The 72,089-nt window shown below is 33.1% G+C and overlaps 1 protein-coding gene across 2 annotated transcripts; it reads right to left on the bottom strand.

Moving 5' to 3' along the window:
- Positions 1–23,533: 23,533 nt before the first annotated feature.
- LOC128211124 (G-protein coupled receptor dmsr-1-like) lies at positions 23,534–57,187 on the bottom strand. Of its 2 annotated transcripts, none has more exons than XM_052915547.1 (2): positions 57,072–57,187; positions 23,534–27,418 (listed from the first exon to the last, which is right to left on the bottom strand). In XM_052915547.1, exon 2 carries the CDS (start codon positions 27,027–27,029, stop codon positions 25,848–25,850), a length of 1,182 nt encoding a protein of 393 aa, XP_052771507.1. In that variant the 5' UTR covers positions 27,030–27,418; positions 57,072–57,187; the 3' UTR covers positions 23,534–25,847. The 2 variants fall into 2 exon arrangements, with proteins under 2 accessions (XP_052771507.1, XP_052771506.1); XM_052915546.1 differs by lacking the exon at positions 57,072–57,187 and adding an exon at positions 52,980–53,129.
- Positions 57,188–72,089: the final 14,902 nt, after the last annotated feature.

The raw sequence follows: 72,089 nt of genomic DNA, 5'->3' as shown, positions 1-72,089 counted from the left end.
ACGTCATTTAATAGTTTTATGTACATATGCTTTGATGATTCATCACTTCTGTGAAAGCTATCGATTATCGTTTTGGTAACATGCTTTTTTATCTTAATGTAGACTTTTCTCTAAGATGCTGCTCAGCTTAAAAATATATGAAAATATATTGACAAAATTAAGACATTGTATTTATAAAAGAAGTGCATAAAGATGAACAGGTTATTTTGCTTTCATTTGTTTGGTCACAATTAAACAATTACAACAATAGCCACCCTCATTTTAGTTTTATTTCTGGTGTATTTAATACAGATGTATCGGAGAAACTTCTTCATAAGCAGACATATGTATTTTTGTCTACTCTACTATAATATCAAATGTCAAGAGATTTAAAATTTATACAATTGACATTTTTCCATCAATTAATTTATCGAAAGGAATTTATTGACATTCCATAAAACCTCTTGCTAGCGTCATCAATTTATTATTATACAAACGAGACGACAAACAGTGAAACTGTGCCAATAAATCTAATTTGTAGTAGCTAAACGAGTTGTGTCGCCGGAAGTGACAGCAGGGAATGCCATTTGCCACCTAATACGATAAACACAAGAATGTCATATGTGTCCATACAATTGTTAACCTTGTCTAAATGAGGCAACTCGTTTGTCAATTTCTACTTTCAAATTACTTTGAAAATTCATCCGCCTATGCTGAGAAGAAGAAATCGAAACCTGAGATGATCATTATTGAACAACAAATACGCCCTCGACATTCTTATCTGTTTTACCTCAGTCCTATCCACGACTAAAGTATTTACTTTCACGTTCACGAGGTGATTTATATTAGATCGAGACGATTTTAAACTGAAACTAACACTTGCTGATCGTGTGCCTTTTCGTTGCTTAAATGAAAATTAATAGTTGTTGTTTTAATAGTGTAACGAGATGTATGCGAACGTAACAACAGTTTGGAAATGACGAAATTTAATTTTATCCCAGCCTTTTGTGCGCTGACCATTGATTTGGACGTGAGAATGGGCTTAAAGTTCAAAACAGGGAAACATAACAAATTGTTTTTTCACTTCATTTTTATTTCATTTAGAAACAAACAAGTAATCACCGGATAGGCTATAGTATAATACATTAAAACCTTTTAACTAGATGCATGTTATTTCGAGAACGTAACAAAATGTTGTTGTTAATACCATAAAATGTTCAATAAAAAGATATTCTTGTGCAATGGCAACGGATACAATATCTAAGGAAACGTTAATTTAATCGAATATTCTGATATTGGTATGCTGTAAGTGAAATTAAAATAGACAGGTAGTCAGACATTTTTTTTCAACTCTGTAAGATTTAAACTTATAAGATAACACAAGTTCTTAGATATAAGTTTGTGAAGATTTTGTAGCGATATATTTTCTTTCCGTGTATAACTGACTTTCATTTCGGCTGCAAAACAACTGATGAACATCACATAAATATAAAACAAATACAACTTTAACTACTAGTATGTATCTGTTGGCCATTAATGTTGACTATGTATTATCATAATTATACTTGGATATATAATGAGTGTGCTGATGTATAACACATTTAACCCTTGCCATTGGTCAGAACATGTATATATTTATAAATTCTCGGCGCCGTACATTGTTTATTCAATTAAATGCCATTCGCATCTTGGTTGAAAGTCTTGATGTAAAACTTAATTTCTATTTTCCTTTTCCTAGTAAAGCACTTTTAAAAACAAAAAAAAGAAACAAAATGGACTTAATGTAAGAACGAAAACTAACAAAACGACTACAGAACTGCAATATAACAAGATTAACGAAATGTGAGGTAAAAACTGAATACATGTTTTACCTTCGAAAAACAGTCAGCAGCTATTTCAAGCAAAGTGCGTTGTATGTATAGACGGGCCTTGAGGGCTAATTTCTGCAAGAGAAAATGTTCGGTGGAATTAATTTAAAGCAAAAAAGTGAAAATGGCTGACATGAGCATCACCATGATCATCCACCTGGTAATAAGCTGTGCAACATAGCTCCCAACCCACAACCCCACTGATCATAAGCATTCGACACAAACACAATAAAGTGACCCTCCCGCACAATCGCCCTACTGTTTATAATCAGTAATCATAACTGCAATGCTAGAATTTCGTTTAGTATCAAGACCGTTTCTTGTCTCAGTTGAAGAAACATTGATTTCAAGAGACATTGCGCAATTTACAATATTTCCAAGAAATCATTATTTTATCAGATTCATTTTTCATTTAGTTCGAATCCGATGTCAAATTTCATGGATGTGAAAGATATTCTTGTTCTATTGACTTTGGTGTAAAGACAAAGTAACAGCTGTCTCAAACCATATCCGGTATCAGATTGAGAAAAAATGATTTGATTTCAAGAGTGCAAAATTTAAAACCAATTGCGATGTAAACATTAGTTTTGACTGATTATTGTCACTCTCGCTCTAAATAATTAAAATAAATAAGTCGTTAAAAAGCAGTCGTAATGAAAAACTTTAAAAGGTATAAATGTATAAAATTACCAAGCATTTGTCTAAACATCAAACGCGGGATCGAATTCCGTGTCTAATTGCATAGGTGTGACATATATTATTGTTCCATAGAACCTATTCAACGTCTGAAGTACGGATGTCTAAAACCATATCCTGTGTCAATATGTTAATCATTGAATTTAAGTGCGTTTAAGTGAGAATTTATAGTGCGTTATATTAAAAGTTACAAAGTAAACACTTTTCCCTTTGACTTGTAAAGGTTTCATTCAGATCAAAAGAGACATTGACTACGTAAATATTACATTTAATAATTCATTGTATTCACAATGATTTTACAGATAGGATGGGAAGTTAAACCTCTTTTAAAGCAAGGACATATTGGCATGCATAATATAATTGTGCACTTAAATGGAAAAATATGGATATCGAATGAATTATTCAAACAACTCTTTAGAATGCACGGAGGCGCTAAAGTTTTCTTCAATGTTCTGTGACCAAAACCGCCTATTAAATATTGCATTTCTAATAATACTATGAACAGAACAGTTCATCACTTTTGTCTTCGAGCTCGCTGTTTAAATTCATTGCTTGAATGTGTATGGTGCAAAATATAGTAAACGATCAAGCGTTTTGTATAAAATAAGGCAAGTGACCAAACTAATAGCTTTAGTCTAACGGTTAGACATAATTAATTGATTATATATCTGTGCTTACATTAAAAATGATGTTATTTCATTAACGACTTTTCTCTCACTTTTAAAGTAACACGATACAAATGATGTTTTTTATTAACTACTTTTGTCTCACTTTTAAATTGTGACAACAAATTTTATTCATATCGCAAACCAGTTTACTTTATATTGAATATGCAGAAATATATGTGTTTCAGAGATAGCTGTTTTTTTCAAATCAGGCTTCATGAAACAATCGCGTTGAGCTAAAATCATTCTCTACGCTATGACTTTATTTAAGATACTCAACGCAATACTAGTTTATTGCATTTGTATCGTTATAAGAAGTGTTCGAGAGAAATGGAAATATGTATTCAATATCGATTTTGTTTTAGAAATCATTTTACTAAAACATTTATATGATCATCGGAGACATGTGTATCCCACTACACTCATTGTTAATAAAGATTCCTAGTAATCAATTGCTTAAGTTTAACAGACGAAAATCAAATTGCAGTAGGTTTGCCTTACTTAAATCAGTTTAAATAGTTATATTAGCTCAATCGAGGAACTGATTATTGGTAGTTTCAGAGTTTATAAGAAGCCATTTCATACATCCTTCTTTAGACAAATTTCCATAGTGTCTCAATCAATGTTTGATTTGTGGTTTAGGCTAAACAGCAAGTAAAGTACAACGCCCAGGAAATATCATTTAGACATTAAACGGCAGCTTAATCAGGATTTCATTTAATTGACAGAATCAAAAGTACTCAGCGTGATATTTTGCCTCATTTCCATATAAATCCGCTCAATATGGCGCAAGGTTGACAGAATATTAAACAGAACATTAAAATAAACTGTCATGGATTTGGAACATTCAAATAAACTTAAAGTACATACAAGTATACCAAGCAGATATTAGTTTCTAATTTAGACTCAATATATTGTAAATACTAGTAGTTTCAATTAAGTGGTAAGTTTGGCAACATATTTGCTTGCATCGTGTTATAATTATGGTTGGTAAGACAAGAAGAGTGCAATGATGGTGATATTTATGGAAATATAATTGTGGTTAGTTAAACAAATAGTAAAACGATAGTGCTTTTGTGGGAATATTAAGGAACACTACTTTAGACGTAGTGGTCAAGCACTACGTCCATCTAGTCGGTCAGCATGTAGCCATCGTCAATAAGTATTTACTGCATACTTTTCGGTGTTCTGAATGCTCTGAATGTGGCAAACACCCAAACTTGACTGACCCCTCTCTCACTTACCCACATTTAGCATATATGATAAATGTTCTTAAGAACTTTAAAAATTGTATGCATGCTTTAACGTTGAAAAATCTATTTTGTATACATATGTAAACTCAACAGATATGCAGACATTATACTGGAAAACAATGACTGTTAACAAATACAAACTACTTTCAGAACGATTTCCAAAATCAAGATTTTCAGATTAGAGTATTTAATTGAAATAACAAAAATATTTTTAAACACATAAAGCTCATTATACTTGTTTGCCAAGGCTAGCGTTTCTGACGTTTACTGCAAATACGATCTGATAGAGAAACTAATATGATAGTCAACACACTGGATAGAGTTTCCAATATTCCACATTAACTGTATAAAAGAATTTGTTTTGTATTTTGAAGCATTGATATAAACGATTATATCTTTGTCAATACCAGACTCAATAACGGCTAAAACGAGCCTTTTAATGTAAATATGATACTATCCAAACATTATTGTTTTATGAATCTAGGAATTAAATACCTCTATTTTTAGTATCTGGATTAAAACATTTATTAATTATGAAATAAACGTTTAATGCGTTCAGCAAAAACTCACTAAGACAACTATTTTAATATACTAGCACATATCTCTGCAAAACAAAATCAATAAAAAGTGAAAACGATTAAATCTACTGTCGTAGTCAATTGTGTCATTTTCTTTAAGTCTAACGCCATTTAGCTGTACGCATATTGTTCACTGATGTAAATAGAACTGAATGCCTTTTCGAACATCCATAAGGTAATTCGTCCATTTCATTTCGATGTTAAATTAATTAAGATTGGCTTATACTAGGCTTTCCATTAAGGTGTGTTTGTCTCTGTCTGGAGAAATATTCTATGATGAACTTCAGTTATACAAGAGAGGATGTATTTGGTAATGAAATTATCGTAACTCTATTCCTAAAAATGAATAGTGTATAAGAACACTATTTCTCAATATTTCCATATTCGGAGGCGATAACTCTCTTCGGCTGTATTTCATATGGAAATCACAATCTAGTGAGTCTGAAACCACATACTTGGTTTTAGGTATATTCATACAATGTTGATATTTATTTCTGTTGAATTCTAAAACAATAAATGCATGTACATCAAAATATAAGAACAAATGGAACTTCGTAATAAGAACATATACATATGTAGAGGGAAAAAAATCAAAGATGGTAGAGGCTTTTCAAACATTTCTTGTTTTATAAGAAAAAAGGATCAATAGGTAGTAGTTTCCCATAGTTAGTAAAGTAGAGAACATCTTGACTGATTGACTGTTATCTAACGTTACTCGGACTATATCTGTCACAATTGGGGGAACATTGATCCCTTGAAACCCCAGGCATACTTTTAACGAAACTGAGCATGTCTTTAAACACGGGAAAAATAGCACTTGAACACCCTGGCAAACTATTCATTAATCTCACCATGTCTCTGACAACTGGGGAATAATGGTCACCTATAAACCTTAACGAATATATATATCCTATTAAACATGGGATTGACTCATAGGGTAAGCTCAAATTGGCAGAGTAGTTAACTCTGAGTATGTATATCTACATTTTCTGAAAGGCTTCTTACTACTTTGAAAATAAACATCGTCATGGTAGACTACTAATAATTCAGATTATGTATCTCGACCTGGCAGACAACACACAATTCTGTTAATGTTTTTTGGCATGGCAGACTACATACAACTCTTTATCTGTAATTCGACACAGCAGACAAAATACAACTCTAATTGTGTATGTCGACATGGCAAATTACATGTACCCAGACATGACAGACTACATACTACTCTGAATATGTAACCCAACACGGCATACTACATACAACTCTTATTACAAACAATTCTGATTATGTATCTCGACACGGCAGACAACATCAAACTCTTACCATGTATAACGACATGGCAGACTAAATATAGCTCTGATTATCCATCTCGACATGGCAGACTGCATACAACTCCGATGATGTATCTCGTCATGGCAGACTACTTACAACTCATTTTGTGTATCTCGACATGGCATACCACATGCACCTCGACAAATCAGGCTACAAACAACTCTTTTTTATGCATCTCAACACTATAAGACGATACTGATATACTACTTACAACTCTAATTATGTCGTTCAACAATGGAGGAACAAAATTACACACACCCATGTCTTATTATGTCGCTAAACACTGCGGAAAACACAAGCAGACACGAATGTCTTATAATGTTGCTTTAAGGGTAGAAATACACTAGCAGGCACACATGTCTTATCATATCGCTAATAACTTGGGAATACACTAGCAGACTATAACTTCCTATTATTACAATACGTCGCTTAAAGGGAAACATCCTGGCGTAAGAATTACTTCTATTATCTATCTAGACATAACTGACAACTAACTAAACTATGTCTGTCGACACTCACATTTGTTTGTGTATGAGATTGAAAATTTAATAGGTCTAAAATGTCTAGTGTTGTTTTTTAACATTTATTTTCTGAACAAGATACTACCCATCCAAGTATAAGCGCAGATGTCTTAGATTGAATTAGGTTGTTCATTGAAAGAAGTATGAGAATGAATAAGTATCATTTATGATATTTTGTTTAAATAAAGAATTCTTAATGTACATTGCCCCAAAACAACTATGATTATCTACACTAAGAAAATAATTGATGATAAGTTGTTTCCTTCAAAAGACTATAATAACTTCTTTATTTGTTTGCTGCCCTTCAATTTGTAACAGCCATTTTGACTCCAGTTGTAAATAATGCAATACGGCAGACGGTTTTATGTCAGTATGTCCGTATGAAAACAGTACAAAAAGACTTGAACACTTATTGTGGAAGCTGAAAAAGCGATTTTGATTAGAGGAATTTATATTTTCAGCGGTTCAAGAGCATTCGATGCAGTCAATATTTGATAATGTCGATCATTTCAATTGCTTTTTCCTTTACAGAAATGCCATGCCTCTTAACCCATATTGTTTAAACAATTATTTGAGTGAGTGTCATTGTCTAATAGCCTTGGACAATTTGAAGAGTCAATTGATCAATTATGTTAGTATCAAGTGTCGAACCAACGTCTAGTTCTAGTCATTTATCACAAATGACACATAAATATTCAAACGCCATTGACAAAGCTATAAAGCACAATTAGGTGCTTGGTTCACATAGTCTAGACATTAAATGGTTTGTGCTGATGTGTAAACATACCTAAAGTATCCTCTACATTGTATGACATTGTTATTATTATTATTATGTTATTATTATTATCATTATTATTATTATTATTATTATTATTATTATTATTATTATTATTATTATTATTATTATTATTATTATTATTATTATTATTATTATTATTAATGATAATGATGGTGATATTGATGATGATAATGATGGTGATATTGATGATGATGATGATGATGATGATGATGATGATGTATAACAATAACAATAGTTTTTGTTTAGAATGCATGCTCGCCGTTTGATCGCCGTTTGATTTTTGTCATGTTGGAAAGGTTTTGAAACGTAATAAACACTATCCAAAAACATATCCCGAATATAATATTACATTGGAGCTGTTGCTGCCTTTACATATTGACCTGGTTCCGAAGGTGCATCCGCCTCTTGCGGGTCTTGTGCATGGCCGTTACGAGCAAAATAAACACAGATAACTATTTTAAAGAAAATTGCTTGTATCATTATGTTAATCTTTTCAACATAGTCAAAGGCACCTCCGCTTCGTTATGAAATGTGTGCACATATCAAGCCGTGTCTTATTAGTATTTGCACTGTTATTGTATGGTGCGAAGTTATAAATGATGATATTTGTTACACACAATACAATAACAAGGCATATAATTACAGCGTCGCAAATGTTTGCTCTTTCACCGAGCAATGTTGTCTGTGTGTCATTGGGAACCAGATGCAAATAAATCTCAATGTTGCTAATGCTATCGTCAACCATATTGTGAGTGGCACACAACGTTGAAACTGGCATAAAATAAAAGATATATAATCCATCCATAGACTCTTGTTTGGTGGAAATCTAAATCACTTTCTTTGAATATGTAGAAATGCATGACAAAAGGGAAATTATCCAGCATGGTAAACAGCAAGCCAAGTCAAAATATTGTGTGTAGAAGTTATTTTGTTTGTACTGGTCAGAACCACAATATTTCCTATTTGCTAAAAAACACAAATATACATACACACGCACTGAACTAGCCATGTAGCAGAGCATAAATCGTCGAAAATTACATCAGTTTCGACGGCTGGACGTTCAGTATTTCCGTCGTCCGAAGAAACGTTAACGTCGGGAACCATTGTACTCGTGTTTTCCGTTATATTTATCGAGTTTCATTGCCATATATTCTCATATAAGTATCCTCAAGTTAATGCATACTTTGATAAGATTTACCTTTTGTTTTCTTTATTTAGGATTGTTGGGATAAGAGTGAGGTTTGTGCACTTAAACTTGTTTACCCCCCCCCCCCAGTAAATTTACATTTTACTGACTGTTCCAAGGCGTTACCTATCAATCCTTGATAAACATACCTAGTTTTTTATATAAAGTATGTATGCACTGTGCTGTTTGTGGAGTTTTGTGCTGTTCTTCCATGTTTCTCGTTTGTGATTTTTCGTTTTTATGTTCTATGTACTTTGCGTTTACCCAGTGCCATTACACCGGGTTAATGTTTAAACTTTTTGCTACTGAGCTTGTTTCTGTAGTTTTTCGCATACATATTGCAATGAATTTCTACAGATAATCTCCGTTAATGGCGTCAAACCATGCAAACTATTTATGAAAGTATAACAAAATAAAGATGAAACAAAATGCATTTGATATTAATATGCTAACACTGTCGCAGAACGGATCAATTGATGTTTAAGTTTGCATATATTTATATCACAGACTACATAAACAAGCTCAGTAACCGAAAATTTAAACATAAACCCCGTTTATGGCACGGAGTAAACGCCAAAGACATAGATCATAAAAAAGAATTCAAAAGCAAACGATCACAAACCAAATACATGGAAAAACAGCATAAACTCCACCACCAACACAGTACATGAAAATATAAACTATATTAAAAAAAACTAGGTGTGTTTATCAAGAATTGTTAGGTACCGCCTTGGAACGGTCAGTTAAATGTTAATTTACTGGGGGGTCAAACCAGTTTGTGTCAAGTCAAATCACAAGTCAATATTTGTTTATTGTCGGATTCCATATATAATATTTGAAACATAAGCTATGTATAGCTTTTCACCGACATGATCATTGTACAAATAACAACAGGATTCATAAAAAAAATGCATGTGTAATGACACATTAAAATCTTATTTAAAGATTATTAAACATAGATGTATCTAAAAGGACACGAAGTGAGAGGCATATTGAATTTAGATCCTAACAAAGTTTAGAATGGCTAGTTATATATTGTATGATAATAATCATAGATCAGACCAATTCATGCGGTTAAGAACTAGTAAGATATTCAAATTGCACATATTATATGTTAAGACAAAGAGTATGACAGACAATAGACAAGTATACAAAGGTATACTAAGCAGCCGTTGCTAATCGTAAAACATAATTAAGAAAAGGGACATAAAAAAATGAAATTCGAAAAAAAAACTAGATGCGCTAATAGAAAATGGCAATAAAAATCATAGTATCACCTCGATCAGATCGTAGATGAACTGATTAGCAACAGCTTCTTAGAGGACATTAAACATTAGTTATGGTGTGCACAACCTCACTTACTCTTATCCCAACTATCTTTAATAAAGTAAAAACGTGAATGGTAAATCTTACAACTTGAGAAAACTTAATAATAAAACAAATAATATTAATGGAATAGATAAACCCAAAGTACTTCTAAGATATGATGTTGTTATTGTTTGAAACTATGAAAATCGCACACAGTCTGGTAAAGCAACTAAAAGGTTTAAAACTGTGTGATAATAGAGACTTATAATGAAAAGAGTCATCGTATTAAAACTGGGGACATAAAACAACCAACAACATATATTGACTACAATCTCTATCCAAATGATCACCTAAGTAAAATTTTGCAACAAAGAGACGTCACTCGCTGGAAGAATTCTAGCAAGCGAAAAACGGTTTTATGATTATACGAACCTGCACAATTTTAATAACATCAAAGCATTGTTTCAGCTCGTCATTCATAAGTGTACTAAAGACGCATGCACGACGTCCGCTTAACCTTGACATGTTTTTCATTTTATATTTTTCGATTGAAGACTCCCTTGTCCGCTGCATTTACTAAACAAGCCTCTAATTAGGGTAACTTCAATGTAATATGAAATGAGGTTACGATTGATTCTATAGCTTTTAAAACATCCTGGCGTGTTCTTTCTAATGTACCAGAAATACTTGCTGGATCTGAAATAAACAAAACATGGATATGGGAGTTGTGCAATGTTGAACAAATTGCTATATACATCGTTTATATATTAGAAATGTTGCCTCAAAGAGTAAAAAAAGACGTCAGGTATGATCGAAACAGAACCGCAAATGTGTTGGATTTGCCAGAAGCGTCTCCTTGACCAATGGCCACAAGAAGATAATTCGTTCTACAGAGTATTTATGAACAAAATTAGAGGGAGAGGAGAAAATAATTGAACGAGTTTCCCCTCTAAAGAATAAATTTTGGTGGTCAAAGGTATTGTACCTATTAAGTATTGGTCCGTTTATTCGGGCTGATTTGTTTTCAAAACTCATGGTGAAATATAGAAACACTCATTGAAACAGATATATGATAACAAATAATTTAATTTTCGAAAAAAGAAGAATTGTAAATCAAACAGACATACGTAAGTAAGACAAGTGTTCACCTTTGAACATACCTTTCAATGTCAAAGCGTATTCCTTAAAACCACTCGAGTAACATTTTATTCTTGGTCAAATCGTAACTAACATCATTCGATCAAATCGTTCCAAGAACAAAATTATGACACCAATGTGTCACTAAAGCCAATAACGATGTTGAATTTGTCATACAAACATATTAAGTTCCATTGTTTTACTATAACTGAAAAATTATTTTAATACCAAGGGCTCTGATAGTAAATCCGCATGTTCACTACTAAAATCACTACAAAGGACCTTTATTGCATTATATTATAATAGTAGTACAGGAGTAAATTTACTAACTGATTAAACCATATGTTACAATAGTCAAGTATTTGTATATGTAATTGAACCATCAGTGCAATAAGTTCACCATCATACTTGTTACATTGTATCAAACGATATTCACGCTGAAACGAAACGGTAGGACAGTGAACGCTTACTTTTTGTTAAATACCACTTTTGATAGAAACAAGATTCCGAAATTCACACATGTATTTAAAGGGGATGTTAAAAACTGTTAGATGTAAACTTTTAGCTGTCAAGTATCTGTCAGTTTTACCACAAACGTATCATATCCTAACATTCCCCTACGAAGCTTTCCGAAAGAAATAGCAACCGTATGGAGGCTATAAAACAAACCTAAAAGCAAATTAAGCTTACATATCGCTTTTTTCTGTTGTCGAAATATTATTAAACGTAATAAAAGCAAACGAGTCGTCCACTGTTTGTGTTAAATTTACACTAATATTTCGTTTTGACATTTCAAATAATTTAATAATTTAACAAAGAAAATAATTAAACTTTGAATGAATAATTCGCCATGACCTGCCATTTTTATTTTCCGCAACAAGTTTTATTTCTTTAATATCGAAGTCGGATTAAGCTGATTGGAAATCCTGTAAGACAGATCCAATTCATTTTCAGTCTATAAATGTATTTCTTTAGGCATTTACTGTTTTACGGGGTCTTCCTGTAAAAGTTTGACAGAGCTCTCCTGAAGATTTGACTGTATTATTATACAGAAAGCTACATATTTATTTAAATAAATGCTGATCGTCCACAAAATAATTTTTACGTGACATATGTACAGTTTGCTTAAAGGGACGTTTTATTTGATAATGAATACTTTTATTTTGAACATATTTGTTTTCTAAAGCTTAGACTTAAGTACGAAATTTCACATCAATATCTTGTTCGTAAAATTCTCATCTATTTCGACATATTGATATTGGTTTGAACAATAAACGTAATCCGGCCATGTGGTTTCACACTTCTGATACATAAAGGGGTTTCGTAAGAAACCAGATCCCATCGATTAACCCATCGATTAACAAGAGTTAATTTTGTTTGGACTCGGCAAATCAATTTACTGCCTATCACCTAGCGATTTTCTATGTGTTCGTATTGACGGTTGCTTCTTTCCAGTTAATATTATATATTGATATTAACTTTGTATTAAGTGAAACTGCAGGGACACGACAGGACTAGACACGAAGTAATGGAAGTTTAAATTCAAATTGAAACAACACGTGGTCTCTTCATTAATGGAATTGGCCACTAAAAAACAAACAATTTGGGATTGGATTACCTGATATAAACGATGCGGCCGGGCTACACTTTTGATATCAAACAAACATTGCGTAAGAGCCTCGGTTTTATAAATCTGACAATGGTAGATTGATGTCAAAGTCGTAAACAACTATTAAACTTGGTTCCAATTAAATACAACGTTAATCAAAAATTAAAAAGAAAAGCTAAGGCGTAGTTTTCATTTATGTATTGTTTGGCGGTTAATCTGTTGTATATATGCCCAAATGATGGAAAAAGAACGCAGTCATTTTAAAATAAAATGATATTAAAGTTACGAGAGAGGTTATCTAGAAGAACATATATATTACATTTCCCAGGTAATACATAAATTAGTAGTTGTGTTAAAATGCCCACCAGATTCCAAAAGAATAGAACATTTTATTTAGTCTACCACATCGAAAAGAAAATAGCTTTGAAATACTTCATTTGGTTCCCTTTCAACATTCAACTACTCGGAACGAAGATATTTGCCTTTCAATAAGACATCTTATTAACGTCATAAACATATTATTATCAAATTAAGATGAGGGAAAATCCCCAGATCATAATATTTATTTGTAGATCCGTAAAAACACCCATTCAGTTTTAAATAGTTCTGTCAGTATTGTTTGCTGTAAGGAACAGAATTTATTTTTCATTTAAGAATTAACCACAACATTGCCACATTACGCAAGTATAACTTTTAAATATAAAATGCACACACACACAATCAATCAATATATAATTGAATTGTAATACGTTTTAAATTGTTTTTGTAGTTTATAAATAAAGTATTTTTTCTAGAAATTACTAAAAAAAGCTAGCAATGGTCAATTTCATATTGTTACATTAAATGGTTAAAGGAAGTGCATGATGATAAACAGCATATTTGATTGTATTTGTGTGGTTACAATAGTAACAACATTAACCGACCTCATTTTTATACCAGGAGTATATAAAACAGATGCAATTAGAACTGAGCATCGGAGACACTTATTTAACAGCAGACATTTGAATTTATAATTCATAAATATAATTGGTCAATCACATCGAAAAGTAAAGAGCTTTGAAATAATGCGTTTGATTTCTGTTCAACAATCAACTTATCGGACGGGAAATATTGTGCTTTCAATAAGACCATTTTCAACGTCATTAATTAATTATTAAAAAAATGAGGGAAAATCAATTTGTGGCAATATTTCTGTTTACTCCTAGCAATTCTAGTTGTGTCACCGGAAGTGACAGTTACCAGTGAATGCCATTCGCCACCTGATACGATAAGCATATATCATATTTGTCCTTTTTATTGTTTACCCGGTCTGAATGAGGCAATATGTTTTTCCTTTTTTTTCTCTGACGGAACGATTTATCTGGAAAGCGATGCCTAGTATGCTTAGAAAATATCTGGAAATCTGAGGTGATCATTAATAAAATACACATTCGCCATTGTTATCTTTAGTCTTTTAGTGTATTGCGTAGCCACGAGTGTACTTTTTTACTTTTGGTGTTCACGAGGTCTAAAAATGAAATAAACATTTTTTTTTAAATATTTTTATTACATGCTTTTCAGTGCATTTTAGAGATTTGAGAGATCAGTGAATTAACAATGATTTTACACTGTTTCGAACAGATATTAACCTACCATGTGTCTTCAATTGAACAAGCTATCGACTTTCATGGTCAAATTCAATGTGAAGACACATCTTGTACTATAAAATTTGAAGGAAAACATTTATTTCTGATTCTGTGTCAGTCTCGCTCGATTTTTTTTAAATGAATACGCAACATAATCGTATTACAGTCATGTTAAAAGCTTTAAACGATTTACCAAGTATTTGTCTTCATCAAATATGAGATCGAATTTATTGTTAAATTGAAACATATTCTTGTTCCAAAGAACTTGGTCAATGTTTCAAGTACATACGTCTGAAACGATATCCTGTGCCAATCTGTGAACCATCGAATTCAAAACCGCTTAAGTGAGAATCTAAAGTGCATTATTTTCAAAGTTTTCTCATTTACCATTACTAGCAAATAAATTATTAAGACAAAACAGATAAATTGATAACGTTTATAATACATTCACTAAAACATTGTTTTCACAATGAGTGTTAACCTAAGATGGAAAGTTGAACAAGGCGGGACGTATTTGTATACATTACATACATGTGCACTTGAATGGAAACATCAGGATATCGAATGAATCATTCAAATGTAGCACTGTATCATATCTAAGAGGTTTGTAGTTTTCCTCAATATTTGCTCTTACCAAAAACCAAAATACGATGCCATCTTTTTAGATATCGCATTCCCAATTATACTTTGAACACAGCAGGCCTTCGAGTTTTTCATTTTAAATTCGTTGCGAATATAATTGTTCTGCAAAATATGTCAACGACCAAAGGTCTTAAAAGAAAGTAAATTTGGGAATACCATATTTGAAATGTTTGAAATGGATTGCTTGACCATAAATATAACTTCAGTACAAGACGTATACATTTCAACTGCTAATCATACTTATGTTGTTACAATTAAAATGATTTCATTTTATTTTCCAGTTTTTGTTTAAATCTACATGATACAAATTGTGACACAGTGTTTATTCATATAGAAAATAAGCTGACTATATACACTTACTAACTCAATACGTAAGTAAGCTAATTATTCACTTATCTTAAAATACAACAACACAAAGAGTTTAGGAATTGGCAATGTATTTGGTGAACATGTACACAGGCAAAGGCAGTATTTGGATGCTGGAAGATTGGTTATAGAGTCTTAGCACATCTGGATCGTAATCTTGGTCAATCGTGGCCACGTCCGTTCATAGAATCAAAAACATCAATAACGCCTTGTATCTTAGAAAACATCATGAAACAACTGGAATGAAACTAAACATACGGTAAATCTTAAATCATAAAATTAACAAATACGTTACTAAGTTATGTAAGGCAATCAAACTGTGAAACCCTGTAAATGAAAATGAATATGCATATTATTAGAACACATGTTACAGCAAAATCAACCTGAAAATAGGGATGGGATGGGCGGGAGATATGATCAAATTTATGTCTTCGCTTTCAGACATTTTAAAATAACTTCCCATTTCACCAAATACAAAACCTCGAGTGACGAAAACAGAATTATAGTTTTCCCCATATACCCAACAAAAACACAAATCATGTTACTAGTGTCCCGCAAAACTAGAACTGAAGTACTTCGAGTACTTGAACCAATCTCCAGAAATCAATAAAATTTATATTTTTCAAAACGTAAATATCAATTGTATTTAATATCAAATATGTCAAATATGTTTACTTTTCCGATAATTTGTTTCTTTCTAAATCACCATCTTAAAAACGTATCCTTGAGTTAGAAACATTCTCTATGCAATGACAATATTAATGATACTTATTATTAACCATAATACACGAATGTTGTTCAGCCAAATACATTCCTGATGAAAAAAGGTTTATGGTAACCAACTGCTTTATTCTTACAGACGAAATTTGAATTGTGATACTAAAATCCGTTTGAATTGTTTCAAAATTGTATAAGCTTTATCGAGTAACTAATCATTCGTACTTAATATTTAGAATTTCTAAAAAGCCTTCACATTCCTCCTCTCCTCCCGTAGACAAATTTCCATTCTGAGTCCATCAACGTTTAATCAATGTTGAAGGTCAAACTGAACGTAAAGGACAGCGTGCTGGAACTGTTATTTAGACCCAACGGTTAAATCTGGAGTTTAATGTATTGTCCGAATCGCATATATTAAATGTTTGGGTTTGGCTCATTTCCATATGATTTCGTTCAATATGGCTCGAGAATGGCAGAAAAATGAATTACTCAGCAAGGCTTTAGAAAATTCACAGAAAAAACCAAACCCTAGTGAAGCCGAATAAGTTTTACACACAATCATATACGTTTTTGGAACTATTAAGCCTATATGTTAAGAAACATTTTTCAAACACCCCTCGATTCTTGTTTTAACTTTGAACGGTCCTGATCAAATGGCAATATGGTACATATAACAACCAAAAGTGTTTCTAATTTATATTCCATATATTTTACAAAGCTTATAGTACCAAAACGCTAAGTTGGTTTAAATATTTATATCTTGTTATAATAATAAAAAAACTGAAATATTAAAGGGCAATACTTTAGACGTTGTGGTCTCGAACTCTGTCTATCTAGTGCGTTAGCGTGTAGCACACATTTCTTAGTATTAGCTGCATACGGTGTGGTGTTTTGCTCTGAATGTGGCAAATACTCAAAATAAGCTGATCCATCATACATTTACTTTCATTTAGAATAGCCAACTTCATATGACCTATGTTCTTAAGAATTGTATTCATCAGTCCACTCAACTGTCAATCAACATTTTACCGGTAAAAATAATGTGAAAAAATACAAACTACATTCAGAAGAAATTTTAGACTCAGGTATTCCAGATTTAAACTGAAATAACAAAAATAGGCTTGACGCATGTCTTGTTTCCAACAGTTTTTTGCTAAGGTGAGCGTTTCTGGTATTTACTATTATTACGATCCAATCGAGAAATCTTACCCGGATATATTAATCTAACAGGCAATAAACTGGATATAATTTCCAATAGTTCACATAAACTGTATCAAAGAATCCGTCTAGAATTTCTAAATATTATTGCAAACGATCGATTATTCTTTCATACCGGACTCTTTTAGGAATGTAACAGGTTATCAGGTTAAGCGATTGTCGAACAGGTTCTCATGCAGTATTCATACAACATTTGAAGAAAAACACGTTTATGCAATTGATATTGATATTTACTTCTTTTGACCTTGAATACCTGTAAACCAAATTATACCAAAATCAACAAAAGAAAGCTTTACAGATGGTTGACAATATAAATATAATATAAATATTTCTGTTGTCAAAAGAAAACACGACCAATCACTATTTTAATCATGTTTCTCAACTTTCAGTACGTTTGGTGAACTACAACTTTAATAAATGGGCTCATGATATGGGCTCACTGGCTTGGCACAGGGGCTGTGTATCTCGTCACTACGGGAACTGATTTGGCCGATTACTCACTCTGCTAATAATATCTCTTATCAATCGGCACACTCGCAGACTACTCATTATTCGTATTATGTCAATTAACATTGCCTGATAACAATGGCAGATTAGTTTTAGTTCTTAAAATTTCTTTTGACACTGCATGGCACACTGACAAACTACTTACTACTCTGAGATCGTCGTTCATTAGTGTTTAAACACAATCTAAGATTATTAACAAATTTGATTATTTCTCGCAAACCATGGAACACACTGGCAGAATACTACCGTCAGTGATTTTGAACCGCTGGTTATAGATATAAGATTATTTCACGTCTTTTTAAGCATCCACAAATTCTGTTAAATCTCTTTGTATTGTCATTATCTTATTGTGTATCTGTAGCCTGCGGGAACATATTGTTATTTATTGTATTATTATATATATCGACACTAAGAGAACACACTAAATACTATTAATACTTTTTTAAATACTGGGGTATCAGAAAATGGGATAATAAATATAACACATCTGACAACTATGGTCATGGGTATCAACACATACTATTAAATTATAATAATTATAATACAAATGACAATGTTAATGTGTCCCATATCTGGCGGTAAACACTGACAGACTACTTACAAATAATTATGACACTTAACATTCGGGGGTGCATTGGAAGACAATCCTGTATAATCATGTCGCTCAACACTTGAGGGAACCGCTAACGTACTACCACTTACTCTCATCATGTCGTTCTTTGGGAAAACACTCGGAAACACACGAGTGAACAAACTGATTGACTAATTAATATTCTGATTACGTCTCTAGACATTGCAGACTTCTGATTACTCTAATTATATCGCCCATCGCTGGGAGTCACACTAGGAGACTTCTACTTACTCTTTGTGTGTCTTATAACACGGGCAAACACAATGACAGTCTACTGCCTTCTCTGATCATGTCGCTCAATACTGGGGGAACACAATAGCGGACCACTAAATACTCTTATCATGTCGCTCAACTTTTATCAACAATCAATTACTAAAAATGAACATATTGACCTTTCAATAAGACCTCTTTTAACGTCATCAATTTACGATTATCTTATTAAATGAGGGAAAACCCCCAGGTCATGAAATTTATCTGTAGATCCGTACACTACCAACCACGCGTTGTTTGCAAAAAAACGCGTTGCCAACGCGGGAGAGATTGCGTCATCACGTTGGCAATCGCGGCAATATATTCCGCGGTTTCCAAGGCGGTGGTGCGCATCATCGCAGCGTTCATATCTGCTACCGCGTGCGACTTCCGAAAATATGCACACGGCAATTTGCCGCGATGCTGTTTATCGCGATTTTTACAGTTGCAAAGCATAATTTAAGGGATAAAAAATAAACAATAAAACTGACTAGAATTATGTATATTGGACGGGAACAAAGAAAAGCCTTCAGAAAATTTACAGCTACCTTTATCAATTTAATTACCGGTAATTAGCGCTTCGTATCGCCGCGTATCGCGGTGGCTCGACGCGGTGGATCGCGGTGGAAGAACGCGGTGGGCAGTATGCTTCAATCGCCGCGTATAGTGAATGCTTAAAAGAAGTGCATGATGATAAACAGTATATTTGATTGTATTTGTCTGGTCACTATCAAACAGTTACAACAAAACTAGTTAAGCCGAATAAGTTTTACACACAATCACATACGTTATATGAACCACCCCTTGAACCTTGTTTAACATTTAACGATCCTGATAAAATGAAAATGTGTTACAAATACATATAACAACCAAACAATCGCTTATAATTTTTATTTCGTATACTTTACAAAAATTATAGTACCATAAATATCAGATGGTTTAATTGTTTAAATCGTGTTATGAAAATTATTTGGAAAAAAAACAAGAGTAAAATAATGTTTTTTTTATGAAAATATAAAAATGCACTACTCTAGATGTTGTGGTCTAGAACTCCGTCTATCTAGTGCATCAGCATGTAGCACACAATACTAGGTTATAACTACATACTGTGTGGTGTTTTGATCTGAATGTGAGAAATACTCAAGCAAGGCTGATCCCTCTTACATCTACTTACATTTAGAATTTCCAATCCCATATGATTTATGTTCTAAAAGATTGTATTCATGATTTCATGTCGATGTACACATCAGTCCAATCAACCGACATGTAGATATTTTACCGGTAAAAAAAATAAAACTTCTTTCAGAAGAAATTTCAGACTCAGATATTTAAGGTTTTAACTCAAAAAACAAAAATAGGTTTAACCCACGTCTTGTTCCCAACAGGTGTTTGCTAAGATGAGCGTTTCTGGGGTTAACTCTTGTTACGATCCAATCGAGATATCTAACCCAGGTATATTAATCTGATAGGTAGCCAACTGGATAGATTTTCCAATACTTCACATAAACTGTATAAAAGAATCAGTTTAGAATTTCTAAATATTGTTGAAAACGATTGATTATGTTTTCATACCAGACTCTTTTAAGAATGTTACAGTTTTCTGAACGTTTATAATTATGATACTATCCCTACGCTATTGGTATATAAATCAATTCTTTGATTCCCTGATCTAGTATCAGCACAAAATATTTAAAACGAAATATCAATTATGCGTTCACGGTGTCTAGCAGTAAATCCCCTGAGAAGAGAATTTTATATAATATCTTTGCAGGCAAAATACAGAGAGAACACAATAAAATCTACATTAATAGTTCACTATGTCGTCTGCTTTCAGCCTTAAACATATAAGCTATACACAAATTGGTTGATGATGTACTTAGAACTTAACGTTTTATATATCATTAGAAAATACATTTGTCCAATGAATGTTTGATGTTAAATGTATTTATAAGAGTTATTATGACCATATATAAAAGAAACCGATCCTAGAACACTAATTAAGATTGGCATATATTAGACTTTTCATCAATATGCTTTTTGTCTCGGTTAGAAGAGTCATTTTATGTTGGACGGCAGCTATAAAAGAGAGGGTGCATTTTGTAATAAAAGAACGTAAGTCTGTGTCGAGATTCTTATGAATGGTTAGTACGAAAATAAATACCGATTCAGCCATATTTATAGGCGATCAAACTCTTCGTCCGTATTTAATTCAGTTTGTCGTGACTGTCTGAAATCCAAAAACATGGTTTGAGGTTCAGCTATAGTCGAACAGTTCTTGATATGCAGTATTCATACAACAAACGTAGACATACATCTTTATACAATTGGTGATGCTTACTTCTGTTGAAATCCAAAATAACCAGGAATACCTGTAAACCAAATTATACCATTATCAAGAAAAGAAAGGTTCAAAGACAGTTGACGATATAAAGATGTTTCTATTGTTCACTGAAAACAAGACTAATCACTAATTTGATCATGGCTCTCTCTTGGTCATTGGTCACTTTAACACACTGACAAACAAATATTTATATGAAATCACTAATTTAATCATATCTCTCACTTTTGAGTACGTTTGGTAAACTACAACCTAAAAAAGTCTTAATAAATTGGTGTCTTATGAAACCTAGGATGGGCTCATGAGAAGGGCTCATTGGCTGGGCTCATGTGGTTGGCCTCAACACGGCAGAGAATTCAACAATGATTATATACCTGTATGACATACTTCGAACTACGTTCAATATGTATCTCAACATGGTCGACAATGGCTGAACTCACTAATTGACTAGTTAATATTCTGATTACGTCTCTCGACATTGGAGTCTACTAATTACTCTAATGATGTCGCCCATCACTGGGAGTCACACTAGGAGACTTCAACGTACTCTGTGTGTGTTTTTACACGGGGGGGGGACACACTGACAGTCTACTGCCTACTCTGATATTGTCGCTCATTAATGTGGTAACACAATTGCAGACAACTTAAGACTCTAATAATGTCGCTCAACTTTAGAGGAAACACGCTAACATTTGATTACTCTAATCATGGCGTACACCACGGGGAAATATAGGCCCGATAATGCCCCTTAATTTGTCAGTGTATTGGATTGTGAGTAGAAACATATTATAGTTTAAACTGCTCTGCTGGTTTGGTTTGAATTAAGCAAATGCTTATAATTATATAATGGATTGTATGCAAAGTATGCACACAGATGTTATGATTTCATTAAGCTTGTTAATTGATAGTTATGGTAGGCGCAGCACTTTCGATGCCATCTTGCACATGATCGATATTCTACAAGAATTACCCTTAATATTGAAAGATCTCGATGAACCTGAAAATGAATTGTAATAAACATTCAAAGTATATTTGTTAACATGGGTGTACTAGGTTTTTTCGGAAATAGTTTATAAATTATCTCCAATTTTCAGTAACTGTTTAACTCTTAAGTGTAATGTCGCAAATGATAAAATATTTTTACAAGCGAGCAGATTTACCCAACATATATTTGCATATCTTAGTAGTAAGTAAGTCAACTGCGAAATGGATCATTGTTTTCTAAGATATGGTGCTTGAATAAAGTATTCTAGATTTGCGTTTCTCTCAAATAAAACTATGCTGTTTTACACTGAAAGAATAACTTATGATAACGAATACTAGAAAAGATTGTTTTTAAACATTTATTCATTCCTTTGGTTCTTGTGCTTCCTTTGAAATTGTAATAACTTCTTTTACTTACGGGCATCCTTGTAAAATTGTGTTCATATTGTCTGCAACTGGCCGTGTTTACACGAAAACATGACGGATTATACACCAACGAGCCTGCATTAAGTTATAAAACAAGTCTAAACTCAAGATATTGACTGTTTACATAAAAGGATTGCTCTAATGCTATTGAGGCTACGTTTAAGATGGCAATCCGTTAATTAAACAATGTAATTTAAATAAATTTACAATGCCAATCTATTAGCAAGTAATGGACTAAGACAGATGGCATCATGGCACTTTGAACATATGGAAATAATACAAAGAGATTAAACGGTAATTGTGGAGGCTTAAAAAGGCGTATTATAATCTGAAGAATTTCTATTTCGAGCGATTCAAGAGCATCGGACGCTGTCAATATTTGAGAATGACGGTCATTGGAAAGCCTTTATTCAACAGAAATGTCTCATATTGTTTAAACAATTATTTGAGTGTCATTGCTTAATACCCTTAGACAATTTGTAGAGTCAATTGATCAGATATTTTAGTGTCAGCTGTCGAACCATCGTCTAGTTCTAGTCATTTATCACAAAATAACACTTACATATTTAAACGCCATTGCCATTGCTATAAAACGTAATTACGTGCTTGGTTCACATAGTCTATATTTTAAATGGTATGTTTGTGCTGATGTGCTGGTGTGTAAAAATACTTTAAATATCCTCTACACTTGATTACAATTGTTTGTTTTTTTGGTAAATCGTGCAAATTTTATGCAAAGTCGGACAAAACGTAGAACTTTTTTTTTCATATTTTTGGCGTTGTTTCGACATTTCGACGTTTTTATTATTATAAAAATTATCATGTTTAGATGATGATGATGATGATGATGATGATGATGATGATTTTAATAATTATCAGCAATAAATAAACAAACACAGATATTATATAATGTTCTTCATTTATTCAAATATCCTATGATCACACTCTATCACTGGAAATTACAAAGTAAAACGTGCAAGTATTCTATATGCATATATATATGTATATACATTTTCGGATGTTAAAATTATGTTATCATTATATTTGACAATGAATCAATGAAATCAACAAACTCAAAATCCCTCAGAGGATTTAATTGGTATTCCCTTAAACATATCTAAAAGAGGCTTAACCAACTCGAAAAAGCCTATTAAAAATGGGATACACAAAAATTCCTAATACACAAACTTATGATGTATGCATTTTGAATACTTTCAAAAATCACTTTCTTCTATTTTTTTAAAAAAACATTTTTTATATTAAACTGAAAATCAACATTCCATTAAAACCATAATAAAAGCAAGAAAAGCTTTCATAATATTTTATAAATCTGGTTTTCATCCATTAGGACGTTGAATTGAGTAATTCGTATTAACGTTTTAAGGTTTCCGATTTACAATAATATAAGTGTTGTATCAATGTTAACCTTCTTATTTTGGTCGTTTTATAAGTAATATCCAAAACGTATTCCGAAAATAATATTATATTGGAGCTTTTGAGGCCTAAATAAATAGTGTTAAAAAGGTCAATTTATCTCCAATTTCAGTATAAATAATGGACAATGACATTTATCTGTTACATATTTTCAGTCATTTATTTTGCATAGCAGTCTCCATTTAATCCATTTTAAGGATGTATGGGGTAACCAGGCTTCAATACTTAACATTCTCGTCAAATGAAATGATTATTTGTCCATCGAAAATTTTAAAACGAGACCGAGATGTTATAAGAAGTAGTACTACTTAAGGCCGTGTTGATGACGGTATTTTTTTCTTTCATTAAAGCATATGAGGTTTTTGTTATAATAATAGACATTTTATTTGTCCGTCGGAAATCTTAAAACGAGAACGAGATGTTATATGTTGTAGTACTCCTTACGGCAGTATGGTTCACTACAATTTTCTCATTCATTGAAGCAAATGATTTTTAAACGTTCTTGTTATTATTCATTGATGCACGCTACCATGTTATTAAATGATACCTATAAGTAACAAAGATTTACGCGTTATTGCTTTCAGATAAGTATATCAAAATACATTTTCAAATATGAAATGTTTGAAAACGAATAGCGACTAACCATATCGGGGAATCGCTAGGTTAATATTATAAAAACTACCTTTTCATTTTTCATCATAAAACAGTATTTTATTCAATATGTTTTTACTCACCATACTATATTGACGCTGAATATTATTTTGCATACATGTTGATTGTTGCTACTGATTTTCAAATCATATATTGATTAAAAGTGTTGAATGATATATGAGGTTTGAACAAATCCGAAACATAAGAAAGTTAGAAGGTTTCCTTCCATAAAAACATATCTTTATACAACATGGCAAATTATCTTAACACATATATGTTAAACAATAGTTGTGATACGCGTTTATTCAGCAATTGAAATGAAATGTAATAATCATCACATTTCATTGCAATACAATACACGGGATTAGATCTATTTACAAGGCACTATTTTTCAATTCGTCAGAATCCTTTTTTTCGGGCACTCGGTTTTCCAAACAAACAAGCAACAGTCATCTCTAGTGCTCTACGAATGCAGGTTGTTTCCAGTATATAAACACTACACTGAAAACTACGCTGGGCATTTCAAAAACTCGTGTCGTGTTACATTTATGCATTTCACAATTCTAGTATTTTGATAATGATCTTTAAAAGCATTTTGGCATTGATAAAAACAAGTAACGGCGTATGAATATCGTTTACGTCGTATATATATATATATATCACATAAGTATGACAAAATACTTAGATTTGATACACAAATAGGAGACCAAAAGTTTTGTCATATAACACAATATTGTTATTCAATATTTTTAATGTTCATGACTTAAAATACATTTATTTTTCTTTCGATCTAAAAGTGTACGTTTACACAAGCATTCAATTGAAATTAAATAAAGCGTATAATAATTGTAAAAAGAGTGTCGCTGATGGCTTTAATACAAACAAATTAATTTATACAATACTGTAAGGTCCGTGTCTATTTCTTCCCTCTATGAGTTTGTACAAATGTATGATCAGTTATTTTGAAATACATTTTTGCAGACAAAAATCGTGACAAAACGATAAATCAAACATTTTTACAAGTACCAATATCACAAATGAGTAATTAACAACATTTACAAGATAACTTATACAAAGGCGTTGAACTGTAATAGAAATGACTTTTTAATAATACAGACGGATTATCTACCGTTACACGTGGGTATGTTCCGTTACCATGGTGTTACCGTTCTGTTCTGTTTTAGATTTGATCAGTTTCATTTGCATCCAGCCGGGTCGCTTCTTTGGACAGAACCAACAGAATGTTGCAACAAAGGTTTCTCTAAACTGCCGTGACATAGTGCAGTACAGAACAAAGTTAATAGCATTGTTACAAAGAGCCATAATGTCTAAGATATCTCCCAAAGGCAAATACACTTGGTAGAAGAATGTATCACTGATTAAAGTTATAATCGTCAGTATTCCTTGTGGTAGTTCTGTGATGAAGAACAGAACGACGACGGCGAGTAGCATACCGGTTGTTCTGTTGTGTTCTCCGTGCCGGTCTGACTCCTCGCGCCGACCCTGGTTCCGGAGACGCATCCGCTTCTTGTAGGCCTTGTGCATGGCCGTCACAAGCAAAATTGTCAATATTGTCAGCAAAACACAGGGGACTATTTTAAAGAGAATTGCTTGTATCATTTTGTTCATCTTGTCAACATGGTCAAAGGCACCTCCGCTTCGGTAAGAAATGTTGTAACACATATCAAATTGTGATTTATTAGTATTTGCATTGTTATTGTATGGTGCGAAGTTATTAATGATGATATTTGGTACACACAGTACAATAACAACGCAAATAATTACAGCGACGCACATTTTTGCCCTTGGCACCGAGCAATGTTGCCTGCCAGTCGTTGGAAACCAGATGCAAATAAATCTAAATGTTGCTAATGCTATCGTCAACCAAATTGCCGCTGAGTGGCACACAACGCTGAAACTGGCATGAAATAAAAGATATATAATCCATCCATAGCCTCTTGTTTTAGGGAAATCTAAATCACTGTCTTTGAATATGTAGAAATGCATGGCGAAAGGAAAATAGTCCAACATGGTAAACAGATCAGCTACAGCAAGCCAAGTCAAAATAATGTTTGTAGAAGATATCATATTTGGTCTGGTTAGAACCACAATATTCGCTATATTTGCTAAAAATCCAAACGTACATACACAAGCACTTATGTAGCCATGTAGCAGAGCATAACCTGTAGAAAACTCCATCAGTCCCGACGGCTGAACGTTCAGTATGCCGTCGGCAGAAGTAACGTTGACGTCGGGTACCATTGCACTCGTGTTAACTGTTATATTTGTCGAGTATGTAAGATCCATTGCCATACTTTTTCTTGCAATGACTTATAATTTACGGTAATGTCGTCAAGGCATGCGAAATGTTGATGGCAGTATAACACAATTAGATCAGACAAAATACATTTGATATTTCACTAACACTGTTGCAGAACAGAGCAATTGATGATTAAGTTTTCATATAGCCTCGTTTCAATTCGTCGTCCAAAAGTGTACGTACGACGTCCGCTTAACCTTGACAGGTTTTCCACTTTATATTTTTTAATTTAATGTTCCCTGTCCGCTGTATTGACAAGGCAAGCCTCTCATGAGGGGAACTCCAATTTTACATGAAATGAGGTTACGATTGATTCTGTAGTCTTTCAACGTCCTGGCTTGTTCTTTGTTAGGACACAATGGACCAGAAATACTTGCTGGATCTAAAATAAACAAAACACGGATATGTTAGTTAGACAATGTTGAACGTTTCCTTGCACCAGTAATATAAACAAAGTATAAAAATACGTCTCCTATTCCCCAAATTACACTGTTTTCGTTTTCATAACACCAAGATTTGTTAAAAACTTCATTTAATTATTCGAAATGTCGCCTCAAAAAGTAAATCCTCGCCCAAAAGCAATGATCAGACCGTTTGATTTCAAAAGCGTGTGCATGGCAGTAGCAATTTAGAATAAAATATATTGTAAGTTACAAAAATGTGTTTATCACATGACAAAAAGACGTTATCACAAAATTTCAAATGTTTTGGATTGGCCAGAAGCATCTCCTAGACCAATGCCAAATTGGCCTCAAGAATTTAATTTGTTCTACTGAACATTCTGAGCCTAATTCGAGGAAAGGGTGAAAAGAAGACACTTAACTCATCAAATTTAGAGCTGGCGAAAATACTTTTTGTCATTACTATTTTAAACGATTGTTTCCCCTGAATACCAAACTTTGGTGTTAAAATGTATTTTACTTATTTAGTATTGGCATGTTCATTCAGGTTGAATTTTCATTCGAAATTCATGTTGAAATATAGAAACACTCATTGAAGGAAATATCTGATAACAAATAATATTATAATCAAAAAGTAGATCTGTTAATCCCTCGAAATAACATCAAACAAACATACGTAAGTAGGAGAAATGTTCACCTTTCAACATATTTTAAACATTTTTTATGTCAAATCGTATTCTTTAAATCATTCGAGTAGCTTATTAGTCTTGGGCAAATCGTAACTAATATATTTTCATGGTATTAACATCACTTATTTATCGGTCAAATCGTTCCCAGAAGATTGCCGTCGATCAAGTCGTTCCAAGAAAAAATGATAACACCGATGTGTCACCAAAGAAAAGAACAATGTTTAATTAGTTCCACAAATACATGTTGTTCCGTGGTTTTACTTTATCTGAAAAATATTTTTAATACCGAAGGCTCTTATAGTATTTTCGCATGTTTAAGATTAACTTCATTGAAAAGGACCTTTATAATATGGTATAATGGCAATACAGGAATCAATACCATATGACAAAGCCTTCTCAAGAGTCGAACAAAAAGCCTATTTGCATTAGAACCATCAATGAAATAAGTTTTCCTTCAAATATTCACATTATATCAAACGATATTCACGCTGAAACAAAACGGCACTAGTGAACGCTTACTGAAAACGTCTAGTAAAATACCAATATGATTATTTTTATGGCGTATTGTGTGACGTTTTAAATAGAAACAAGATTCCGAATTTCACACATCTATTTAAAGGGGATGTTGAAACTTGTCAAATGATTGCTGTTAGCTGTCAAATATCTGTCAGTTTTACCCCGAACGTATCATATCATAAAAATCTTAAAGAAGCTTTCCAAAAGAAACGAAACTCTGGGGAGGGTATAAAACAACCATAAAAGCAAATTGAGCTTACATATCGCTTATGTCTGTTGTCGAAATACTATTAATCATAATAAACGCAAGCGAGTCGTTTAATATGTTCGTAAAATGTACACACCCTTGATGTGCTATCTTTACGATTATTGATACAAATTTGTTCGACATTTCTTTGTGCTATGGACTTTACAAAACGTTTAAATACGTCGTTTTTGAAAGTACGTGAAACAGATACTTTTGACTGTTTGACGATGCATAACATTTAAAATAAACATTAATCATTTTAATTCTCATCCAAAACATTGTTGGTAAAGTAAACCAATAAAAACACCCGATAAGGTCCATATAACACTTAATATATACTTTTGACAACGGATTTTGAAAGTGTATATGGTTTGTGAATATTCATTTATGAAACATAAGGACATGAATGTTCAGCTATTTGCAGTGGGGGTGTATTATTCATATTTAAAAAGTATTTAGTTGTGTTTTGGCAATTTGAATTATATTTCGATTCCTAATAAAACGTTAATAAAACTTTGAGGGAATAATTCGTCAAGACCCGCCATTTTTATGACCAGCAATTAGGCATCTTTCCAGAGAATGTCTTGAATATCGAAGTCGGATTAATCTGAATGGAAATCCTGTAAGTCAGATAAAATTTTGTTCATCTCATCGTTAAATGTAAAATAGACCTTTCTTTTGAAACAGTTTTATTAAAGCTTAAACTAAAATACGAAATTCCACATCGATATCTAGTACCTAAAATTTTCATCTATTTCGACACATTGATGTTGATTTAAACAAAATATATGATCTGTCCATGAGTTTCCACAATTCTGATACATAAAAAGGTTTCGTAAGAAACCTACTGATTTCCTGTGAGTTCGAATTAACGTTTCCTTCTTTCAAATAAGTATTGAGTGTATGCTTTAAACTTTGTATCACGTGACTTGCTGACTACTCTATCTCACACATTCTTATTTTCTGTATCTGATCACCTGACCATCAATATTAATTCTGTTTAAACGTTTAAAATGAATTACTTTTGATTTTAAGTGATATTGCAATATTGATAAAGTATTAATAAGAAATTCCTATTATTATTACAAATTGACAAAACCCAAAGAAAATACTCTTGATTTAAACATCTATTTTAATTTTAATTTACATATGACAAAGCAATAATACGTTTCTTAAAAATACATTGTTTTCACACTACCTCATATGTTATCCTTTCAACACTTCCATTAATGACTGAATAACACTCCTACTTCACATTGATGTAACACGTGGCCTCTTTATTAATGGAATGGGTCACTAAAAGGAAAACAGACCGGGATTGGAATTTCTGAAATAAACGATATAGACGGTCGAAACTTTTGTTATTAAACAAACATTGTATACGTTTAGATAGCTCAATCAATTTGTTCTGCGTAACAGCCTCAGTGTTAAAATCTGACAATGGAATATTGATGTTAAAAGTGTTAAAAGCAATCAAATTTGGTTCCAATTATGTAAATAGAAACTAATTAAGAAAGGCTTAGACGTGGTTCTCATTTATGTATTTTTGTTTCTTTGAGGGCGAAACTGTTGTATATATGCCCAAATAATGTAAAACAAACGCAGCTATATGGTAATAAAAGGAGATTGAAGCTACGAGAGAGGTTTTCTAGAAGAAAATAGGTATTTGCATTGCATTCCTTAGGTCATATAATTAATAAGTAGATCCTTAAAAAGTCGCCCTTCAGTTTCCAAAACTATTGTTCCTCGTTAGCTTTGTTCATTTTCATATTTATACATTGAATACATAAAAGAAGCGAATGATGATAAACAGGCTTGTTTCAATGTATTTGATTGGTCACTTTCAAATATTTACAACAATAGTCATTTTTGTATCAGGAGTATATAAAACGGATGCAATTGAAACTGAGCGTCGGAGAAACTTATTTATCAACTACATTTAGTCTTACACATCGGAAAGTAAAGTGCTTTGAAATAATTTATTTGATTCCTGTTCAACAATCCAACTTATCGGAAAATAAATATTGACCTATCAATATATTCATTTGATTCCTGTTTAACAATCCAACTTATCGTAAAATAAATATTGACCTATCAATATGACCTTTTATTAACGTAATAAATTTATTCCTATACAATAACAATGAGGGGAAATCAAATTGTGCCAATATTTTTGTTTACTCCTATTTAAACGAGTTTTGTCGCCGAAAATGATAGTAAGCAGTAAATGCCCTTCGCCACCTGATGAAATAAAATATATTATATTTGTCCATTTTAGTGGTTAACAGATTTAAGTGGCGCAACATGCAAATTTGAAACAGTTCTCTGACGGACAGCTGTACATAGGCATGTTCAATATATTCAACACACTGACACTTCCGAACAATTAACCCACTGTACACAAGCTGTTTATCATCATCATATCTGCAACGTCGTTATCTCGTGGAGTGGAAAACATCATTTTGTTTAATTCTTTGTCACTCCCGCTTATAAACATAATAATGGGTAAACGTGCGGTCTGTCTGAATAGGCCATATAACATTACAACTTTATTCAAGGATAAGGTAAACATAAATGTACCGAGCATTTGTCTGAAAATCGAACAGCTATTGACTTCCGGTGACAAATAACCTAAGGGTGAAAACAGCATTTGTACTGAAGGTTTTGGTCATAGATTAAAGTACAGCTGTCTCAATCCATTCCCTTCACAAAATTCACAAAAGTTACAATTATTTGTGTCTGATTAATTTTTCATTTCCGCTTAAATGTATTAAACTTACTAGGCAATATAAAAGTTCGGCAGTCGTAATAAAAATTTAGGGGTAAAGAAGGTTAGGATAACATATGACTGTATACACAATTTGTCTAGATCGAATTCGGTTTAAAATTACATGGCTGAGAAATATTCACTTTTCCAATGAAATTAGCCAAAGTACAACTGTCTTAAACCCTATCTGGTGCAAGATTGTGAAACACTAATTTCAAGAGTTCGAACTTTACGAAGTTGCAAATTAAACACTATTTGTGTCTGATTCTAGGTAAATTTCGAGTGGGATCGAATTCCTTGTTAAGTTAAAGATGCACTCTTACTCCCAAATTATATTTACCAGAATTAATAATATTGTTTAAATATTCCAAAAAGGATGAATAAATGTCAAAAACAACTGTTCTTATGAAGGATGTCGAGTTTAATTTGAAAGAAATGAGCATAAAACACCGTATTCCAACCTTATGAGACTATAGTAGAACACAGTAAATCTTTTAGCATTCACCAATCATTTAATATTTTGCGCTTTCTGCTATTAAATACATGGTTACAATCTTGTTATCAGTAATCAATATTTCCATAAATGTATTATTTAGTAAGTTGTTAAAGGTTTATCAGTCAAAAGTGATATTTGTTATACATGTGTATGTATTGATTTTAAATAAGAGTGTCGCTTTAAAATATAGTCTTGTTCCATTGAACGTTGTCAAAGTGTGCAGTGCAGATGTCTCAAACCTTATCATTTGCCTATCTGTGAAACATTGAATTTAAATTTGTTTTTAAAAGTGATAATTTAGAGTGCGCTATTTACAATGATACGAAGTAAACAATTTTTCTATTACTTACTTATTAAAGATTAAACAGGTACATTGATGACAATTAACAACAGAATCAATAACACAGTATGTTCACAATTATTTTTAAGATTGGATTGAAAGTTAAACCAGCTTTAAAGGCAGGAAGAATTGGCATACATATCATATATGCGCACTTGAATTGGGACCATAGAATATCTAATGAATTATTTAAACCCACCACTATTTAACATTTATGGAGGCGCTGTATTTTTCTTCAATTTCTGCTCTTACGAAAATCTCCGTTTAGATATCCCACTCCCAATAGCGCTACGAACATAACATATTAATGTTGCTGTCTTCGAGTCCGTCATTTAATTTATTGCTAGAATACTTGCTCTGCAAAATATAGCATTGGTTGATCGAACATATAGCTTAAGTAAAAGAAGAATATTATAAACTGATAATCAGCATGTAGCCCACATTATTTAGTATAAAACCCACCATATATCACACCAACTAATATTTAGCATTTCATACTACATATGATCTATGTTCTTCTTTGTATGCATGCTTTAACGTCGATTTACACATTAGTCAAATCAACCGACATGTAGATATTTTACTGGTGAGACATGAATTTGAAAAGACACAAACTACTTTCAGAAGGAATTTTAGATTCAGGTATTTCAGATTTTAACTGTAATAACAAAAATAGGCTTTAAAGGGACTGTACACCAGATTGGCACCAAAAAATGTTCTTTTCTGTAACGAATCTCAGGACAATTATTAAATAAAATGTTTTACTCTTTGATATCATAATTGTAAAAAAATGCCAAAATGTAAAAAAAAAATCGAGTTGGAGATCGGGTTCGAACCGGTGTCGCCAAAATTGCAGTCCAGTGTTGTATCCACTGTGCTACGAAGGCTTACCCTAAACAGTAGGAATATTTAAGCTATACACCTAACTTGGTAATATCAAGTTATAACATCGACGAGCCAATCACGCAAAAGGAATGAATTCTTCTAGGTAGACATACCTAGTAATCTTTTTTAATGGAAAAATACGACAATTGCGAAATACAAATTAATTGTTACTAACTATGTGGTACTTCAATTAGTAAGTTTCAATAAATTGTACACATCGATGCCAAGTTTATGTCAGTTTTCGACAATTAGTTTTTTCGCTATTTCATCATACAGAATAAAGCCCCTTTAAACAGGTGTCTTGTTCCCAACAGGTGTTTGCTAAGGTTTGCTTTTCTGATGTTTACCAGTTATATGATCCAATGGATAAAGCTAGCCGGGGTATATTATTAAATAATCTGATAGGCAACCAACTGGATAGAGTTTCCAATAGTTCACATAAACTGTATAAAAGAATCCGCTTAGATTTTCTAAACATTGTTGCGAACGATTGATTATTCTTTTATACCAGACACTATATTGAATGTAACTGGTTTCTAAATGTAAATAATTATGATACTATGCCTACGCTATTGTTATATGAATCAATTTTTGAATTTCTTGATCTAGTAATGTTTATCAAAACATGAAATTGCACGTTTATTGTGTTAAGCAATAATCTCACTGAGAGGAGTATCTTTATAGATTAGCATCTATCTCTGCAATTCAAACAATACGAAGAGGAAACAATAAAAATCAGCAGTCACAGTCCGTTAAGTCGTTTTCATTCAGCCTAATACCTAGTTAAAAGCACACTGTTCGCTGAAGAACAAAGAACTTAACGCTCTACAGAACATCCGAAAATAAACTTGGAACAATGGAATTCTGATGTTAAATGTACATATATGAGTTGCTCTGATCGTATATAAAAGAAACCAATCCTTGAAACCCATTAAGATTGGCTTATATTAGACTTCCCATTAATGTTTTTGTCTCTGTTAAAGGGAAGCATTTTATGTTCGACGGCAGCTATAAAAGAGAGGGTGTATTTTGTAATAAAAAGAACTTAAATCTGCGTCGAATTTCGGAGGAGATAAAACTTTTTGTCCGAATTCCATTCAGCTAGACGTGTCTGAAATGAAATACATGGTTTGAGGTTCTGCGAATGTCAAAAAAGTATTTTGCAGTTTTCACTACAACAAAGGGAGCATTACATCTTTAAACATTTGATTTTGGTACTAACTTCTTTTTAATTCCAAAATAACTCGGAATACATGTAAACCAAAATAACAAAATCAACTCAAGAAAGTGTCAAAGATGTTTGCCGATATAAAGATATTTCTAATGTTAATATAAAAACAAAACAAATCACTAATTTGATCGAGTCTCCCAAAACTGGGGGACATTGTTCACTTGAACACACTGATAGACTAATCACTAATATAATCATGTCCCTCAACATGGAGGACTTTTGGTCAACTATTTACCTTAACAAATGGGTAACATACAAAACCTTGGCTAGCTCATGGGATGGGCTCATGTGGTGGGCAGAGAATATACCTCCTATAATGTATCTGTATGACAATATTCGAACTACTGTATATGTATTTCAACATGGTTGACTACTTGTTACACTGCGTATGTTTCTCATCTCTGTGGGAAAACACTGGCAGACTTCTCACTCATGTAAGAATGTCTCTAAACAATGTCTGCACACTAGCAGACTACTCAGTCTTTTTATAATGCCACACAATGGCAGAATAGTTACACATCTGACAATTGCAATCCCTTTTAACACTGCATGAAAACACTAGCAAACTACTTTCTAATCTGAGTTTGTCTCTCAACAATGTTTACACACAATCAAAGACTATGAACTACTTTGATCATTTATCTTAACACATGGTATGACACTGGCAGAGTCCGACTGTCAATGCCATTGAACCGCTAGTTATATGTATTTTTCGGATTATAATACACATTTTTAATTACCACAAATTCCATTCAAATCGTCTTTGTATTGTTATTATTTTAGTATGTATCTCTACTATGTGTAAACATATTAAACGACTACTGACTATGCTAATTATGTACCACGACCCTAGGGGAATACACAATTATACTACTTAATACTATGCATATGTTATTCAATACTGGAATATCAGAACCTGTGGTAATAAATAGGACACCTCCAACTACTCTGATCATGGATATTAACACTGTTGGCACACACCGACATAATACTATGTTTAATGTTCATGTCTCCCATGTATAGGGAAAAACACTGACAGCCTACGTACTAATAATCATGTCGCTCAACATTTGGGGTACGCACAGGAAGACGCCCATGTCTAATCATGTCGCTCAACTCTTGAGGTGGACACAAACAAACCATCACATACTGTTATCATGTCGTTCTGTTCAGAAACACGTGCAAAAGGATTACGACGAAAACACTAACCTGCTCTACGACAATCGACACTGGGTCAACACAATGACTGACTACTTGATGGTCTGATTATGTATCTCGACTACGCAAACTACTGACTACTCTAAATATGTCACTCAATACTGACAGGCTACTTCTTACTCTGCGTGTGTCATTCAACACTGGGGTACACATTGACAGGCGACTGCCGACTCTATGTTTGTCTTTCAACACTGGGGTACACGCTGACAGGCTACTGCCTACTCTATGTGTGTCTTTCAACACTGGATAACACACTGACAGGCTACTGCCCACTCTCTGTGTGTCATCCAACACTGGCGAACACACTGACAGGTGAATGCCTACTCTTTGTCTTTCAACACTGAGGAACACCCTGGCAGGCGACTGCCTACTCTGTGTTTGTCTTTCAACACTGGGGAACACACTGGCAGGATACTACTGTGTGTGTCTTTCAACACTGGGGAACACACTGACAGGCTACTGCCTACTGTGTGTGTGTGTCCTTTTACTCTGGGGAACACACTGACATGCTACTGCCTACTTTGTGTGTGTCATCCAACAGTGGCGAACACACTGACAGGTGACTGCCTACTCTGATCATATCGCTCAACTCTGCGGGAAAACAATGGCAGACCACAAGAGAAAAACACACTAGCAGACATTTCATTTCTCTAATCATGTCGTTCGACACGGGGATAATATAAGCCCGTTAATGCCCCTCATTTTTCAGTGTATTAGATTGAGATTAGAGAAGAATCAAATAGGGTTCAAATTGCTCTGCTGTTTTTGTTTAAAATAAATTTCTAAAGCAGACGCTTTGAATTATAAAACAGATTTGAAGAATGAAAACAGACGTCTTAATTTCATAAGGCTTGTTGGAATTGATAGTAGTGGTAGGCGTAGAAATTTCGACAGCAGTTTACATAAAAACAGTATTTGAATGAAAGATGAACCAGCAACGGAATTATTATAAACAAAGAAGCCAGGATTTTCAAGGAATGTATGTAAACATGTGTGTAATCCATCTTTTCAGGAAATATTTATAAATGATCTCCCATATTCATAATCAGTTTAATTTTTACGTATGATTTCAGTCAATCTAAAATATGTTTACAAGCAAACATCAGGAGAGGACAGAAAAGGAGTGACCTTGCATATATTTCCATATTTAAATGGATAGTTAGGTAACTACTTAACAAAGGGAGGATAAATTCTTTTTTAAGGTCTTTTGTTTAAATGAAGTATTCTAAATCTACGTTTCCCACAAATGAAACTATGCTGTTTTACACTTATAGAATAATTGATGATAACCAATACTTGCAAAGTGCACTTTAATAACAAAAAAATATCATTCATTTGGGAATATTCCGGTCTTTCAAATTGTAACAACTGTTTTGACTAACAGGCATCTTTGCTAAATTATGTCCATATGCTCTGCAACTGGCCAAGGAAACATGACACTTTAAACACCAACGAGCTTGCCATAAGGCATAACCAGTCTAAACGTATGAAATTGACTGTTGAAATATAAGTTTATCTCAAATGCTACTGAGTCAACTTGTTAAATGGCATTCGTTAATTAAAAGATGTGATCTACCAGGCCAGCCCCGGTAGCAAAGAATGCACTAAGACAGATATCTTCGTGGCACTATGACCATATGGAAACAATACGTCAACTACTTGAACTGTAATTGTGGAGGCTTCAAAAAGGCGTATTATAATCTGAGAAAAATCTATACCCAGCGGTTCCAGAGCATTGACAGCAGTCAATATTTGAGAAAGTCGATGATTTTAATGCCTTTGTTCTTAAACGGAAATGCCTCTTAACTCATATTTGTTCAGTGCCATTGTTTGATACCATTGGGTTATTTGTAGAATCAATCGATCAGATCAGTTAGTGTCAAGTTCGAACCAAAGTCTAGTCATTAATCACATATGGCATGAACTCATTTAAACGCCATTGACGCTGTTATAAAACACAATTAGCTGTTCGGTTCACATACTCCAGGTTAAATGGTATTTTTGAGTTGGCGTGTAAATATATCTAAAATATATTCTTTAATGGATGACACTGATTAATTCTAAAAAAATAATATTCCAGAACAATTGGACAAAAGAGTTGTTTTTGGTTCCACTTAATTATTGGACAATTTGTGTTTTGTTATAAAGTTAACTATTTCAGATGCACTAGCAAGTTAAAGGGGATGTCTCGCGTACGATAAAATTGCGAAAAAAAGAAAGAAAATTGTCGAAAACTGACATAAACTTGGCATCGATGTGTACAATGCATTGAAACTTACTAACCGAAGAACCACATAGTTGACAATTTATATAAGTTTAGCAGTTATTTAGTATTTTTCCATTAAAAAAGATTACTGGGTATGTCTACAAGGTAGAATTTATTCCTTATGCGTGATTGGCAAGTCAGTGTTATCACGTGATATTACCGAGGTAGGTGTATAGCTTAATTATGTCACCCAATTAGAGTAAGCCGTTATAGCTCAGTGGATACGACGCTGGACTGCAATTTTGGCGACACCTGTTCGAACCAAGACTCCGACACTATTTTTTTTTTTTACATTTTGGTACTTTTTTACAATTATGATATCAAAGCGTAACACATTCTATTAGATAATTGTCCTGAGATTCGTTACAGAAAAAACTTTTTTTGGTGCCAATCTGGTGTACAGTCCCTTTAAATGGTATTTTTGAGTTGGCGTGTAAAAATATCTGAAATATATTATTTAATGGATGACACTGATTAGTTCTAAAAATGTAATATTCCAGGACAATCGGACAAAAGAGTTGTTTTGGTTCATCTGAATTATTGGACAACTTACGTTTTGTTTTATAGTGAACTATTTCTGGTACACTAGCAAGTTAAGTCAGACTTGCTGCACTCTCATAGATTGAACGTTTTGACAACTTTTTTTTTATTTTTTGTCTTGGAACGAGCCAATTTTTGCTAAAATCCATGGAAACCAGTTATATAAAAGTGCTGACAAAACACTAGATCGCAGATTTTTATATTTCAGTTCAAAAATTGATGTTTTATGCATTTTTCTTAAACCGTTAGTAACGGTTTAAGCCATAAAACGTTTACTTTCGAACGGAAATACGAAAACCTACGATCTGATTTTTTGTCAGCAATCTTATCCATTGATTTGAAAATATTTACGCAAAACAATTGCTCTTTCCAAGACAAAAAATAAAAAAAAGTTGTAAAAATGGCATATCTGTGAGAGTGCAGCTTTAAAGCTCCGGCACACATTTTCTTTAGTGGCGTCAGCTTAACGCCAGTGGTTACATTTATTGCCGCTTTAAGTTAAATGGTTCGTCTTGACAATAACGATCCAAACCACTCCAACCAATAACGCTCTGTAGCTGAAGAGATAAGTAAATCCCATTTTAAATTACTTTTAAGAGATTCTATCGCTCATTGAAATTCAGTATTGACACATCGTTTAGAAGTTTATCATTCCTTTGCACGCAACCAGCAGACGTAATATCGTCAGGAAGTTTCTGCAGATGACGTTCAATTCAATAGAAGTACCTCCGCCGCCGTTATTTTGATTGATTATAATTCACTATCGTTAGTGTGTAAATAATTGTATATTTTATAGTTCTAACATACAGTTATACTTCAGGGCATAGCAATTCTTTATATATTAAGCGTTCGCGGATTGGGTTTTTGGCTTCCCGACCGAAAAAAAACAACACATTTTATATTATCTACGATCTTACCGAATATTTTTTTTTCTTTTACTATAATTCCGAAAACAGAACACTAGTGTAAACAACATGTTTTATACTTTTTACTAGTAGTTTGGCATTTCATGTCAGTAAATGATGCATTCTGTGTGATTCCCATGATCAACAGACTAAGTAAAAGCGTTATTCAAACTCATTTTGAAGTATAAATCTATCTGACATTTGAAAATGTCTAGTATGGATCTGTTGTCTATATAAGCGTTGATCTAAGCATAAAAAAAAAAATTGTATGGCGTTATTTTTCATACTCAAGATAAGTAATATTTGGCCGTGCTTGAAATCCTTATCTTGCCAACGGGAAAAGGCAAACTATTCCCGTATGGAACTACTTTTTACACTTTACACTACTCACAAGAGTTCATGCGAGATTTTATTTTTTTTCATATATTTTGTATGCCTTAGGTGGGAGAAATTTTAGAATGTGTGTCTGTAAAGCAAGACTCTAAGTGCATATGTGTCTAAGTGCCTACCCTTAAAGCAAGATTCTCGTAAATTTTGTGCCTAAGTGTCTGTCTTTAAAGCATTACTATCGTAGCCTATGTGTCAAAGTATCTGGTTTAAAGCATCACTAGCGTAGCCTATTCGTCTAAGTGTCTGTATTTAAAGCATCATACTCGAAGCCTATGTGTCGAAGTATCTGTTTTTAAAGCATTACTATCGTAGCCTATGTGTCAAAGTATCTGTTTTAAAGCATCACTCTCGTAGCCTATTTGTCTAAGTATCTTTAAAGCAACATTCTTGTAGCCTTAGTATCTTAGTGTCTATCCCTAAAGCATCACGGTCGTAGCCTATGCATCTAAGGGTCTATCCTTAAAGCATCACTCTCGTAACTTATGTGTCTAAGTGTCTGCCCTTAAAGCAACACTCTCTTAACATATGTGTCTAAGTGTCTGCCCTTAAAGCAACACTCTTTTAACTTATGTGTCTATGTGTCTGCCCTTAAAGCAACACTCTCGTAACTTATGTGTCTAAGTGTCTGCCCTTAAAGCAACACTCTCGTAACTTATGTGTCTAAGTGTCTGTCCTTAAAGCAACACTCTCGTAACTTATGTGTCTAAGTGTCTGCCCTTAAAGCAACACTCTCGTAACTTATGTGTCTAAGTGTCTGCCCTTAAAGCAACACTCTCGTAACTTATGTGTCTAATTTTCTGCCCTTAAAGCAACACTCTCGTAACTTATGTGTCTAAGTGTCTGCCCTAAAAGCAACACTCTCGTAACTTATGTGTCTAAGTGTCTACCCTTAAAGCAACACTTTCGTAACTTATGTGTCTAAGTGTCTACCCTTAAAGCAACACTCTCGTAACTCATGTGTCTAAGTGTCTGCCCTTAAAGCAACACTCTCGTAACTCATGTGCCTTAGTATATGCCCTTAAAGCAACACTCTCGTAACTTATGTGTCTAAGTGTCTGCCCTTAAAGCAACACTCTCGTAACTTATGTGTCTAAGTGTCTGCCCTAAAAGCAACACTCTCGTAACTTATGTGTCTAAGTGTCTACCCTTAAAGCAACACTCTCGTAACTTATGTGTCTAAGTGTCTGCCCTAAAAGCAACACTCTCGTAACTTATGTGTCTAAGTGTCTACCCTTAAAGCAACACTTTCGTAACTTATGTGTCTAAGTGTCTACCCTTAAAGCAACACTCTCGTTAATTATGTGTCTAAGTGTCTGCCCTAAAAGCAACACTTTCGTAACTTATGTGTCTAAGTGTCTACCCTTAAAGCAACACTCTCGTAACTTATGTGTCTAAGTGTCTGCCCTTAAAGCAACACTCTCGTAACTTATGTGTCTAAGTGTCTACCCTTAAAGCAACACTTTCGTAACTTATGTGTCTAAGTGTCTACCCTTAAAGCAACACTCTCGTAACTTATGTGTCTAAGTGTCTGCCCTTAAAGCAACACTCTCGTAACTTATGTGTCTAAGTGTCTGTCCTTAAAGCAACAATCTCGTAACTTATGTGTCTAAGTGTCTACCCTTAAAGCAACACTCTCGTTAATTATGTGTCTTAGTGTCTGCCCTTAAAGCAACACTCTCGTAACTTATGTGTCTAAGTGTCTGTCCTTAAAGCAACACTCCCGTAACTTATGTGTCTAAGTGTCTACCCTTAAAGCAACACTCTCGTAACTTATGTGTCTAAGTGTCTACCCTTAAAGCAACACTCTCGTTAATTATGTGTCTAAGTGTCTGTCCTTAAAGCAACACTCTCGTAACTTATGTGTCTAAGTGTCTGTCCTTAAAGCAACACTCTCGTAACTTACATGTCTAAGTGTCTACCCTAAAAGCAACACTTTCGTAACTTATGTGTCTAAGTGTCTGTCCTTAAAGCAACACTCTCGTAACTTATGTGTCTAAGTGTCTACCCTAAAAGCGACACTCTCGTAACTTATGTGTCTAAGTGTCTGCCCTTAAAGCAACACTCTCGTATCTTATGTGTCTAATTGTCTGCCCTAAAAGCAACACTCTCGTAACGTATGTGTCTAAGTGTCTGCCCTTAAAGCATTCAATATCAAACTGTATCTCCAGTAAGTTTGTTATATTTTAGGGAATTAAACAACAGGCTTAATGAAATATCCCCCCTCTATTAGTACGAAATAGAGATTCCCTAGACCCTTCTATTCCAAGACTCAATTACGTGGTTTAAAACACACTTTTACACATCTCTCAAAGCTTTTCTTATTCCATTTGAATAAGGCAACTCCTTAACCTCTTCAGAAACAACAGTAGCATAAACGACATAAATAGTGGGGTCTATTTTTGAAGGACTATGACAATTTTTCCATAAATATTCAAAACTGAATTTGAATTGCCGCATTTGTTAGATTTATAATCAAGTTGCTTATGATGCTGCTAGAGGTTCGAAGGAATGTTTCCAATAAATCAGTGTTATAATCAGGGGTCTTATTTAAGTGTGACGTCATATACTGTTGGGCTTCCGTATGTAATGAAAATAATCGGTTAATTTTCTTGTTTTTTCTTTTCTTCGTAGAAGTGCATGTGTAGGCGGACATCAATTCATTTTCTAGAACCATTTCAACTCCATGTATGGTGTTTTTCGGCTTTGCATTTGCTGGTGTGATTTCCAAATTAATTGTGGTCCTGACTTGCATCGACTAGAAACAAGCAGATTGAAAGTAGGGGCAAATTGGATAACCATGTCTGACGCTGATTAAGTACCGAGAAGAGCGGAAGTTTGGGCCTATATTTCAGAAAAACAATCATGTAAAACACTCGCAACTAACGCTAACAAATTCCGTAAACAGTTTTCAGACATTCAACTTACTTAATGTAATGAAATACAACAACTTTGTCAAGGAAATCCACTCTCTTCCGAAAATTAAACTCGTCACGAGAACTATTTACTGTGATCAGTATAGTGCGCGACGTTTATTTTCCGGCACAGAGCAGTTTTTCCAGGCCCCAGGGGGTCTCGACATTGCCACTAAAACAGATAACGTGTAACAGAATACTAACAATAAAACAACCAGATTTTCTGATTGAAACGTTAGGGAGAATATTGCTGTCAATGATAATTTCAGCGTGTCAAAATGTACTTAATCATTTGATGAATTCAAGCGATAACTGTTAATAGATAATTAACGAAATCTTTATTCAATTTTATGCCGAGAAATGACTGTTTTTTAGTTCGTCAATCGTGCCAAATGGGATTTATTTCGTTATCAGAACTTTTGCTGTTTTTGAAGTCAAACGCTTTCTACCATTGAGATGGTATCTTGTATATAATTGCATAATCGACTGTATGTTTTTTAATTATTGGAAACAAATATTCATGCGATGCGGCGTCTAAACGTTCCTGGAACAACAGTGTCTGTTCCAAATTCACATGGGACGAAAGATCTATAGATATCTCTACAAGATAATTTTATTGGTGCAATAGAAGCTGTCTCCTGAATGTTTCATTAATATAGAGTCTCTGCCTACAAACCAGAAATATATCAAATACCTGTTTTTTCCTGTTTCCAAACTCCCATAAGACCGTTCATCGAATGTAACAAAATGATTGTAAATAAAACTCATATTTCTTGTAAATGCAATGTCTTCAAAGTAAGGGCTCGAAGCAATTTACTTATTTTTATGACCGTCGGCTTCGTGTAGGAGTGTGATACAATTCCAATTTCTTGGAATGATATGTGGGTCCTGTCGAATTCAAACGTTATCTATATATTTTCGCGGAGACAAGCACGAGGCTATCGCATTAATTCTGTTTTCCATATAGGTAACTGAGCGGAATGATTAATATCTAATTCTTTGCGACGATTCTTTTATATTTTCAATCCTAGAAATATAATGCCTTCAGTATGAGCAAATTTGAATGGTATTACTCCAACATATATGATAAGTTGTAAACTTTTAATTGCCACTCTTATTCAAAATGTATGCATATACATGTAAAACATAAACTTTGAGTGATACACCCTCAACTACTTACTAAATAAGGCATTTATGGAAAATGATAATTACTATTCACTACATTGTAACTTTGTATTTAATAGCTTTAAACGCAAACATAATAAATGATTGGTGAATGCTAAAATATTTACTACGATATACTATAGCCTCATAAGGTAGAAATACCGTGTTTTCTGCACATTTCTAATAAATTTAACTGGGTATCCTTCATCAGAACCATTTATTCGACATTTGTTCATCCTTTTGGGTATACTTAAACAATAGTTTTGACTGTGTTAAGTCTTAATTGGGAGTAATAGTGCAACTTAAAGCATGAAGTTCCTGTTTTGTGCAAACTCGTTACCTCAATTATACGGGTTTTTTCTATGGGATTTATTCGGTGTTTTAGTTTGTGTTTATTTATTTTTGCTGGAATATGATGACAATGGACAACTGATTTGAACCGTTCTCCAATCCAGTTATTAGGTAACCATACACTGTCTCATTTCATAACCATAATGGGCTTCCATAGAATCAATAAGCCATACCTCAATTCATAACCAAAATGTGCGTCCATAGTACAAGTCAACCTACACTGCCCAATTATATACCGATAATGGGCTTTCATAGCACCACTTAACCATCTATGCATCATTTCATAACGATAACGGGCTTCTAGAGTGTCAATTAACCATACACTACCCTATTTCATAACCATAATGGGGTTCGATAATATCAATTAACCATTCAATGCCTTATTTCAAAACCGAAATGTGCTTTCATATTATCAATTTGCCGTTCACTGCCTTAACTTATAACCATAATTGGCTTCCATAATATCAATTTACCATTCACTGTCTTATTTCATAACCATAATGGGCTTCCATAGTATCAATTAGTAATACACTGCCTCAATTCATAACCATAATGCGCTTCCATAATATCAATTTACCATTCACTGCCTCATTTCATAACCATAATGGGCTTCCATAGTATCAAATAGCAATAAACTGCCTCAGTTCGTAACCATTATGGGCTTCCATAGTATCAATTAGTAATACTCTGCCTCATTTCCTAAAAAAAACTGGCTTCCATAGTATCAATTAGCAATACATTGCCTCATTTCATAACCATAATGGGCTTCCATACACTGCCTCATTTCATAATCATAATGGACTTCCATAGTATCAAATAGTAATACACTGCCTCGTTTCGTAACCATTATGGGCTTCCATAGTATCAATTAGTAATACACTGCCTCGTGTCATAACCATTATGGACTTCCATAGTATCAACTAGTAATACTCTGCCTCATTTCATAACCATAATGGGCTTCCATAGTATCAATTAGTAATACACTGCCTCATTTCATAACCATAATGGGCTTCAATAGTATCAATTAGCCAAACACTGCCTCAATTCATAACTAAATTGGCTACCATAGTTCCAGTTAACCATACATTGCCTTATTACATAACCATTAGGGCTACCATAGTTCCAGTTAACCATACATTGCCTTATTACATAACCATTAGGGCTACCATAGTTCCAATTAACCATACATTGCCTTATTCCATAACCAATAGGGCTACCATAGTTCCAGTTAACCATACATTGCCTTATTACATAACCATTAGGGCTACCATAGTTCCAATTAACCATGCATTGCCTTATTACATAACCATTAGGGCTACCATAGTTCCAGTTAACCATACATTGCCTTATTACATAACCATTCGGGCTACCATAGTTCCAGTTAACCATACATTGCCTTATTACATAACCATTAGGGCTACAATAGTTCCAGTTAACCATACATTGCCTTATTACATAACCATTAGGGCTACCATAGTTCCAGTTAACCATACATTGCCTTATTCCATAACCAATAGGGCTACCATATTTCCAGTTAACCATACATTGCCTTATTCCATAACCATATTTGGCTTCTATAGTTCCAATTAACCATACTCTGCCTTATCGCATTACCGTAATGGGTGTATATCTGTTGTGTGCTATCTGCATCATTAGATATACATTGTGTATTCCCTTCATTACCTGCACTTTACAAGGTATTATCAACTATATCATAAATTTGTAGTCATAAGGGGCGTCTAACTGCATTTTACAAGGTATTCTCAACAATATATTCCATTTATAGCCATAAGGGGCGTCCACCTGCTGTTTACAAGGTATTACCATCTATTTGTTCCATTTATAGCCATAAGGGGCGACTACCTGGAGTTTACAAGGTATTATCAACTATATATGTTCGATTTATAGCCCTAAGGGCCGTATCGAGAAAGGGAAACGGACTAATAACATAACTGGGATTGACCCTGTATTTTCCATAGTACTATATAAAAGCATCTATATATGATGTACGTGAAATTAGCGGCCTGGCGGCGTGAAGTAAGCGGCCAAGCGGCCTAGGGGCCTAGCGGCGTGAAGTTGGCGGCCTAGCGGCCTAATATTTGTCTCTATTTCAAAGCAATTGTTAATGCGTATTTTGGAAAACAATGAAAAATCAAAGTTGTTTTATTCATACATTAACATAGCGGACTTAAATTGTTTTCTATTCAGAGCATTTTTCTATACGTTTTCTTCAAAAACAATGATAAATTAACTGTTTTAATGCACAAATTATTAATATGAAGCTATTTTCAACTTTTTTTCAAAAAAGTCGATCAAGCACTTCAGCGGCCAAGAAAACACGTACATAGAATGGAAGTCAACCAAATCTAAACGATATTGGCAGTATCAGCAGTCTATATATGATGTACGTGAAATTAGCGGCCTGGCGGCGTGAAGTAAGCGGCCAAGCGGCCTAGGGGCCTAGCGGCGTGAAGTTGGCGGCCTAGCGGCCTAATATTTGTCTCTATTTCAAAGCAATTGTTAATGCGTATTTTGGAAAACAATGAAAAATCAAAGTTGTTTTATTCATACATTAACATAGCGGACTTAAATTGTTTTCTATTCAGAGCATTTTTCTATACGTTTTCTTCAAAAACAATGATAAATTAACTGTTTTAATGCACAAATTATCAATATGAAGCTATTTTCAACTTTTTTTCAAAAAAGTCGATCAAGCACTTCAGCGGCCAAGAAAACACGTACATAGAATGGAAGTCAACCAAATCTAAACGATATTGGCAGTATCAGCAGTTAATAAACGAAACAGACGCTCGCTGTTCATTTTTTTATTGGAACATAAATATAAGTCGTTCACCCCCGCATTTCTTGTGAACAGTCTGTTTTTATGAAAAACTTCACTATTAATGAATAACGACAAACATCACAAATGTAATGTTTATAATATGGCAGTAATTGGTATTTACAACTGTTCTGTGACGTCATTCATGTTATCGTTATACAAAACGCCATACCATATTTAAGAAAAAACATGTGGGCTCTTCAAAGTAAATGCTATTAATTGGCCCATTTCTTAATACGGGGAAGTTTAAATAGTTTATTAATGTTTTTTAAAGGTAGGCTGATACTTATGGGCAATATATGTTAATTGTAAATAACCGTGCTCAATATAGAATAAGTTACGCCAGTAAACCAAATGAAAGGATAAATAAATTACTCAATATTTATACGTTAAAACTCTCGATATCTTATAGTGACACTCATTAAAAATCAAAGAATATACATGTATAACAAACTTTTATTTTGAGTGATAAACCTTTAACTACTTCCTAAATAATGCATTTATGGAAAATATAATTACTGATAACAGAACTGTAACCGGGTATTTAATAGCTGAACAGTGAATACGCAAAACTATTAAATGATTGGTGAATAAAATATTTACAATGTTCAACCATCGTCTCATAATAAAAATGGTAAAAATACCGTGTTTTCTGCACCTTTATTTCAAATTTAACTCTCAGTATCCAGCGTAAAAAAACATTGTTTTCGACATTTATTCATCCTTTTGGAACATTAAGACAATTGTATTAATTGTGGTAAATCATAATTCGGAGTAAGATTGCTTCTTCAACACATTGAATAAATCCGGTTGAAGCGGCACATATAGGATACATGTCTTGTTAAATGTAAATTTGAAATAAAGATCAAAGCAAAAAGAAAAACCATATGATTTGAGAAAGATAAAAACAAAATATTAGCTATATTTTGGAGGTTATTTAACTGGGTAATTTGTGGCCACGTACCTATTAATTGAAAATCCAATTTATTGACTTAAAGATTAATATTGTTTTTACAGTTCATAAATCATATGTTTTTGGGGTTTTTTTTATCATTAAAGTCAAAAGAGTTAGACATAAGAATGCTTTAAAACCATTTTCAAGTGTAAACCTATATTTTGCCCCTCTAAACCTCCAAAAACCCTCAAGGTAATTGCTTAGAAATGAAACATGTCGCAAAAGTAAGTGTTTCTGACACCTTTTTTTCTGTCTCGATCATAAAAAAGGGCGGTGGGCTTTCGGGTAGGCTAACGGGAGCGCGGGCGAGTGATAGGGTTGGCGTACAGACGGACGGACGTCCAGACCAGATTAACACATCATACACATTGTTTCAGGTTTAATACCAACCTTATATAACGTATATTACCGTAGTGTACTTGTTAGATAGACCATTGCTTTGTTTCTACAGGTTAAAAAAAATAAACAGCTATGCATTTTTGTAATCAATTTAATTAATGAATTTATTTTGTATAATTGATGTGTGATATTTACAAACTATCCCGTGCTGATTGTGTTTATTTTGTTATCTGTTGCATTTAAATGTCATCAGCATAAACAATCCTATATTGGCATGCGTATATTTTTGGTCGTCTGCTGCATATTGAAATGACGCGAAATGCTCAAAAAATGTCCTATCTTTGTAACTGTTTATAGTCATTTGTGGTATTATTAAATTGATGTGTTTTGTCCTTGAACTGTCCTAGTATGTGGATGTGTTTTGTTTGCTTGTATGTTGCAGTTTCTATGTATACACTGCGTAGGTATATGTTTTTGCACAGTTCCTGTAATCACGTGGTTTGAGTTGCATGGAATGATGCCTAAGAATGGCCGTGTTTGCCTGCAGCTTATTGTATAAAACTGATTAACTCCCGATCCCAATTTCTCGAAACTTCTTTCGCTTAACAGGCTTAAGGAGCTTATTTTAATTAGCCAAAATACATACTTAAATTGATTTTTTATGAATGAAAAATGGTTAACTGTGATTATCATAGAGATAATTCCTATCAAAAGTAAAAAAAAAAATACTAAAAAAGTACCTATTACCCAAACTATTGAAAAACAGAAATAGTGAGCTTAGCTTAATCCTGTTATAAGGGACTTAAGAAGTTTCGAGAAATTAGGGCCCGGTCCAAATTTCTCGGAACTTCTTTAGCTTAATAGGCGTAAGAGGCTATTTGAATATAAAGTCAAAATAATACTTAAGTTGGATTTTGATTAAAGAAAATTGGTTAATAGTGATTGTTATAGGATAATTCCTATTTTATTGAGTATAAAAACTCTTCTAGAAGTAAAAATTACACAAAATCATGAAAAAAAAAATTGGTGAGCTTCGCTTAATCCTGTTATAAGGGACTTAAGAAGTTTCGAGAAATTGGGGCCTGGTTAACTCTTTGGTTTGGTCAAAGTGAACCAAAACGTTTAAAGATTGGCCAATATATATCCAACAATTACTTGCATCCAATGAAATCAATTAAAAATGCCAAAGTTAATATGTAGACAACATTTCGAATCTGTATGCAATCGGCTGTTGAACACCTAGACATATGGTTCAAATTATTGCACATTGCAAAGAGTGCTAAATTTCAAGTAGCTCAAATAAATTGAACTTCATGCAAGTATTTTGCAAATCCTTTTCTGAACAAAAAACTGATGAAGTAATTGTGAACACCCTTTAAAACACTACAAACTCTATCAATGATTTATTTTCTAAGATGAAAGTTCGCCAACCTTCAGTGGAATAAAAACAAGTGATTTCAATTTACTGCAACCCTGTTTCTTATCACATTATTGCCGACATAAAACAGCACTGTACCGCTACATATTGAACACACATCACCATTTTATGAACCAATGCATGCGGTTTTCACAGGGAGGATTTTTTACGGCGTGTCTGGTATGGTTCTTCCGACAGTGTGAACCGCTGTTTTAGCACGACCAGAAGTCGTCTTATTACTACTGTCAGAGCGCCTCAAGACAAATAACATTGCGGCTAGCCCAATTTTCGTAATCATTCCATAACAACCTATTTTATTATTGTAAGTAAATAATTTCCATTTCCAGAGAGTTTTTCTTGTATGTTATTCGGTCGGGGTTATTTTGCAAATTAGTTTGTCAATAATTTACTGTATATATTATAAGCTTTCCTGTGGCTTGTAGAGATTTATCTGTGAAATAGAATTGACATTTCACTGTTTCAAACAGTGAAGCTTTTGCATTTTTAGCCCGTTCTCACATCTCAATCAAATGTTAACACTCACAGGGCTAGGACATATTTTCAACAACGTCATATCCAAAATGACGTTATGTTCGCATACACTAAAACCCGTTTTTCTGCAAAGAAAACCCCACTACAAATAAATGTCATCTTTACAATTTAAAAGCATTTACTTAAAAGGAAAAAAAAAATTGTTTTAGTTCAAGGTCGCAAACTAGTTCTCCTTTTGAACACCTAAAGTAAATATTTAAGTTTTCCTCTATTTATTTGCAGAGTCTTTCAAAAGGAATTAAGTAAGTTATAAGGAGACAACTTTTGCGTTTCTAAATGTAATACCAGTAAGTAAATAGAACGTTAAGAATTAAAACAAGCGTGAAATATATTGGTTGTAATAGACAATTTCATCCTATATTGTATAACAAAAAGGTCTTGAAAAGGAACCAATATTAATTTATTCCTGTACTTTGGCAAGCAAACTGTTGGGCTGGTATCATTCTAAAAACACCATGAAATCCCCCTGATCTTTTACATATTTTCTTTTTAAAACCCTAGAGGAATACATAAAAAACGCCCCAATAGAATTTCTTGGGGAAGAATTCCAGTTTATTACCTTTGAATCGACCTCGTTATGGTAATGCGGAAGTGCGAGGTTTATTGAATAAACTTGGTGATCGAAGCTTCCACATTTTGCTGGTAAAGTAAACTATGCCAAGGGCCTATATACACCATATGATGCAATCAAATGTGGTGGCAAAATATAGGTTTGCACTTGAAATAGCAAACACCATCTGTTATTTAATGCATTGTTATACTGATTTTATTTACTTAAATGATCAAAACAAAAGCAAAATTATATGATTTATGTTTACAGATACAAAAGAATAAATGATGTATTGGCGCTTTTTCAACTATGAATTTTTGTTCATGTAGGTATCAATTGATAACCCCGTTTGTAAAAGCTTATATTTTTTATCTACACAAATTTTATTTTAATTTTTGATTCTATCATTGAAATTAAATGTGTTTAGCAATAAATAATGCATTATTTACCATTGAGAGTGAAAACTGGACGTTATATTGGGGAACCACTAGATCAGAGAACATGCAGATTATGCCAGAAAAATCATATTGAGGACGAGAAACATTTTCTTTTTGAATGCAATCGCTACAGTGATCTACGTTTGTTACACCTAAACGAAATAATTTCACGTCAACTAGTCAACCATGCTATAGACAGCAAATTATCCATTCTAATGTCCTCATACTCTAGGAAACTATCCAAATATATTGTAAATGCCTACCTGAAAAGACGAACTATTATGTACGCTTAATGTGATATTTGATCATTTTACTATCGCTCCTGGAACTCACATTGTATCTGTAATACCAACTTTGTTATGTTACTAGTCAATTTATGTTATATACCTTATGTTACTTACATTACACATTACATATGGTGACCAATAGACCCAACGGGTCGGGTGCAAATGTTTGTATATATGTTATTACTACTTTGTTTGAATTGCACATGTCACAATAATGTTGCAAATTTGTGCATCTATCGAGTGTAGAACTAAAGAATACCACTTTAACGGACACGTGGTGGGTAACAAAATGTTTTTTATACGAAAAAGTGCTACTTATTAATTTTATCGCTTATCATTGATTTTCCTTGATTAGAATAATGGTGGTATGCAGGCTTATTTGGTAACGGTTAATTTATGTGTTTATTTAAAGATGCACTATTACTCCCAAATAAGATTAACCTCAATTAATAAAATTGTTTCAATATTCCACAACAATTGTTCTCATGAAGGATACCGAGTTGAATTTGAAAGACATGAGCAGAAAACACGGGTTTTTAACCTAATGAGACTATAGTAGACCACAGTAAATCTTTTTAGCTTTCACCAATCATTTAATATTTTTGCGCTTTTGCTATTAAATCTACGGTTACAATAGTGTTATCGGAAGTTAAAATTTTCCATAAATGCATTATTTAGTAAGTACTTTTAAGGTTTATAAGTCAAACTATATCTTTATATTACTTGAAATAAAATGCCACAAATCGCTAAAATACTATTGCGTATGAAAATGAAATAAGTTTCCGCATGCCAAGGAATCGCAATCATTTCGACTATCTCAATATGTTCTGTGTTATTGAGATATCTCCGATTAAACACATAAATCATATTTTGAAGAAAGAAAATCGCCATGATGTTTTGTTGAACGGTAAACCAGACAAGGTATATAAAGTAATAGTTGAATACAGTGTAAATTTTATTTATTATCAAGTAAACATTTATTTTCACGTTCCGGGAACGTTCACGGCCTACATTCAAAAGTAGCTGTACATGTTTTGTAAACTTAAATTGCAATTAAAATGTGATCTTGATTCGCTGCTTAATTATACTGCAGCAGTGTATTGGACAATAAAATAAAAATGTCAAAGCAATTTAAATACAATCCTAAACATAAATATTAACCCTTAACTGTTGATTGGTAATACATTAAAATGTATCAGAAATAAAATAAAATAAAAAGTTAATAGCACTCTTTTACGATTAAACTTACCGATTACAAAATCCAACAATTTTAGCCCCAAAACAATCCCAAGCAGACCTTGGTGTATTAATTCAGTTCGTGTAAAGAACTCATCTGAGAAGACCGTCAGTCCTTATTTGCGGTAACTTCTTCTAAGATGCCAGTTGAAACGAAATCCGTTTTTGGCGTCATTATTGTCTAATATTACCACCCACTGCAGAACCCTAGCGACTCTATGACAATAAGAATCAACCGTGCCAACGCGTGATATGTTCTGTAGGCACTGGGGTCTTATCATTGGCTATCGAATCAAGAACCTGCTATCTGTTCTAGAGGATTTTAATCTCTTCGTAGCCGATACCTTCTTCCGCCTGTATGATAGCGCTATCGGTGTGATCAGGAAAGTTGATAAGCCGTTTTTCGGATAGGTGTTTAATGATAAACTAATATTTACGTTCAAAGGTAAAAATGATTATGTATCTGATCTACAAGAATTCAGTCAATGTGCCAATTTTTTACGGTAAATGGCTGAGCTGTATTTTATCACTGTCAAGTGGTTTAAAAAATACATTTTCCAATCATTTGTAAAACAAGGGTGAAGAATCACGTGACTTCAAGGGTTATCACATGGGTTAACACGGGTCATAATCAGCGTAAACAAACAAGTGACGTCCATTTCTAAATATATTTTTGGTATAAAAATAGGAAAATAGTTCTATACAAAACAATGTTATTATCTGCTTCGTCATGTTTGAAATGTTTTAGATTTGCTTGTTTTTTACTGATGTAATCCTTGGCCAAAATTTCAAGTTCACGGACATTTGTAGATCGATGCAACACTGAACTTATGGCCAATGATTGCATCCTTAAAATACAAGCAAATCTTAAGTATTTCACATGTGTAGAAGCAGATAATAGCATAGTCTCAAAAAATTTTTTTATATTTGTTTCTGTAAAAAAAGTCATTTAGAAATTATCGTCTCTTTTGAGATCCCCTTTTAAGTTACGTGATTCCTTACCCTAGTACTGGCGTTTCAATCAGCTCAATCAAAACGTCTATGATAGCAACACATAATTCGATACAATTACTTCAGAGGTCCACGGTCGAACAAATGGCATAATCGTGGTTATGTGAAACGAACTGTCCTGTTCAATGCGTGATAAACGTGGATTTAATACAATAATGTGAATGTTCGAAGCTTTTGAATTTAAACAAACACAATAAGTTTAAAAGGTGTGCTCTCATTCATACTTGACCGTGAAAGAAACTTTTTTTAATAGTAAACGGATAAATATAAATTGTAAGAGCCTTGCTTATTCTTTCTTTTTCCTAGAAGGATAATCATATTTTGTTTTTGGTTAGTGTGTTTGCTGGATTCTGTCATATTTGATTTTCGCACATTCGCGGTGAAAGGGCGAAAAGCGAAACTCCACTTTTAATTAATAAATATCAACACGCCACTATTAAAGAGCATTTTTGCTTTGAACTTTTTATCCTAGAAAATGCGAAAAGACGATGTAGTAGAAATCAGCAGCCATAATTTAGGCATAAGTTTACACAAAGTTAACGACCGTAGAATGTACCACGCATTTCATAACGATGCGAGAGGCTGATATATGAACTGTACATAAACAACAATTTGATCTGTTTATATTACCGAAATCAGACTTAACTAAATAAATAAGACTTGAGTGGATTAGCCTTTAGGATTATTACCGCAGAACAAACGGATCAGTTTTGTAATAAATCCTTACTATCATACAAACACCAATAAGATGGATTATTCGATTGATGACTGCGTAACACAAAAAATATGGGTTCAAAGATTTTTTACAACGGGTATTAATTTCCAGCCTCAAATACATTCCGTATGTTTGATAATTAATCATGTAACCTAAATCCGTTATCAATTATTAAATGCTAGCTTAGATATCATCCTGTAAATTTATGGTCGTAAGGTTATGCGAAATACATCACCTTTTATCCTACCATAAAAAAAATCTTGTGAAATTAAATATGTGGGACTTTTTGACGTAGTTTTCACATTCATTACCAGCAAATGCATGTTTAACATTGCTTTAGGTTTGTATAATAAACTATGTTTAACACTACTTTAGGTTTGTATAATAAACTATTTATCAAACACACAGCAGTGACATTAAACAGAGACAGTGTGATCATTCTAGGACAAAAACGTATACAAAATCGATGACAAAAACAATATGACACTTGAATGAAATCGCATAAATTTCTAAAACATTATACTCTTGACAACAATGCAAATCGAAAACAGACAATACTAAATAATTTAAAAGGTTACGTCACATGTAATTTTTATGTAATGGGCAGGTAGTTTTTACCAGCATTCACACTAGTCAAGCTATGTTATTTTGTGAAATAGTTGACTTATCGTTCAGAACTTTGTTACAAGTAAATAAAGTTGTAAATGTCATCATGGTTAACTTTCAAATAAATATTGCATATTTTAGTTCATTTATTTTAGATCTGCTGTATTTTTAACAAGACTTAAAATAACGTTTTCCACTGTACTTGTTTATATTTATATATGTGAGTACAACATCTATTATTTTACTTGTAAAAGTTAACAACGATGCTGTTAATCTCGTTGTTAACTTTAACACAGCTAGGAACACTCGGCACCGTTTTGGTAAATTACACAGTTCACGGTTTCTTGATATACATATTTAAAAAATGCGTTTGTTTTCATTAATTCATGATAACTAATTTAAAGCTGCACTCTCACAGATTAACCGTTTTTTGTTTTTTTTGTCTTAAAAATGATGGTTTAAGCATTTTTCTTAAACCGCTAGTAACGCTTTAATTCATAAAACATAAATTTTTGACCGAAATATGAAAATCTACGATCTGATTTTTTTGTCAGCAATCTTATATCATTAGTTTGCAGATTTTTACGCAAAAATTTGCTCTTTCCAAGACAAAAAATAAAAAAGTTGTAAAAAATTGTCAATTTGTGAGAGTGCAGCTTTAAAGTGATATCCTCTCTAAATAAAGGTGTATTTATTATTATCATTATTATTATTATTATTATTATTATTATTATTATTATTATTATTATTATTATTGTTGTTGTTGTAATCAAGAAAGTGCAAAACAAAAGCGATTTAATCTAAAACAAAAGTTACACGCGATAGTTTATCTGAATCATAAACATTTAAAATGTTTTTGCCAAGCATATATTTTAATATATTGCAGGAAATGAGCAATAAGCGGGGCTCAACTGAATGTCACGTCGACCAAATAGTAAATGCCAGGAAGATAACTTCGGCTTGGTCTTGTATATTTCCAGTCCTGTGTGCTTAACCTGCATTCCCCCCAAGATTTATTTCAAATATAAACAAATCATACCAAACTTATGTACGCGTTTAATCCGGTGGATGAATGCTTTCTGGAATTATGTATAGGCTACTGCTATTATAGCTATTTCAGAGGCATGCAAACATGACTAAACGATCAGAAATATAAAGCCATCATATGCTGAGTAAGTAAAATAAACAAGGAGCCGATGGTCAATCTCCTACTTCAGCTATTTATGCGTATTTATGAAGATTTTATCAATCTTATCATAGTTTATTTCCCAACGGTATGAGCCGTTCCTATTTATACGTTCCAGGAGTTGGCAAATACTATTCATATGCCAATGTCTTTATTCAGCCGTTTCTAATAATGTGATATGTAACCATTATAAGTTATTAATATATATACACATATAACACAACATATAATACACACTATCCTCTCGATCTCGCCTACTTTTATACAAGAATTGTATAAATTTATATTTATTTATAAAAATATTTTTATTTGTAACGTGTTTAGTGACTTTCTTTAATGTTTAATATTGTTTTATTTTTCCTTTTTTCTCCACTTGTATATGATTTAGATTGATATATGTATACTCACGAATATGATGTATATATGTATTGTGAATAAACTATTTAAATATTTTAGGAGTTTGCAGACACTTTTCCTTATTTGAAAAAAAAGCCTACATTTGTTTTAAAAATATGCAAAAAATGTAACTAAAGCATAAAAATGACAAAAAGGAGAATGTGCTCTTTAGAATGAAAGAAACGCCTTACCTCGGCTGCAAATTAGCTGTTCATACATTGTCACAGAAAATTAAGCACAAGAAATGTATTGAACAACCTTCCCATTCGAAAACATTTCCTCTAATGAAGCTGGAAAGATCTTTATAATTACGGCAAACTAAATATTGGTTTTGAACATATCAATTCTCCTATGTTCGCGTTTTATAGATTGTTCCATACCCTGGTCTTTGAATGAGACACAAGAGCCTGATTAGTTAATACTTGGTGATTTAGCCAATGGTGACCGCTCAACAGCCTGCGAACAGCTTCTAACGCAATAAGAGGGTGTTACTCATGCATACGTGGGACTTTCAATGCAATTACCAGGTTTGAGAATGGATAGTTATTTGCAGCATGTAATCGTGATCAAGTTGTGCATGTTTCTGATAAACTGGAGGCAAATAACACACTCATAAACAAGTTAAAGTCACGCTCGGCCTTTTTAGGAGCTGGTTTCAATGTCAATATTTTTACACATTTTAGAAATTGGCAACACATTTGACTGATTGTAGAACAATTTTAGCTATTTTTCATTTCATAATAACATACACTTGGACGATAGGAGTGGGCCAACAGATTGCCAGCTCCAGTTTGCCAGGAGACAACAATGATACAAAATAAGGAAAGGTCAACGTTTCGTCGTAAAAGGTTTTTTGTTGTTGTTTTTAAAAATGCTTAAAACACAACTTGCTTAATGTTTATATTCGTGCTACTGTAGAGACTTGGAAAATAGTCTGTACCCTACATATCACAGAGGTCTGATAAATATTGTACTCCAAAACAAGTCAGTCTCACAAAAAAACTGGTAATTGTAAGCAAGAAAGGTCTATGCTGTCTGTTTCATGACAGAATACCAATTTTGCCCACTGGCGTTTTCTCGTTAATTCTGATAATTGTCAATCTGTCCACACGGTGATTTCGGTTTAAGCAAACTAATTCTGCTCGCGGTCAGACTTTTTGAACTCGGATGGAATCATTCATGGAAGCAAGACGGCAATCTGAGTCGACATGAGATGTAACCAAGCAAATGGGACTTTCTGAACAATGGGATAGGCAGACATCTGAGGAATGATATCATAAACTTGGTCAAGGACTAAAAAGTTTGTTTTTGCTCTCAATTGTGCCGTCTTGTATCTCGTATGTATTTGCATAACTTTGCACTTTCGATGTTGGTTGGTTGTATAACGGTAAAATGATACTCAGTAATATTAGTTGTTATATTTGGTGCCAAATATAATTTGTTTTTAAAATGGCTGAAAACCAAGTGGCCATACATGAAAGGTTACACTTATAAACATTCTAACAATCAACGCTTAGTATCTTAGTATCAGCCTGCTGACAAAATATCATAATGCAAATTTTCATATTTACGTTCGAAAATTGATGTTTTATGGCGAAAACGTTCCTAACGCTGAACGAAAAATTTAATTCCGGTTTAAAAAATGATATCTGTTCTATTGTGAGTTATCTTATAGTACTGAATTGAACGCATTGATGCCAAAAGCATCTGAGTCCAAATTTAAAAAAAGGAAAAAATTGTTAATCTCTTTGAGTGAACTTTAAAACAATACAATTAAACCGATGAAACATCTGCTCTCTATGACACGATTGTTTGCTCTGATGTTGGTTGTCTCAATACAAAATGAAATAAAAATACTGGAGACAACAGTGGCAAGACGAAGAACTAAGTATCGGATTCAATAGTAACCTTATGTTTGACGGAGGTTTAAAGGTGCAAAATATAGTTTCAAACTTGATAAATGCAAAAAAAAAAAACGTATTTCTTTAATGCATTAATATTTAAGCTCATTTGACTTCAAAGATCGAAACAAAACAAACACACATTGGTGAAAGGATAAAAAAACATGTATGAGCTATATTTTGGCGCTTTTTGAGCTGGGGATTTTGTGGCCATGTAGCTAGCTATTCTTTGAAAATCCCCTTAGCTTTTTTAAAATAAATATGTCAAACTATATTGTGCTCCTTTAAAGCTGCACTCTCACAACTATATAGTTTTTACAACTTTTTTATTTTTTGTCTTGGAAAGAGATGTTTTTGCGTAAATATCTGCAAACCAACGATAAAATATTGCTGACAAAAAGTCAGATCGCAGAATTTCATATTTCCGTTCAAAAAATAATGTAACTAACGGTTTAAAAAAATGCATAAAGAATCAATTTTTGAACTTAAATATAAAATTCTGCGATCCATTTTTTGTCAGCAGTCTTATATAACTGGTTTCCGTGCATTTTCACAAAATATTGTTCGTTCAAAGACAAAAAAAAGAAAAGTTGTCCAAAACATTAAATCTGTAAGAGTGCAGCTTTAACAGTGAAATCTTAGTGTTTTGATTGAACTGTTAGCTTATTTGACACATCGATTGCATGGAGTCACTCAAGTATGTCTAAATAAATCAAAGTATAAACACTACATATATATTGAATTCGACCACAGTCATATGGTAAGAAGATTACCAACATGTTTTTTCGGCCGGCATTTTTAAGAAGAACAATTCTTTGAACATGCATCACTAAGGAAGGAAAAATTGTAACAATCAAAAAGGCAACATAGACGACTCGACGACACACTATATTTCCAAACAAATAATCGCATTTCATCCCAACTCAAGCAAACATTGTTCTTGGTTCTTGGTTAAAAATCAATAACCTTCTTCATTTTTTCAAAATAGGTCCCTCCTTCTTATGAACCTAGACACTCATTTCCTGTATTATCTGGAGATTGTAAGACACATTTATTTTGGACGGATTGTTCAAAGCTCTGATAAAGTTAATAATGTTGTAAATGGCATGGTCGTTAAATTTCAAAAAATAACTGCTCCGAAAAGTTTATAGATACATTGTGATATGCAGTGTTTATAAAAGTAAACAACGGCGCCATTAATCAAAATTATGATTTTTTCAAAGTTTGGAACGAATGCATACTATCTTTGTTTCTTTGACATTAGTGTGCATTAACGCATGAAACAGCCAAAAATGTATTTTAGTACAAGTATGTGTTTGCTCGAGAATGAGTTTTTTTTTAAATATTGACATTATAATTTTATCAACACGTTCTATGAGAATATACGGTCTCAAACAGTATAAAAACATGCAATGATTCAAATTATACTTTGTGGTAAATTTAGTGATTCAGATTTGATGTGAGTTTTTTTTTCTGATATGAGCGCCAGTTGTTGTGTTTGCTTTATGCACCAGTCAATTGAAACCACTGCCCCCCTCCCCCAGGTCCGGGGATTGGCGGGGACTTTGACTTTCGGTCCGGCAAATCCCGGGTAAAATCTCTGCCCTGTGGAGACATACTGCTGGCAAAATCCGCGCCAAATTCCACCGCACCCCTGGGACATTCTAGGTAAAGCTCATTACCCGCTGTTTTGGGTATGAAGACAAAACCACCGCATTCACCCGGCATTGCGGGGTCACCTGGAAGGTAAAACTACCTACCATTTCACCCGCTATCCCCGGTATACCCCCGGACCTGGGGGAGGGGGCGTGGTTACAATTGACTGGCGCATTGATTGAAATGATATTTACTTTTTCATGTGTGTTAAAATCGTTAAATAACTAACGACCATAACCTTGCTATATTTAACAATAAATTGAACATAGCCACATGCGTACAACAAACACGTCGAAATTTCCCACAAGGATAAAAGCGTAACTGGTTGCAGAAATGAAACAAAAAGTAGCTTATATTCTGTAGAAAACAACATCATTAGTGTTTTCGGCTTTTGAAAGTCAAAATTAAAATGCATTCTAACGACTTCTCGCAGGCACATAAAAGCAAACGCTGTCAGCAAATGACAGTATATTATTAGTAATTAATCGAAGTGGTGTGATCAAAAGAATTTGCATCTCTGATCCAAGGTTGTCGCTTCCGTTAATTTGGAAGTAACGTGTTTTGCTATCATTTTTTTCCTTTTTCTATCCGTGTTCTTAATTAAGGTTTGCTCACACTTAACATAAAAGGAGTGTTATTTTGTTCTAACATTAAAAGTACATCCGTTTAAAGATATACCTTTGAATAAAGCTGTAGGTTCGGTTTTATCCTTTTTATAACAATGTGTTCTAAGGAATATCATGTACTGTAATATATGTTTTTGATTATCAATAGACAATAATATGCATTATTTTATGCATTGATGTCTATTCGGAAATCTTTGTCATTATTTGTGTACAGCTCAAAGCGTTTAACAAAGATGCATATGCTGGCTGGTATAGCCTTGTTCTTTAAATAAAATCAAAAACAAATGAAAAATGCATTTTGATGTGAATATTATAATGAAACAGGTTAAGAATCATAAAATAACCCTTCAAAGGAATGTGTTACTTTTTAATTAGTTATGGATAAACTTACAAGTGGTAAGTGGTAAAAAGTTTAACTTTTCCAGATTGACTTTTCGACCGCCTGCTGTATATTGCTCTAAGAGAATAAGTATGATTCAGTAAAAACTCGCTGTGTCGATGTCGTTGGGGTCCGATGAAACACTTTGAGATAACAAATAGTCGATATAACCGATATACCAAAAAATGTTTAACAAAATCGAAACAAAAATCGAGAAATGTTCGACATAGCCAAAACAACAATATTACAGAGTTCGACATAGCAAGTTTCGATGTAGTATGTTGTTTTCTTTCTCGACGTTTCGCTTTTTTACACGCCTTGTTGGTAGGTTTGATATATTCATTGATAAGCCAAGTAAGTGCATCCATCTTAAGCACAGTCTCAGGTATTATATTTTTGAACGAATCCTTTTTGATATCCCTGATTACAGCTCTTTAGAGTCGATCAATCTAAATTTTAAGCTTACGTATAAAGTTGATAATACACTTTTGGTTCATTTATAACGATTAAAAAGCCATAAAGATATAATGCAAATAAGAGGAAAGTTAGAATAACTGCATTCAAGTTATTCCTCTTTCATCTAGATAAACATGCGTTTGACTTGGTGTTAAATAAAATTATCGATAAAACACTTCAGCTTGTGATTTTTTAATTTTGCTTTGTAGATCATTTCGATTGTAAGAATTACAAAAACGATATGTGAGATAGTACGAATGAATTTTTCATTGCATTTATCATGAATAATCTTCAAAACTTACATTAAATTGCCTTCTGAGTTGTCGATTATAAGTGTTCTTGTTATTTAGCGTCTATTTCTGAAACCTAAACCTATCTTGTGATCTATCTGGGAATATAATGTTCTATGCATGAATACCAACTATGCAGAATCAGTATGATCTGCAGGTTTGTGTTTCCGAAATGTACAAACAATAGATTTACATGAATGAAGCGGACTGTTTTATGGAGCTTACATTACGAATGTCTAGGAGAAATAATAATCATGACTAGCAAATGTATCTTTTGCTTGGCAGTCATACAAATAACTTTCACGGAAGGACTTGACGTTTTGATATAACAACATTTTTGGCCAATTGTTTAAAACTTTCAAAAGTTTTCAACAGCGTATCTTTTGGCTAGTTGACTCATTAAAACGATTTGATTGGTTAGTAGTTGACAAATCAATATACATTTTGGATAACTTTGACCAAACCGAAACCTTAACCAGCTTTATACAATTAGTTGCAGTAGCCTAAAATAAAACCATTATCCTTGTAAAAGCTACATTCTCACATATTCGCTGATTTGACAACCTTTTATCATTTATGTCTCAGAGTAAGCTGCTTTTGGCACCAATGCGTTCAATTAAGACATATGAGATAACTCACAATAAACAGATCACAATTGTTATGAAAACACTTTAAGCCATGAAACATCTAATTTTGATCGAAAATATTACCAAAAAGATGCGATGTGATCTGGCATTTGCCAAACACTTGGCTCATTTTAAGTCAACAGAATCTGTTGTCAAAACGGTCTATGTGCAATTTTAAGAAGGCTCGAGAAACGGGTGAAAGTGTAGCTTTAAATGTAAAACGATCAAAGCCAAACACATATAAATTCAACAAAACAATAACCATTAAACAATTATCAGACCACCGGTATTGGTAAATGTTGGGATTACCTCATTACCTCAAGTCAGACATTTATATATAAGTAGTAAACAAAGACATTTTTCAGTTTTCAAAGCACTAGTCTGACAAGTTCTCGTATAACGTAACTCAATAAAAGTGAGATGAAAAATCGGCTTACAGAGTTTCGAGAAATCTGTGAAAGTGAAGCTTTAAATGCATACTGATCAAAACCAAGATCCAATCAAGACAATAACCATTAAACAACTAATAAATAATCCGATTTCGCAAATGTCGGTTCAGCGGAAACTATATAAGAACTCACTGGATGGTTATATGTAAAAATAGTAAACAAAGGCATATTTCACTTTAATTTCCTGGCACTATCCATGACCATTCCCATATAGCGTTACTCAATTGATGCAAGAAAAGGTCGTCAGGACAACCAAACGGAATTATTTAGTCAAACATGTGTTAGATTCTTGCAATCACATTTAAAGAAAACTGTTTTAATTGTTAATGTAATACAATCATAAGTGAAAAAGTGTATTAATATATGTGTCTCCTGTATAGTAAATAACATACAGATTATGAAGTGAACGATTCAACACACAAATAAACGTGCTGAAGGTATGCTATCTAAAGATCAGACACCACTTATTCAATATCCTTTACATTCTATAGTCAAATGACCAATTATCATGAAAGATAACATTGATTTCTAGTACGACCCACACACTATACATTGGGAGAAAGCTCCACTTGATAACTAAACATTATAAAACGTTAGGAAAAATTCACGTTCCTCCTAAGAAAGATAAAATTTGTTGAACTTAACCACTGTGCATTCGGTAAAATGACCAAATATGTATGAGGACAAACGATGCAGTGAACATCTAAACAATAAAGTGAGATCAAGAAGAACGAGCACGTTCAGCCCGTTTTTGTAATCATTAACCATTCATCTACAAAACTTATAAATGCTGTAGGAGATGGTATAACCATGCTTTGATTCATAACGCTAACCGTGTTTATCAAAATAATAAATGAATGTAATAATTAGTAGGCACTTCCGAATTCGCGTAAATTGCCTTCAACTCTGTGAATACATCCCTACACGGTTGATAGAAATCAGTTAGAATCGAAGCAATGAATGACATGAAATTTTTGGAGCAATATGTTCTTTTTGCACTTCATTAATTCCCATACACGGATGATTAGAAAAGAGATAACCCAAGTTGCAAGCAACAAGATCATGCTTACGTGACGTTGAAGGAAGACCTACTGATTTGCATCATAATAAGCAAGATATTTCCTTTTCCTTTCCAGATTTATCTTATTTTGTACAACTTCCTCTGAGTGCTTTGGTATTTAAAGGCTCGTAATTACGTAAAGGTGTATGAAACCATGCTGAAAGACGCTTCATTATTTTATAATGTGGGATTCATAATATCCTTAAAACATTCTTAAACACGACACTTTTGTAATACTCGGCAAGGTTTTCTTTCACAATTTATAACGTTATACGCATGTACAGCTAATTAGCGGTACGGTAAACAGAATTGCAAGCACTCAGTTTCTCCCTTATGTGACATTGTTGAGAGACTTATCCATTTACATCATCATAAATGACAGAGGTTGTAGACGTTTCCTACAGGTATGATACAGCATGCAACGGTAAATCGGGCCTAGCTCTTGGTGTGCCGCAATGAACTTGAGCATTTCCAACTTAATGATGGCTTCACACGCTGGCTAAAGACAATGCCAGTTCTAAAGACAAAGGGCGCCACCATTTTGTTATCACGTGACCGCCGTCATTACAGTTCTTCCTACACAGAAAGTCTCGATAACCCATAAAGTTTCCAGACATACGCACTCACAATTAAACGCACTTTATTGAAGAAAGTATATTATAAAAGTAGTGCATTGGAAAAATACTTTAATTAAAGATCACATGGTACGACATATTTGTTTCCGTGTGTGCTTGATACATGTGTTCATAGAATCGCAACATATTTTGTTCTAAAGTATGTTTCACTCTATATATCTCGTGAAGTTTGTTCAGTAAGACGTGTTTGATTGTTTTGTAAAATACTAGATCTAGCTTCCAATTTGAACACTTTATTACAGTTCACGTATCTGTTATTGGACCAGAAACTTCAATCAAAAACACAATTTACATGTTTGTTCACTTCACAGCAAGAGACAGTTAGCGCACTTTTTTGCAAACAATAAACTGAACTATTTTGATGTTCATGTAAAATGCATTAAGTAAGAGATAATAATATGACAATAAAAACAGAATACAAAGAAGAAGAAAAAAAAAGATTTATTTGCTTTATAAAGTAACGAGTTACAATTAATTTCTGCTCCACGCTGTTGAGCTTGAGCCTTGAACAAAATGATATTAATGCACTGTAAGATATAATATCTTTACCTCGAGAATGTATTTTAGTGGCATTAACATTGGGCTGCCTTCAAACGCATGCGGTCTGCGCAAACCTTCTCCAATTTTGTGAAAGTACGAAATAACATTTGCATAAAGAAAGTCCCACGTTAAATGCTTTGTGAAGCTTATACAAATGAATATATGTTTATTTTAATAATTTGCTTACTTTGAAAGTTATAATTCAAACATATAAACATTGTAAGGCATACCATACTCAAGGTTTCGCTACTGATCATAACTGACCTCACAGAAAGTTCTCAAATCAAAACATCAGTTGTAATTCAAGCAAAATTGTTCCTCTATTGATTTATAAATACCAGTTGGCACGCCAAAATCCAACATTGTTATGTAAATATTGATTTATATGAGTACAACTTCATTAGAGTAATATGGTTTTCATAGGCATGTACAAACTTCCGTCAATCAGTCTATTTATTGTGTCTATAGTATTTAGTAGATAAATTAAACCGTGCTTAAAGGGACTAGACACCGGCTGGTTCAAAAATTGGCAAATACAGTATTTCCTCAAAACGGGACTAGAATTGCTAGTAGAAGGCCGGGAATACATAATTTTACAGGATTATAGGTATAAACAAAACAATCATATTGTCGTCTTATCTGAATTTCCCCGTTTTAAAATAGACCATACTTGTTTCCCATTTTAAATCAAATCTGCTTATGGATACAGATACATATAACGACGCTATTTAAAAATATTGGGATTGGTAGACAACTCCATTATTGTTTTAATTTGATAAATGCGCAAAAACTGCGAATACTGCATGCATCGTAAGCAGCGTTATACACAAGAAAAAAACAACGATGGAAATGTTGTGTTTTAACCACTTTCTTCATTTTCTGCAAGTATTTCATCTTGCGTATTGTCCCTTTAACGAGGTCTTAACATTTCGTAATGTAGGAGTCAATCTTGCATATATATGTTCTAAAAACAAGACCTTTCCATTCATCGGCAAGTTTTCGTTTTCAACGTAATACCAATGTACAGCTAATAAGAAATGATGTAAACTAAGTTGCAAGCACGAGTCTGAGTGCTTACGTGACGTTGTGGAAAGACCTATTCATTACCATCATACTAAATAACATCGACAGTAGACATTTCCTGTGGGTTAAAGTCAACATGAAACAGTAGACCAGTCTTTGTTGTCGATGTGCCGCTTCCTGTAGGTATAATGAACTTGACACATTCCTTCTTTACTATGCCTACAAACGCTACGACATTGTTTTGTGTTCGTGTGGATTGTTTTGGATTCATAGCATCGTAGAAAGTAGAATTTTTGTTTTCTTGTTTTAGTGTGTGTTTTTTCAATACACTTGTTCAGTAAGACTCTTTTAATTGTTCTGTAAGTGAAACCGCTATCTTTGGGCTGGGTTCATAAATGAAAAGTACAGTTGGCAGATCCGTAATTGGATTAGGTTCTTTAATAAAAATCACACAGAACTAACATCATTTTACCTCACACCAAGAGACAGTTAGTGCACTTTTATGAAATCAATAAACAGTGTACCTTTGATTATCATGTAAAATGCAGTACGTAATAAATAATTGATCTAATATTAACTAAAATGGAAACAGAAGAAAGAGAAAAACAACAACAGTAAAATTCCTTCGCCTTGTAAAGTTACTGTAAAGCTTTATATTCAATTATTTCTTTCTCCACGCTACATAGCTTGAACCTTTTAATTATACAGAGTTATTTCAATGCACAGTCAGAGAACATATTTGTATTCTGAGAATGCATTTTAGTGGCATAAACCTGGCTCTGCCTCCAAACGTATACGTACTATGTTCTTTTATTCTAATTTTAAAAGCACGAAATAACCTTTGCATAAGGAAAATCACGCGTTATTATGCTTTGCAAAGTTTAATCAAATAAAAATGAGTAATGTGTTCATTTCAAAATTTGCCATTTGAAGGTTAAAATTGAATCAGGTAAAATAATCAGGCATGCCGCACTTTAGATTACCATTTTGATCAAAACTGACCTTACAGCAATTTCACGAAACAAACCATCTATTTTAAACCATGGAATGATTGTTTTCCCTATATATTTATTAACGCCGTAAAAACAACATTGTTATTTCAATATTTTTTTCTCTTCAGATTTAGATTTATTCTTGTACAACTTCATCAGAGTTATATGGTTTTCATAGCACGTACACACTTCCGTCTATCAGTCTGTGTCGTTTTTATATTGCATTTTGTAGGTCTATGAAACCGTGCTTAAAGGGACTAGACACCAGCTGGTCCAAAAATGGCAAATACATTATTTCCTCAAAACAAGACTAAAATTGTCAATGTGAACTAGTAGGATTACACGATTAAAAGTATAAACAAAACAATAATGTTGCTGTCTCTTTTGAATTTCCCCGTTAAAAAAAGCACATAAATCATACCTGCTTATGCGTACAGATAAATATACCGACGCTATTTAAAACTTACTGGGATATACGTTAATAATAATAAACAAAGTCCTGCTTTTTGATGCATTGCGAAGATTATACAAATAAAAAAGAGTAATGCGATCATTTTAAAATTTGCCTAGTTTAATGGTTATAATTCGAACATGTTAACATAGCAATGCATACCGCACTTAAAGGGACTGTACACCAGATTGGCACCAAAAAAGTTATTTCTGTAACGACTCAGAACAATTATTTGATAAAATATTTTACTCGTTGATATCATAATTGTAAAAAAGAATACCAAAATTATAAAAAAATGTGTCGAAGACCGGGTTCGAACCGGTGTCGCCAAAATTGCAGTCCAGCGTTGTATCCACTGAGCTACAAAGGTTTACTCTAAAACGGGTGATATAATTACGTTATACACGTAACTTGGTAATATCACGTGATAACATCGACAAGCCAATCACGCATAAGGAATGCTTTCAACTAGGTAGACATACCCAATAAAAAAATTTAATCGAAAAATACGAAAACACTGCGAAAAATAAGTTAATTGTAAATTATTTGGGACTTCAGCTAGTAAGTTTCAATGCATTGTACACATCGATACCAAGATAATGTCAGTTATCGACAATTTTCTTTTTTTTCGCTATTTCATCATACGGAGTGCAGTCCCTTTAAGATGACGCTATTGATCACAAATGACCTCACAGCAATTTCTAAAAAACAAAACATCAATTATAATACAAGAAATTAATGTGTTTCCTAGTACACTTATAAATACCAGTAAGCATGCCGAAATAAAATTCGTTCTATGCAATATTTTCCTCTTCAGATTTAAACTTATTTGTGTAGAACTTCATCACAGTGATATGGTATTCAAAGGCACGTACACACTTCCCTCTACCAGTCTATGTAGTTTGTATATTGAATAATATAGGTTCACGAAACCGTGTTTAAAGACGTTTCATCATTTGGTAAAGTAGTTGTCAAAATTGCATATCATAAACTAAGTTCTAAAAACAAAAGCATTCTAATAATCGGTGAGCTTTCTCAACCAAAGTATTATCTATGCACATCTAATTAAAGAAGAGTTTAATCAAGTTGCAAGCACACATCTGAATGCTTACGTGACGTTGTGGAAAGACCTATTCATTACCATCATAATAAATAACATCGACAGTAGACATTTCCTGTGGGTTAAAGTCAACATGAAACAACAGACCGGGCTTTGTTGTCGATGTGCCGCTTCCTGTAGGTATAATGAATTTGACCAATTCCTTCTTTACGATGACTACAAACGCTACGACATTGTTTTGTGTTCGTTTGAATTGTTTTGGATTCATGGCATCGTAGAAAGTAGAATTTTTGTTTTCTTGTTTAAGTGTGTTTTTTTCAATACTCCTGTTCAGTATGACTGCTTTAATTGTTTTGTAAGTGAAACCGCTATCTTTGGGTATGGTTCATAAATGAAAACTCGACTACAGTCCGCAGATCCGTAATTGGATTAGGTTCTTTAATAAAAATCACACAGAACTAACATCATTTTACCACCCACCAAGAGACAGTTAGTGCACTTTTGTGAAAGCAATAAACAGTGTACCTTTGATTATCATGTAAAATGCACTACGTAATAAATAAGTGATCTAATATTAACTTAAATGAAAACAGAAGAAAGGGAAAAACAACAACATTAAACTCATTCGCTTTGAATGTTACTGTAAAGCTTTATATTCAATTATTTCTTTCTCCACGCTACATAGCTTGAACCTTTTAATTATACAGAGTTATTTCAATGCACTGTCAGAGAACATATTTGTATTCTGAGAATGCATTTTAGTGGCATAAACATGGCTCTGCCTTCAAACGTATGCGTACTATGTTCTTCTATTCTAATTTCAAAAACACGAAATAACCTTTACATAAGGAAAGTCCCGCGTTATTATGCTTTGCAAAGTTTATACAAATAAAAATGAGTAATGTGTTTATTTCAAATTTGCCATTTGAAGGTTAAAATTGAATCAGGTAATTGAAACAATGCGTCAAAACTGCGGAAGATGCAGGTGACGGAAGCGATGTGATACTTGAGTAGGTAAGATTTAATGCGCTATACATAATAATGCCAATATCTTGTAAGTGTTTTTTTTTTACATTTTTGTTTCCTTCATTTGGTGTCTAGTCCTTTTATAGACGTTTGAACATTTCGTAAGATAGGAGTCAAAGTTCAAGTTTAACTTTCTGGTATTTGTTCTAAAAACAAGACCTTTCTAAAAATTGGCAAGCCTTCTTTAACGCAGTAATACCAGCTAGAGAAGAGGTAAACTAAGTTGCAAACTCAGATCATAGTGCCTACGTGACGTTGTTGAGAGACCTATTCATTACCAACAAAATAATAAAAAGACATCGACGGTAGACGTTTCCTTCGGGTATAAGACGACATGAAACAGTAGACCGGACATAGCTCTTGATGAGCCACGTCCTGTATAATGAACATGACGAATTCCTTCTTTAGGATGACTACAAACACTACGTCATTGCTTTCGTGTATTGGTTTTGCCTTCATAGCATCTTTCGATATAGCCTTTGATTTTCTGTTTTAGTTTGCAATTTTCAGTTAGCTTGTACAATAAGACGTGTTTAATAATTTAATAGGTAATACTGATCTTTAGGTAAATAAATGAACACTTAACTACAGTTCTCGAATTCGCTAATTGGATTAGGTACTTAAATTGAAACACACAATCAACACCATTTAATCGCACATCAAGCGACATTTATTTCACTTTTATGAAAACAATAAACAGAGCTCCTTTGATGTTCAAGTAAAATGCATTAAGTAACAAATAATTAATATGACACTTAAATGAAATCAGACCTAAAGGGGAAAAAAACAAGATTTATTCCATTTGTAATGTAAAGCTTAACAATTATTTTTATCCCTGGTTTAGAGCTTGAGACTTTTAAGTATACAAAGAGACTTCAATGAACGGTAAAGATTATATTTGTATCTTGAGAATGACTTCATTGACATTAAACTGACACTTCATTCAAACGCAAGCGGACTATGCACTTCTTCTGGAATTTTTAAAAGTACGCAATAGCCTTTTCATAAGCTTATACAAATGAAAATAAATAATGTGTTCAAATTTGCCCAATTTAAAGACGATAATTGAATCTTATAAACATGGTACGGCATATCGCACTTAGGGTGACACTTCTGATCAATGCATTATTGAGGTTTATGAAACCTTGCGTAAAGACGTTTCATTATTTCGCAATATAGGATTTAAAATAGCCTTATTTGGTTCTAAAATTCACTTTTGTAATCACCGACGAGCTTTCTTTTACAAAGAATTACCCATGTACATTGAGTGCTAACGTGACGTTTTGCGAGAGGTATTAATTTACATCATCATAAATTACATCGATATTGGACGTTTCCTACGGTATTAAACAACATGAAACAGGAGACTGGACCTAGCTCTTGATGTGCCGCTTCCTGTAGGTAAAATGAACTTGACAAATTCCTACATTAAGATGACTAAATACGCTGAGAAATTTTTTGATTGATTGTTTTGCGTTCATAACATAGTTGAATGTAGCCTTTTGCGTTCTGTTTTTATGTGCAGTTTTCAGTAAACTGTTCCAGTAAGACGTGTTTTATTGTTTTGTATTAAGTAATTATTTTTAGGTTCATAATGGAACACTAAACTACACGAATTCGTTATTGGATTAAGTACTTTAATACAACGCACAATGAACATCATTTATCTCATAGCAGCAGATATTTAGTACACTTTTTATGAAAACAATAAGCAATGCACCTTTGATGTTCATATAATATGCATTAATTTATAAATAATAAATATGACAGTTAAAAAGAAAAGAAAAAAGAAAAGAAAAAAATATATTTGCATTGTAAAATAAAATTGTTCACTTTAGTTTAGCTCCATGCTATAGAGATTGAGCCATTAAATCACACGAAGTGATTTCAATGCACAGAGAGGGATTATTCTTGTATATTGAGAATGCATTTCAATGATATTAAAATTGCTCTGCAATCAAACGAATATGGTCTGTGCGCATCTTCCAGCCATTGTAAAAGTACAAAAGAAAATGTGCATAAAGAAAGTCCTGCTTTTT

The sequence above is a fragment of the Mya arenaria genome, chromosome 12 (assembly GCF_026914265.1).
Source record: "Mya arenaria isolate MELC-2E11 chromosome 12, ASM2691426v1".
NCBI classification, from domain to species: Eukaryota; Metazoa; Mollusca; class Bivalvia; order Myida; family Myidae; genus Mya; species Mya arenaria.
This window is presented reverse-complemented; position numbering and strand designations above follow the sequence as displayed.

Coding starts and splice junctions, on each gene's coding strand:
- LOC128211124 (XM_052915547.1), bottom strand. CDS start 27,029: ATGGCAATGGATCTTACATACTCGACAAATATAACAGTTAACACGAGT.